This window comes from Magnolia sinica, chromosome 2, assembly GCF_029962835.1.
Source record: "Magnolia sinica isolate HGM2019 chromosome 2, MsV1, whole genome shotgun sequence".
Classification (NCBI taxonomy): domain Eukaryota; kingdom Viridiplantae; phylum Streptophyta; class Magnoliopsida; order Magnoliales; family Magnoliaceae; genus Magnolia; species Magnolia sinica.
Window position 1 is genome coordinate 114,555,166 of NC_080574.1, and position 72,089 is coordinate 114,627,254.

At 39.7% G+C, this 72,089-nt stretch overlaps 1 protein-coding gene and 2 non-coding genes across 3 annotated transcripts; all 3 read right to left on the minus strand.

Moving 5' to 3' along the window:
• Nucleotides 1–3,509: 3,509 nt before the first annotated feature.
• LOC131237422 (uncharacterized) lies at nucleotides 3,510–31,853 on the minus strand. The gene is made up of 3 exons (XM_058235169.1): nucleotides 31,720–31,853; nucleotides 4,252–4,541; nucleotides 3,510–3,792 (listed from the first exon to the last, which is right to left on the minus strand). The coding sequence occupies exons 2-3, from the start codon at nucleotides 4,499–4,501 to the stop codon at nucleotides 3,755–3,757; spliced, it is 288 nt and encodes a 95-aa protein (XP_058091152.1). The 5' UTR covers nucleotides 4,502–4,541; nucleotides 31,720–31,853; the 3' UTR covers nucleotides 3,510–3,754.
• Nucleotides 31,854–39,710: 7,857 nt separating this feature from the next.
• On the minus strand, nucleotides 39,711–39,818 carry LOC131238275 (small nucleolar RNA R71). The gene has a single exon (XR_009167680.1). It is a non-coding gene; the product is annotated as a small nucleolar RNA R71 (small nucleolar RNA).
• A 27,608-nt stretch (nucleotides 39,819–67,426) lies between these two features.
• LOC131238129 (small nucleolar RNA R71) lies at nucleotides 67,427–67,534 on the minus strand. Its single transcript, XR_009167542.1, has one exon. It is a non-coding gene; the product is annotated as a small nucleolar RNA R71 (small nucleolar RNA).
• Between the last annotated feature and the right edge of the window lie 4,555 nt (nucleotides 67,535–72,089).

Genomic DNA, 72,089 nt, shown 5'->3' on the forward strand with positions numbered 1-72,089 from the left:
TGGCGCAATTAGTGGACAGAGCGGATGTCACATGGACATCATGATGGCCCCTACAAGTTATTGTTGGGCGGGCTCCCTTAGAACATGTTGTAAGAAATTCGCATCCACGTGACTCTTAACTGATTTGGTAGACTCGTTGGGAAAGGTATGGGCATAAAAGAGAGAGGATTGAATGTTCTAATAGCACTGTACATTTGAAAATTCAAATGCAATGAGTTGAATTTGGACATGGATAGACCAATAAATTGATCTGGACCACCCATTAGGTTCCACCCACACTGCCCGGTACACCATACAAAACTTAATGGATGACACTATCGACCCAAACATCAATTTTCATATTTGTAGACCGCAGATAGGATGGTTAGAATCATATCGTTGAAATGTCGGCAGTGACTCTTAACTATCCTACGGTAGCAAAATTCCGTGTGGCATAAGTAGCGACTTGCATAAACACTGTAACGACTGCCCAGCTGTCTCCTACATGGACCCTGTGAAATTGGATTCTCCCTGAAGATATGTAGTACCAATGGCTAGACGGTAAGACCCCGTGCACCTTGACTATAGCTTTGCAGTGACAACCGTCGATCGAATGTGTAGGATAGGTGGGATGTGGTGATACACCTAGGTCTAAGAGCCAGCCAGTGCAGAAAGCCAAAAAAAAAAAAACTTGGGTAATCTCAGCTGGGGCCCGCTGGATGGATAGTTTGAATTGATGATCGGACCTGTGCACTATAAATTATCTTGGACGTACATTGTTATGGAACACCGACCTGATGGTTAGAATGATGGGTCAAAATGTTTGCCACTTGGCCCATGAAAAGAGGGAGGCTAGATTGAATGGACGGTGCAGATTGTTGACTGTCCATGTATCCAAATACTGTCAATGTGTTCAAATACAAAAGACGGGATGACTTTTCGATGGGCCATTTCACCGTTCTAATGCATGAAAAAAGAGTTGACTTTTGCACGAGCTTTATTTAGGTTTTGACTTGTTATCTAAACATCTGCTTATCATCATGTGTCAGGAATACCATCTGCATGTCAGCATTAGTGCTAGGAGTCATCCGAGCCATCCACCAGGTGGGCCCCACGTGGAAGATGTTTTGCACCCTAAAACCAGCCTCATATCTGCTCACCAGGTGGGCCAAATGTTAGAAACAGGTGGACAGCATGGAAAACTTCAGCCGAGTTTTCTTCGGCCATACGTTTGTTTTGGGAACTGCAGCCCATCTAGTTAGTGGACCTACCTGGTTCTTGGGCCTGAGCACGTGCATGTGGAATCCCCTGATATGCAGATTGGATATCGTGGGGCGCCACGGTGGCACAAACAGAGTGTGTATATAAGCTGCCCTGCACATGCGTTTGGCTGTGGCAGAACTCCCTGGTACATTTGAAAGACAGGACTCAAATCCCAAAGAAAATAAGTCAAATATCCTAGCCTGTTTCACGAGGAATTCGCTCGGACGAAAATTTAGGGCTTCCCCTTGATTTTACATTTATGGCTGTTTGGATGGTAACAGAATAATCACCAGACATCTCCACATGTACCAGATACAAGGTGATCATTGTCAAATAAAAAATGAGATTTTCAATTACTATACAAATAGACAGTTGCCTAATCATATCCATATTATTGATACTAGAGAGAGGTTTGCTAGAATACATCCAGATGCATTGCAATGTGATACGTTCCGGCTTCATCCTATGGGTCATCTTCCAACTATCCATAACAATGCCCAAAACTTGGATGGGGTATATCCAGAAAACCGAAAAACTCTTAGATTGGAATATTTAAGCCCCTGGATCATTTACCTCCTCCTCTGCATGTGCAAGGTCTTGTTAATCCTTGAATAATCGAAGGAATGAAATATTTAAATGCTGAGTGCTTTTGGGTAACCCCTGTCATATAAATGGCTTGGTCATTGAAGAGGACCCTGATCCAACGGCAATACATCAGGATGTATTCTACTCGAACCTCTACCTGAGAATCTGTAAGCAAATATCCATACCATATATAACAAAAGAGTAATATTCACATACAACAGTTTATTATTATTATTATTATTATTACTTACCGTCATCATTTCGCTGGTGAATAACATCAAAGCCTGCACAAAAAGTGGGCCATAAAATGAAGATCACCTGGTGTGATAATCAGGATGGTCCATTCATCAGGGGGTTACACCACCCAAATTAGATGGGAAGCCAATGGTCTGACTCAATATACTTGTTTGGCTGGACGTGGTTTGGCTAGTGACGCTGCCAGTGGCTATTGGTTGGTGCTCTGTGAGCCCCACCATGATGTATGTGTTTCTTCCACACCCATCCATTTTTCCAGATCATGTTATGCCCAGAAATGAAGTAGATCCAAATCTCAAGTGGACCACATCACAGGAAACAGTGTCGATTCAATGCCCACCATTAAAAACTTCTTGGGGGCCACAAGTATTGGATCAAGCTGACATTTGGTTTTTCCCCTTACCCAGGTCTGTATGACCTAATTAACAGGTTGGATATCAAATAAACATTACAGTGGGCACTAGGAGGGTTTTAATGGTGGACATTAAATCACTACTGTTTTCCTGTGGAAGTCCACCTGAGACTTAGATCTGCCTCATTTTTGAGATCAAGTCCTAAAATGATATGGAAAAATAGATGGATGGTGTGGATAAAACACATACATCATGGTGGGGCCCACGGAGCACTGACCAATAGCCACCTGGCTACTGGCAGCATCACTTGCCAAACTGCATCCTGTTTGGCCCACCTAATGAGTGATTCCACTTTTCCCTCGGAGGTAACCTAAATGTTATGGCCCTCCTCCTCCATGACTTGAATGTTCCACTGAAGTGACACATTACTGGTCTGAATGTATGAACATTTCTCATAATGAAAATGCTTGGGTTGCCGTGTACCAAAATGCCCTTTATATTAGAACTGGAAATTAGTAAACTACAGTGGTGTTTCAAGGGGGTAATTTGTAATTCTGAGCTTTGCTAAATGCACATGCATGTGCAATAAAGCTCGCGTACACGCCACACATGCCAGCATAGCACATACATGTGAGATCAATCCATCCAATAGGTAGTTCTGACCTTCTACATGTTTTCCCAAAATAAAATCTGGTCCAATCAGCAACAGACATTGGAAACAGGTGCATGGGTTAAAAAATTTCATCCAGGTTTTTCAGAGCCATACATTGTTTTGCTAACTGTGGTACACCTGATGAGTGGATCAACCTGATTCTTGAGCTAGGGGCATTGATGTACTGGTGCCTTTCTGATGGATGGATTGGATTGGGACCCATCGTGCCATGTTGGCACAAGTGTGGTGTGTAGACTAGCTATATTGACACACCTGTGCACTTAGCAAATCTCTGTAATTCCTCTTGAAAAGAAGGTGCTGATCATCCTTCTCTCGTTCTTCTCTCTTGATCTCACCACATGCGGGCGTGCTTCACAGGATACATGCAGCACGGCACGTACGTGCTTCATTCAAGCCAATCATCAGGTGGGACCCTTTCTAAACATACACTCACCAAAATAATCAGGTCACCAACGCGATTATGGCTCGTGTTTCTCTTCTTTCCCTGATCCATGGCACATGCCATTCACTAGAACAAGATTAAAAACAATAACAAAACATGGAGCATCAACAATGAAGATTTTCGTATCTAATGTAGCCAATCTGACCTTTGGATGCTGGTGATAATTTGCATCTGGTGAGAGATGGCCAAATTGATGAATTGCATTCAGGATTTATCCATCTCCCAAATGATACCGCCATCCTCTGCAATGCCAAGAAAGATTAACCTAAATTGCTGCCTCAAAAAACTGCACACAAAAATGAAGCTTCGCAAAGCCCATGCACCCCTTCACACATGCTGACCTGTCAGTCAGTGGGACATCAGAACTGGACCATGCATCTATAAAAGTAATGACCCGTTTTGAAAGAATTGCCGAGGGTTCAATTTCAGCATTCGCATATAGCCCACCTGATGATAGGATGAGGCCCAATTTCGGGGACAAATCATCTTAGTGGTGGGGCAGGGTCCACTTGATCCACATCTTCGATGTCACATAGTGCCAGGTTGGCGTGTGTGGATTGGTATGCATGGGCTTAGCAAAACTCTCAAATAGAAGCAATGGAAAATAGATTACTACTGGGTTTAAATATGAATAATTTTGATTATGGGTGAGTTCGTATGTTTATACATAAATCTTGGGATAGCGGTGACATGTGCCATACCTTGGATTTTTTTATTTATCCAAATTTCCACCAACATTCCTGCACCAACTCCAGCAGCACAGATTGCGCCATAAAGAGCAATGGCGGAGGGTAAGGATCTTCGAGGGAGAAAATAGTAGTCTGGCACTTGCCTAATCTTCTTCGGAAGACGCTTTTTGATGGCTGGCTCACTAGATCCATTAGCTACATCACCGCTCAAAGTTTTCCAATCCATATTCTTCAACAAATCTTTAGAGTCTTCGGAACCCATGATTGAAAGCTGGTTTACCTTCAGAAACTATAGAAGCAAGCTACAAAATTCCAAAAAAGAAAAGAAAGAAAAAGAACAAGAAAGGAAAAGGGAAAAATTAGAAAAAAATAAAAGATAAAGAAAATTAGTATTAACAGATTCACAGAAAAGGAGCAATATAGTTTAGGGAATTATATGATCCTTGAGCCGATGACTTGCAGTATCCACAAGTTGGTGCAAGTGGGACCGTTGGAACAATGATCGAGATCGTTGATCCAATGGATCTGACACTTGAGATGTCTTGCCTCAAATAATTCCTTGATTGGAAGATCCTAGCCGTCCAACAGCAAAGGGATTTGGTAAAAAAATCCATTTCTTAGTCAACATGATGCAAGGTATGAACAGATTGTCTGGCGTTCCTCCAGCCTATGAGCACATGCTTGTCTAAATGATACAGCCATAGGTAATTATGTTTGTCTACTTCGAAGATGATCAAAGGTCAAAACTATAGTTCCATGAACCATAGGGCTGTGAATCTATCGAGCCAGCCCGTAGCCTTTCTCATTGGGCTGGCATTTGGGCTAGGTTTGGGCACAGATTTTAGAACCATGGTATGGGCATGGGCTGTGACACTAACATCTGTTTAGTTTCACGCAGAGCTTGGCTACCCTTCACCAGCCCAAGCCCATATATATTGATGCAGGACATGAAATTCATATATGATATGCGAGATTTCAAGCTTAAGATCACGTTAGTTCAGAAACAATTACACAAATTCCATATCCCACATGAAAGTCCAAACATTCAATTAAGGGGAATTTATACGGGTTCAGGCCTACACATGATAGGGCTAGATCAATAAAAATTATGAACCAAACGATACTCAAAGATAAGAAATAATCATTCACACATGCATAGTAATCAGTCCCTAATCCAAAGGATTCAGAAATTCCAATTCGGGGAACCCTAGGGTAAGAAAAAGGGGCATAAAATTGGAGATTTGAGTAATTTAGGGTTGGGTTTAGGGATTTTGGGTGAAAGCGGAATGAAAGAGAGAAGAGAGACAAATCAGAGAAGTACCGCAAGCGTGAACAACAACAATGGCCCAAACGCACATGCGTGTGATCCCAGCCGCACATGTGTGGGGCCCACTATTCAGAAAAATGCCACCTTGGCCCTGGTTGGCCAGGGATGCACTCCAAAACCTCCAAATCTCAGCTCGATCCGATGTACGGTTTGTGCGTGGTACTCCGCCTAAGTTTCAGCTCTCCTGTAGAGCCAGATTCTGAAATTCTGCTGTGGAGAGGAGAATTGCTGCAATAAATGATTGATTCGAAGTGTAAATGATGGGGTGAGATGAGAAGAAGGGATGGTGGGAGATGGGTAGTAGAGATGACGATTGATGGGGGCGAATCGGGATAGATGTGGCTACACACTACGGTAGTTAATCCTTCGATGAAGGGAGGGCTTCGCACCCAATTAGGCTTCACAACTCAGAGAGTAGGAAAACGCAGAATTTTTATTAATCTTCAATGGAATCAAAAGAACTGCAAGGGGTGCCTATTTATAAGAAAACCCTATACCCCAAAATTCGCGCCATGTGCACAACCTATTACTTGGCAATGAAGTAAACTAAAATAAAAATCAAACAAAGAAATCTAAAGCGTTCATGATGTTCTAAATAATAACAATAAGCAAAACCTAAAATATGAAATCAATCCGACTAGTGGGCCCCGATTATGAGATCCTATGATAGGCTTTACTTGATTACCGAGCCCACTCCAAGGAACCAAAACTCCGTTTTCTAGCTAGGGGGGCCCTCCCTGGACGTCGTCATCGATCTAGATCGACGGCGGGGCCCTCCTTCGTGTGTACGTGCGTAGGGGGCGGCGCGCGTGTGCGCGTGATGTCCCCATCATATATGGAGAGAGGTATCAAGTCCACCTACATCTAACCACCAGTGCTTCCTATCCAATGGTGCATGTCTTCTTTTTTTTTCTATAACTAAGAGGGAGAAATTTCAAAAGAAAAAACTCAATGGTTACGAGCACTAGTTGGACCGGATGATAGTCGTGTCTGTTGGCTATAACCAAGGATGTATGCATTTAACTAGTTAAAGAGATCTCAACTTCTTTCTCTTCCTCATACAAGCTACATTCCCACCTCTCTCTCCCTCAAATACACCACAACCGATAGCTAGATTGGCGGTGCTTAGTGCTTACCATTTTCACTCTCAGTCTATTACTATCTCCCTCTTTACCTTCTCACGACCAGGCCCTTAAAGCTATCTTAGAACCTTAGATCAAAGAAGACGAGGAGGTAATAAATTTTTTTAGGTCTCTTTTCATCCCCAATTTGAGGAAAAAAATGCGTAAGGAAACATATGTAATGAGATCCACGTCCACCACAAATGAGGTAGTTAAAACCTACCCGTCAGGATTAATGAAATAGGGTCTGTTGAAAAGCCCTAATCTCGACACATTCAATTTAGACCATATATTTTATTCAAATATCGATTCTTGATTTTGCTCGATCTAGATCACAAACTAGTGCAAATTTGCAGCAACGAGTGGCAAAGATCTTGCGTAGTTGGCCCAAATCTCACACATTTGTCCCAATCACACAAGATCTTGCGTACATTGCCATTTGGATTGGTTCTTGACAATGCTTATGATTTTTTACTTTTTGGGCATGGGCCAAGCTTGGACAAGGTTAAAGAAATTTGGGCTCGGCTTGGGTGACATGGAGCCCAAATCAGTTCAGCCCATTGACAGCCCTACTAAAGCATAACAAAATTGGCAGCACAATTCAATGCAAGGGTAGGAAAATATATATTTTACAATGTTAACAAGCACGGACAACCAGGGAGCAAGAGTGGGGGTCAAAAGTGTGATTTGAAGTGGGTACGGGGCCTTGGCAGAATGTTCATGCAATATAAGTTATAAAAAAAAAAAAAAAAAAAACACTAGCCACACCGGCCAGCTCAATGCCACAACTCTAAGAGGACAAAGAAGGTTCCAAGCCCAAGATGCTAATGCTTCCATACCTACCACCAGTGTTCGAATTATCTCCGATATTATCTTTATCTCCAACTCAGTGATACCGATAACACTGGTAGCGATACCAATAACGCTGGTAGTATAAAAAATTACAGGTGTTAGCAATGTATCGTTAAGTATCGCCAACGTATCAATATCGCTAATGTAATCGCCAATATTTTTAACTATGTAAATTCTAGGTATCGCTTGTATTGCCAATGCATCAATATCGCCAATGTATTGCCAATATTTTCGACAACGTAAATTCTAGGTAATGCTTGTATCATAAGTGTATCGACGATATTTCAATAATATCACCAACGTATTGATATCATCAAAATTTTATTTATTAGAAAAAAATTATTTCAATTTTTTTCATGGGCACATGGTTTTATGTAGTGTTCAATTTGTTATTGATAATATTGATAATATCTCGATATTATCGATATCGTAACATGCGCGATATTGAGAATTGAACCACAATCTTTCGTTTCCTTTCCAATTGTTGATGATTTCTTAGTTAAATATCATGTGTTGTTGATATTTTGCAATATTGATGGATGTTTGGATGGAAGGTTTGATGATTAAATAGGCCAGATGGGATGGTTGGGCTGATTTCTTACAATAGCACGTGCTTTTAAGGCCCCATTAAATGGAAATTTGTTATGTATGCATTCTTTTTGCGATTTTTATTTTTTATTTTTTATTTTATTTTTTTATTTTTTATTTTTTAATTTCCAAATATGCAAATATGTACATTTTAACATCTCTTGAAGTTTCTCTAAAAATTCCACCATTTTCCCCATGTTTCCCCGCATTTCTGGTTATCAGCGATATATATATTGTTTCTGTATCCCTGGCCAACAAAACTTGTAGCGATACCGATACTTCGAACACTGCCTACCACATCCATTAGAAAAGCAAAAAAGGACTTGAACGAGAACCCCCAAAGTTTGCTGCAAGGTCCGTGACAAAATTCTCCTATCCTTTCCTCCCGAAGAGCCCTTGGGAGAGTTCTGAACACTTTGACACAAGACTAGTTTTCTTCATCCTTATATTTCTCCCGGTGGAGAGCTACGCAACTTACTACCATCCCTACCATACTAGGTGAACATTGGCATAAAAGACTCCTTTGACAAAAGTCAACCTTTACATCATAGGGAATTGGATGGATGCATAGTGCCAAGTGCCCTCCAGAAACTGCACCTTGAAGCCACATCTCAATCCCATATTGAAACTTTCTTTAGCCTTTTTGAGCTCTTGAACCTGATGACGAGAGGTGTGTTAGTAATGTTCCAACCATTCCCATTGATTCCATGTTTGCACTTTAACTATCACAACCATTTTTTGAGAGCTAAGTTTATAAAGTGGGCAGATCTTAACCCAGCACCACTCCTAATCAGTTTACAAACCTTATTCCGTACCACTGGATGGTAGTCTTTCCTCCCTTCCACCCCTTTCTACAATAGGTCCCTTTAAAGGTTTTCAACGGCTTCACCACCACTATTAAACATGATTGAGTAGCATGTAATGTATCGATAAATTAGACATTGCCATTTTGAGCAGGGTGATCCTATTGCCAAAAGAGAGATTTCCTCAAGTGGACAATATCTTTTCCACCCTCCCCATGACCACGTCCCAAAGACCTTTGGGAAGCTTCCATATGCAAAACAAAAGACAGTCTGTGAGGAGGATCCCAAACCTACATTCCACAACAAAAAACAGCATTGGTGAAGCTGACTCCAATTGGTTAGGATAAGGCTTAGATGATGATGATGAGGACGGGATAGCCTCGAGGCATCTCAAGGTCAACTTCAAGTTTGATACATGCTCTTTATAGGCATCATGGAATAGTACCATGTCAATAGAGAACTATAAGCGGGACAACTTGAAGATCAGCTCAAGCCACCTTGAACCCTCCAAACCTTCATTCATTCTCCTTTCAATCATCCAAGCACCTTAGCCACTACCACAAAAAGAGAAGGGCACAAAGGACCGCCTAACCTCAAACCGTGAGGTCTTAAAGAAGCCTTTTGGCAAACCATTCACAAGGGATCAGTAGCCAGACCTACAAGATGTACTTCTTCATCCAACCCCACCATCTGAATTAAAGCATATGCCCTAGCTTGTAGCCAAGTAACAACTAGTCTATGTTATGATGCATTTTTTTCCTTTTTGGAAAAGATATGACACCATTTTCATCTTTACAAGTACTAAAACCTAGCTTATTACTTATATAATGGAAGGAAAACCACACTGATGCACCATAAGAGCTCACATCCATAACTGCATTATTGCAAGAGCCAATTAGAGATAGAGGTTGGGGGCAAGCCTTTCTGCTGTGCAAGAAAAAAGTAATTACAAGCCAGAGAAAGAATTACACGATTGGAGATGGGGCATGCCTATGACCAGGGATTGAGCCATAGCTCAATTGGAGTGGAACTCCGTGTCGCAACCAAGATGTTTCACTTTTAATCTCAGGTCACCTACAAAACGATTTTCTGAAAAAGTGAATGAAGAATACTAGTTTAAAGAAGAGAGCACTGATGGCAATTAGCACTTGGTGGCCTTGCGTAGTTGGGTCCTTGATTAGACAACTTTCTTCATGACAGACCAGTGATATTGCCCAGGATAACCCAGTCAGATCTTTAAAAATCCCCCAAACTTTATGTTTCAAATGCAAAGGATGAGCAAAATTATGTTGTCTAACAGAATCATGAATCCGGTACCAAGTAGTCTTTCTAAAGCATGATTCCTCCACATGCTTTTCTTCCATAATTTTCTTGGATGGTCTGTTCCTTCCTTGCTGATAGAAAGCTCCACATGATTATTGAGTGCATCCTGATTTATTTATTTTTTTCGTTCTTTTAAGTGGTTCCAAGGATTTGGAGGGAAGACGAGAAACTTCCGAATTGCGATCACTGTTGATAATGATACTACTGCCAGGAAATCTTCCAAGATTGCTTTGTCCAACCAACTGAGTTGATTTTGTTGACATGAAAAGTACGTATGGTCCAAGTTGTGCTCAGGAGAAGCATTTCTAATTGTTTGAATCTTCACATAAGGGCTTTACCAAATAGGATCATCTTCTCGAGCTGAATTTCTAGACTTCAATGATATCTCCAAGCGTGGTCTGGACAGTCTTTAGGAATTGATTAAAATTTGCATTTGAAACATTGAAAGACTTCCCCCATAACATACTAAGCATCTCCCAAATCATGCATGTACCAGCCACTTCCCATAAGAAGGCAGATTGGAGAGAACTGTGGGCTTGAGGACCCATTTAAAAAGAGAAACTTTGTTTGGTTTGAAAGGACATTTGAAAGAACAGGTAATTTGAGGATTTGGCAACAGACTTGCAAAGAGGACATCCAGAAGGCAAAGGATAACCTGTCTTCTGCAAGTACTCATCTTAAAAAATCCAAAGATGAAAGGGTAACCCCAAAAGTGGATGGTCTTTTGAGAGGGACTGTATAATGTATTGGATCAAAGCCATTTTGCCAAAAGTACATTTGCCACTCTTGGGGCTTCCCCTGTCCATTTCATTCCGAGTAGGAAATGGAACAGAAGTAATCGGAAAAAGTCCTTCGTTTTAGTTTTGGGGCTCTCACTCAGGATGTTTTGGAGACACCAAATATACTACTCCCCTCTCCTCCCCTCCCCCCCACCCCCCCCCCCCCTCGAAAGAGGCCCTCAGTATTGATGAAGTTCCCTGTAGAATTAAGGAGCACCATATTGCGGCTATGGTACAATTAAGCACCATGGATTCGATCAGATCAGGATCGAATAAACCAGAAAGTCAAGGAACATCCTCATCGGCAAGTAGATATAAGAACAATACCCCCTTTTTTTTTCCCATCACTCACAGATTGATATAGTTGTAAGCAAATTACTTCATCCTTGATAGTTAATAGTTTGATATACCAAACAATGACGGGTTGGAAGCCATTTCGCCAAGTACTCATCTTAAAAAATCCAAAGATGAAAGGGTAACCCCAAAAGTGGATGGTCTTTTTGAGAGGGACTGTATAATGTATTGGATCAAAGCCATTTCGCCAAAAGTACATTTGCCACTCTTGGGGCTTCCCCTGTCCATTTCATTCCAAGTGGGAAATGGAACAGAAGTAATCGGAAAAAGTCCTTCGTTTTAGTTTTGGGGCTCTCACTCAAGATGTTTTGGAGACACCAAATATACTACTCTTTCAAATTCAACCACGGTGAAAGAGGCCCTCATCAGTTCCCTGTAGAATTAAGGAGCACCAGATTGCGGCTATGGTACAATCAAGCACCATGGATTTGATCAGATCAGGATCAAATAAACCAGAAAGTCAAGGAACATCCTCATCAGCAAGTAGATATAAGAACATTACCCCCTTTTTTTCCCATCACTCACAGATTGATATAGTTTTAAGCAAATTACTTCATCCTTGATAGTTAATAGTTTGATATACCAAACAATGACGGCTTGGAGGAGAATACCATCTTCGAACAACCCCATGATATTCTTTAAGTTAGACAAAGGATGAGATATTGGGTTGGAAGCTCCGTTTGCTAAGGAGGTTAAGCATAGTTTTAAATATTGGTACGAGAACCTCTGATTTCCGATGAGATATGGGCTGATCCGTCCCATATCAGCCATGTGTGCCGATACAGGCCCACATCGGCCCCATGTCAGGCCCCCTATCACGTGTCACAGTGGGACGACACGGATATGATTCAGCCATATCCTATTGGATATATATGACCATGAAGTTAAGTGACATACCTTTCTTTCGATAGAGTAAGGCCCCTTATCATATGATTTATGCAAGCTTTTAGGAGAAACGTATAAGGCTGTAAATGTTAAAACCTATTCCAAAAATGCTCCATGGTTAATATCGTGTTAGCTGTACTGTTTATTGAAAATAGGGCGGACAACGAGCAGGCTTCATCCTGCCCAAGCCCAAACCAAAATTCTGTGGGCCACCCCAAGCCCAGCCGATGCCAAGGCCCACCCAAAAAATACCCACTAGTGTGATTGGGACAAATGTAGGAGATCTGGGCCAAGTGTGCAAGATTTGAGCCACTCATTCTTGTGATTCTTTCATAGATCCAAATTGGACAAAGTGAATGATCTAGATTGAAAAAATGTGCGGTCCAGATTGAATTTAATGAAGGCTCCATATTGGGCCATTTCAAAAGGGGCTCCATTTCATCAATCCTGACAGCTAGAGATTGTCCAACCTCATATGTGGTAAGTCCAATTAGATAATGGTCTGAAAAAGAGTCCTCAAGGGAAAAAAAATATATTCTTACTTCTTCTTCTTCGTCTTTTTTTGCACACACATTCACAGTGTGCTCGAACCCATGACCTCATGTTGAAACTCTTGTGAATCTACCACTCAGCCAAAGGGTCACAGGATGAGTGAGAGGATAAAGAGTGGGAGAGTGAGAGATAGTGAATGGTATGGTTAAGGGGTTATGTCTATTGGACCCATGACCCCATCTTACTTCTTCTTCGTAGATCTAAGGTTCTAAGGTATGGTTAAGGGGTTGGTCGTGAGAGGATAAAGAGTGGGAGAGTGATAGACAGTGAATGATAGTAGTGAGAAATACCAATCCGGCCGTCATTAGTGGCGGGTTTTGGAGAAAGAGAGGCAACAATTATCACTCGTACGAGGAAGAGAAAAGAGTGGAGAAGATGGGGTAGGTCATTGGACTTCTTTGCAACTGGTTAAAAACATACATCCTTGCTTATATCCGGTAGACACAACTATTATCCGGTCCAACTCATGCATGTAATCATGAGTTTTTTTTTTTTAATTCCTCTTGCTTAGCTTTTAAAATACCGGCGTTTGTTGTATCGATAATATCGGCCAATACTATTAGTATCGCGGTGTGCCGTTATGAAACAACCCAGAAGTCACTGGCCTTCCAGGTATCACTTGATACATCATAACATATCACATTGTATCGAGGATATATGATATATCAATACAGTGTGATATATTGAATATCGCAATATTCTCTCACGTATCGATGATACCATGAGATAGTATCATCGACACATTCCAGCCGCCGATCCACTTTGTATTTTTTTAAAAATCACAAAAAAAAACCTCAAAACTCACATTTTCCTCAAATATTTTGTTTTTAATCCATTCTTAAGCTAATTTCGACCAACCCTCATATATTTTTAGGAGAAACGAGGGGATTTGTATTTATAAATCGAGATCGGAAAGTGGGTGAGCCCCAATTGCAATGGTGAATTTTCCGAGTAACTAAGTCGTACGACGTGGCCCAACATCTAAAGGAGATCCTGACTCAAATGTCCTTATTTGATTTGCTCTAGTGGTGATGAGTGGAGTGCATAAGCCCAACAGCCACATGGGCAACTCAGCAAGTAGAAAGAACGTCATTTTTCGAGAACCATCTATCCATATATGTTTCGATCGCTAGTTCATATTAGATCCAGTTGCATTCTATTGGAATCGAAAGAATTAACTTTACTCTTTTGACTCCCGAAGTCACTCTCATCAACTAGGAGTTGAACTACTACAATCGCTTCCTAGAGACCACTAACTCATGTGAGGGTTTTGACCTTGTGTTCGGGTCGAGATAGGCCTATTAAAATAGTATATATAATACTAGAAACTCCACTCGCACTCATTACCTATAGACAGCTCACTAATACTTGGAGATGGACTGTTTACTGAACAAACAAAGTGAGGGTCAAGGGAGAATGTCCCTTCTTATAGGGGGACATGAGCTAGTTCTTGCATTATAGTAGTCTCAAGCTAGCACTAGTCTCCCCGCCAAACCGAACAGAGAACGACAAAGGAAGTGTTAACAGAATGAGTTAACATACGTAGTGAGGGGGATAATTGCAAAACAACTATATATAGATAAGTATATAAGTCTCAATGCAGTGAATTGTTCCAAGACCGATCCTATCCTAATTGCTTTTATTGACCCATCAGAACGAGATTCACTTGATTGATACAAGTACAAATTCGACATGGATCAAATATATTTGATCAAATCATGTCATGAAGGGATTTGACTCGTACCGCTGACCAGAATTCACACAGAAAAAGAATTTGTTCGATTACTTGCCAATCCCTCCCAGATATACAGGTTTTACCACATTCTTATAAAATAAATAAATAAATAAATTTTTTTTAAAAAAACAAAAACTGCTCATTCTATAAGCATAGTAAAAACACACACACAGAGTCATACTCACATGCAGAGCTTCGTAGGTGAGCACCCGTGCACACCTTTGCACACATGTCATGGGCCCAAAATCCGAACGGTCCACATGATGGGGCACCCCAGGAAACCTCCAGGGCCCAACTTTCAGCTTGATCCAAAACTTTGGTGGGTCGTAGCAAAGAGAGAGGCAAATCAAGGGAGGTAACCGTTTCCTTTTGCCATGGCCCACCAGAATTTTGGATCAGGCTGAAAGTTGGGCCTTGGGGGTTTCATGTGGTGCTGCATTACGTGGACCGTTCATATTTTGGGCTCACATCACGCATAAAAAAGTGCTCATGAATTCTCATGAGAACCGGTTCCCAGGTCACACAAACACATACATATATATTGTAAATCAGTTGGAATCAGCATAATAAAGACGAAAATCTATGATTTTGCATGTTTTGCATGCTCAATAATGGATTTCAACATCTGATTTGCAAAATTAGGGGAATATGTGAAAATTCCAAAATTTCACCAATTTCACCCATTTAACCTACAATTAGAGTGTGGAAAATTTATATTAGAATGGTTGGAGGATGATGTACAGATTGATGGAAGTTTTTGGAATTTAAAAAGAAAAAAAGAAAAAAGAAGAAGAAAAAAAAAGAAATGAAAAAATAAGATATTTTAATTTAAAAAATCAAATAATATAATTTTTTTTTTAAAATTCTAAATTGATCAGCGGTTGTTTAGTCTTAATATTCAAGCATTTTCATAAATTCTAGATTGATCAGCAGATATTCTCAAATTTGGTGAACTCCAAAATTCCCCCCATTTTCGCCTATTTAACTTGCAATTATGTGTGGAAAATTGGTGTTAGAGTGGTTAGAAAGGTTAATCAACAGATTGGTGAAAATTTTTGAAAAAAAAATAAAAAATTTTAATTAAGAATATCAAAAAATAATTAGAAATTTATTTATTTTTTAAATAGATTGATCAACAGTTATCTAAGCCTAATATTTATGTTTTTTCCTTTTTTCTTTTTGAGAGAGAGAACAAAAAGTATATAGACAAGCGCCAAAAGGCGACAAAGAATACAGAAGGCCACAAGACAAACCAAAAAACAAAACAACCCCCTCCTCACAACAACAACGAGGATGAAATCGCCCAATCATTACACAAGCCCCATTCAAAAACAAAGCCCCACACTCTCCCTATCATCCAATCAACGTTATGGGCAACATTACTAAAACATCTCCCATTTCTTTCTTCCTAGATCACCCAAAGCCCCACAAGCAAGCATAATCTCTAACAAGCCTTCCCCTCCCTACCAAAATCCATATTGTGCCAAGCCACCAAAAAATTGCCCACCGAAGACAGCATGACCAAGAAAGATTAGCAGGAGCTAGGAGGGCACTCCATAGCTTAGAAGCAAACATGCAATGAAGAAAAAGATGACTGATTGACTCCACATCAGCTCTACAAAGCAAATAAACATTAGGGAGGACCATCCCTCTTTTCTGGTAGTTAATATTTATGTATCTAGTACATTGACTGTGCTAACATCCTGTTTGCTTGATGTTGATATTGAATATAATTGCATCACTTTGGTCAAACAGAACATAGTTTAGGACCCTATATAAAGGAAACTTATAATGTGCACTTTTTTTTTTGTTATTTTTTATTTCTAAGCTTGCAATGATGTCTTTTCTAACATCCCTTCAAGTTTCATTGAAAAATCTGACCGATTTCCCAATGTTTCCCAAAAACAATGATATATTACACAATATATCGGATATTTCCCATGTGATACCCTATATGTTTCCGTATACCAAGGGTGAGGTACATCCGTCGATACTAATATTAAAAATATTGCATGCACCATTGGATACAGAGCAATAGTGGTTGGACATAAGTGGATTACATACCTCACTCTATATGGGATCGCGCCAAAGCAATGGCAGCCTAAGATTGGCTCAAAACTAAACGTGCTTTAATGCCTTAGCGCAAGTCAAACCATGAGCCTAAAATTTGTCCCGAAACATGGCCCAAATGCTAGTGGGGCCCATTGACAACCTTAATTGAACAGTTGTCACCCATTGAAGACCAAGGCACCCAACACCTTCAAGAAAGATTCTACAGAAAAATTCCCCAAAGGAGAAACCAACCAAATTCTTTCATCCAAGCATCCCAACAACAAGAACACCTCTTCCAGATCCCACCTAGATCTTTGAGAAAGGACACTTTGATATCCTAGAAGTTTCTTGTAATTGATTGTTCCATACAAGTTTCTCCCAAAATCTCATAGAAATCTTTTACTAGATTCTTTCCATGGGACATGATTTTAGGGCCTAAGAATCCATTGGGCCAAGCACAAGTCTCCCAACCACGTCTTCCCAAAACCTGCCCACCCGCACGTAAGTGCCCTAAATCTACACTATTTGGAGATAATTGTGCCAGCCCACTCCTTTTGTTATGTCCTTTAACCTGCTTATTTGTTTCACCGATAATGATCCCTTTACCCATCATGCTTCTTGGGAGTCATCCCTATCCGTCTCCCATATTGCCTTTGCCATAATGGTTCTCCATGTTAGACAGGCCACATGCCTTGTATAGCCGATTCTGTAAATAGACGATGTATAAGTAAAAGATTTTGTATTTATCATTTTACCTTGTATAGTCGTTGTAAAGGTCTATATATTCAACCCTTCAGGGTTGTCTCAAATACACAGAAAACCAAAAGGAGAATCATTATCCTAAAAGCCTTCATCGTTTTCTCCTTGTTTACATGGTATCAGAGCAATACCGATCCTAATCCGACATCTTCTTCATCACCGACACCACCATCTGTCAGATCCGGCCCACCTCGTCAGATCCGACTCCTCCCCTGTCAGATCCGGCTCCTCCCCTGTCAAATCCGGCCGTGCCCTGCTATCCTGCTGCGTTAACAACCCTCGTCTGGCCTCTCCGCACGCCCCTGCCCATGCACGCCCCTACGCCCGACCCTGCGCACGCACGCCCCTGTACACGACCCTGAGCACGTCTCTGCGCACATCCCTGCTGCATCCGATCCCTCCTGCTGCACGTCCTGCTGTCTCTGTTTGTTGATCTGTTGTTGTCTGCTGTTCTGATCTACTGCTGTCTCTGTCTTTTGCTGGTTGCTGTTCTGATTTACTGTTGTCTCTGTCTTTTGCTGGTTGTTGTTCTAATCTGTGGCTGCATGGTACTTTCTTCTTTGACATAATTCTTATCTCTTCCTATCTATGGACAAAGACTCCTGTACAGAGGCCCCACAATGTAGTTTCGATGGCACCAACTACAATCTATGGGCCATCTACTTTCAGAGTTTTCTCAAGGGTTGTAGTTTGTGGGGACTAATTGATGGATTTGTTACTGTCCCCGCTTCCACCGATGCCGACAAAGTGGCTGATTGGGAAATGAAAAATGGATGAATTATTACCTGGATTATTGATTCGGTCGATCGATCAATAGCTATTGGCCTCATGCCACATCGCATTGCTAAGGCAATGTGGGAGCATCTCCAGACAATATATCAACAAAGTAATGCTGCTAGGTTATACCGTCTGGAACAAGATCTGGTTCACCTTACTCAGGGTGACAAAAGTATTTAAACCTTCTACTTTACAATGGTTACAATTTGGTCAGAGATGGCTATGATGGATCCCGAAGTCCCAATTGACTTTAAAATATTCCAAACAATGCGCGAGAGTGCGTAAGTTAGACAGTTTCTTATGAAACTGCGTCCGGAATTTGAGCATTGCAAGGCTGCTCTCCTGAACCGTAGCCCAACTCCTTCAACGAATATGGTTATTAATGATTTATTAGCCGAGGAACAATGACTGCAGGTCCTCTCTCAGGGGACGTCTCAGGGACCATCTGACCTGGCACTTACTGTATCCACCTCTGCACCAAACCGTGGTTCCACTCCTTTTAACTTGTCGCGGCTTTCACAAAGTGGGACATGTCATCGCTCAGTGCAAAGATTGGTGCGCTTATTGTCGACGGACTGGTCATGGTATTTAGGATTGTCATTCACGTGCCTATACATCCTCATTCGGCCGTGGATGTGGTAGTTGGGGTCTTGGCCGTGGTCATGCTCTTTCTGCTACTTCTGCGACTACTTCTTCCGAGCCTTCTGTTAGTGATACTGCATCCACTGGTTCTTTTGACGGTCTTTCCTCACCTTTGACTCCTGCGATGCTCCAGCAGATCATGCAGCCCTTTCTGCGGCCAGTATGTCAGGTATAACCTCATCTTCTCCATAGTTATTCGATTCGGGTGCTTCCAATCATATGATTGTTGATGTATCACATCTTCGCGATATTCGTCCCTACACTGGAAATCAGGCTATTTCTACTGCGGATGGCATTAAACTACCCATTCAGTCCGTTGGTTTCTTAACTTTCTCTCCTTCTGCCCATCGTCAGTTTACCCTTCGTGATGTGTTTTATGTACCTAAACTCTCCTCCAATTTAATTTCTGTTGGTCAACTTACATCCAATAACTGCTTAGTCATATTTCTTCCAAATTGTTGTTTTGTGTAGGATCTGGCAACGGGGAAGGTACTTGGGAAGGGTAGGCGGCATGGATGTTTGTACGTGCTGGACTTGAATCCATCCGTTACTCTAGCTCGTTGTTTCTTCTCTCTATCTTCCTTGGATATTTGTTCAGCAAATAAAATGTGGAAACTCTGACACTTTCGCCTGGGTCATCCACCCTTTGATCGTTTGATTCAGCTCTTTTCTTCTGGCATGTTAGGAAACATTTCTCTTAATAAAAGAAATTTGGATTATTCTTGTTCTTCCTGTTGCCTTTCAAAAAGTAAGTGTATTCCATTTCCTCTAAGTACTACAAAATCATCATCTATGTTTAAACTAGTGCATATGAATGTCTGGGGCCCTTCACCAATTATATCTCTCTTTAGATTACGATATTATGTTATATTCATTGATGATTTCACACGTTACACCTGGATTTACTTTCTGCACTCTAAGTCACAGGTTTTTGAAAAATTCAAAATATTTCATTTTATGGTGGGCACTCAATTTCGAGTGAAAATTCAAACTCTCCGCTCTGACTCAGGGGGAGAGTATCTCTTCACAAATTTTCGTACATATCTTCAGGGTCATGGGATTACCCATCAGACCACCTGTTTTGATACTCCACAACAAAATGGGGTGGCTGAACGAAAAAATCGTCATATTGTTGAAACTACCAATACCTTAATGACGGCTATGAGTGTTCCTCCTTCCTTCTGGGCGGCAGCTATGATGCATTCAGTCTACTTGATTAATCGGTTGCCAACCACAGTTCTGAACAGTAAATCTCCCTACTTTGTTCTCATCGGTTCACTTCCTACATATTCCACATTTCGTGTTTTTGGTCGTGTATGTTATGTTCATCTGGCATCACGTGAACGTAACAAACTTTCTCCAAAATCAGTCAAATGTATGTACTTGGGATTTGGAGAAACTTAGAAGGGTTTTCGTTGCTATGATCCGGTTGTATACGAGTATCACGACATGTTGTTTTTCTTGAGCATATTGCCTTCCATTCATTTGTTCTTCCTGCGCCCACACCAAACTCTCCTGGTCTTACTATTTTTCCTGACATTCCGGTTGCCTCGAGTACGCCTCCTTGTCCATTACAGATTTATTCACGACAACCACGTACCATCACATACTACTCTCCCTATTGTACCCGTTACCGATCCAGATCCTATCTTGGTACGTCGTTCCACTCGTGTACATCGACAGCATGAATGCTTAATATACTCTATGTCTACCATGAATACTACCCTGGATTCTGTATTTATTCCTACTTCATACCATCAGGCAGCCAGTCATGATGGTTGGAAGAAGGCTATGGCAGATGAACTTGAAGCATTGGATGATAACCATACGCGGGACATTGTCACTCGACCTCCTGACCAACAATTAATTGGCAGTAAATGGATTTATTCTGTGAAGCTCAAGTCTGACATATCATTGGATCGATACAAAGCTCGGCTTGTCGCTCAGGGATACAAACAGGAACACGGAATTGATTATGATGAGACATTCGCTCCTGTGGCCAAGATGAAAACTGTTCGCACCCTTCTGGTAGCATCATCAGTTCGCTCTTGGCCACTCACTCAGATGGACGTGAAAAATGCTTTTCTTCATGGAGACCTCCAAGAAACAGTATATTTGAAACCTCCTCCTGAATCTTTAATCCCTGCCAATAAGGTCTATCGCCTGAAGAAAGCTATATACGGCCTCAAACAGGCCCCTCGGGCATGGTTTCAACGCTTTCATGATGTTGTTACAGGTGCTGGCTTTACTCAAAGTAGTCATGATCCATCCTTATTCTTGCACACCACTGAGCGTGGAATAGTCATTGTTCTCGTAAATGTTGACGACCTACTTCTGACTGGTAGCGATGTTACTGACATATCAGCATTAAAGGAAGTTTTGAAGTCATCCTTCAAAATGTAGGACCTGGGACATCTGACATACTTTCTTGGACTTGAACTTTCGTGTTTTATACGTGGAATCCTAGTCAGCCAGCATAAATATACCAAGGATCTTCTCGCCTTGGCCTCATTGACGGATCAGAAGACCGTTCAGACTCCCTTGGAACTTAACGTTCAATATGGTCGTGACGATGGTGATCTCCTTGCGGAACCCACATTATCCCGCCATTTGGTTGGGAGTCTGGTTTACTTAACAATGACTCGCCCTGATATTGCCTACGCGGTCCAAGTTGTTAGCTAATTTGTTTCTGCTTCTCGGACTCTTCATATGATTGCAGTATTGCGCATCTTCCGGTACCTACGTGGAACTCTGGATCACTCTCTATTCTTCTCCTCTACGACCACTCTGGATCTTCATGCTTATTCAAATGCTGACTGGGCCGATTGTACTCTCACACGCAGATCTACCACTGGCTATTGTGTTTTTCTCGGCGCTTTTTTCATCTCTTGGAAGTGTAAGAAGCAGGCCACTGTTTCCAAATTCAGCACGGAAGCCGAGTCTAGAGCAATGTCAGTTGCTTGTAGTGAGATTATCTGGTTACGTAGACTTCTTTTCGACTTGGATGTTCATCTCCAAGATCCCACTCCACTCCATGTAGATAATCTGAGTGCCATTCAGATTGCCTCTAATCCGGTTTTCCATGAACGGACAAAGCATATTGAAGTTGACTATCACTTCATCCGCGAGAAGTTTCAGTCTCGGCTCATTTCTCTTCCACATGTCGCATCCCATGATTAGATTGCAGACATTCTCACGAAGTCCCTCACTTCTGCACATCACTCATTTCTAGTCGGCAAACTATTACTTGTCGATGACCAGCATTAGTTTGAGGGGGATGTTAGACGGGCCACATGCCTTGTATAGCTGATTCTATAGATAGATGATGTATAAGTATAAGATTTTGTATTTATCATTTTACCTTATATAGTCGTTGTAAAGCTCTATATATTCAACCCTTCAGGGTTATCTCAAATACACAAAAAACCAAAAGGAGAATCATTATCCTAAAAGCCTTCATCGTTTTCTCCTTGTTTACACTCCAAATAGCGCTTTGTTTCGCATCTTAACCCCATGGAGACCTATGACCTTTTCTACACCTATCACCTCATCTTCTACAAATGGCCCTTCCAACCAAGCCACTATCCAAAGAACAATGAAGGATGATCCTTCAAGCTTTGGCCTCATTACCTCTTCCCTTTTACAAAATCCTTAAAGAATTCTTCAATGCTTTCTTCAGTTTCTTTCAGATCTTCTACCAATCACTTTCCTTCCGAAACTTTCGTAGGCATGTTCCTTTTTATTCCTAGCATTTGCAATTCTATGAAACCAGGTGTTTTTCCCCTACTAAACGAAGCTTTGGTCAACTTTTGGGAGGACACATGGTGGCCATAGGTTCCAAGACTTTGATAGACTTGACTATTGCTTTGTAGAAGGAAGCTACGATGATGCAATGTCATATGATCACAGGAGATGCAGAGATTTGAGAGCCATGATTATGAAGAAATCTGTGGCATCAAAACCGAAGAATCTATGCGGTTGCAAGAATGCCTTTGAAACTCTTGCCCATCCTTACCCAACAAAGATAGTTGGCATTGGATTCATAACCTGTCTGGGGAATTCTCACTTAGATCATTCTTTAATTTCCTCAAAGGAGTAAGAAGCATGGTATCAGTATCAGGAATTCATGGGGTGTTCTAGCCATGCCAAAAACTGATACAAATGGATGAAACACATCGGTCTCAGCTCATAGCAAACTGTATAGGTCAAATTTGTTGTAAGCCAAAAAAATTATGAAAAAGATATCAGGAAAAAGGGGGAATGACATTCAAGAATCTATCATTTTGTGTGTTCTAGACAAGTATTTAATGGTAAATCTCCATTCTCTGACAAGAATGTTGTTTGTCAGCTTAACTTGCTTAAAGTCAACCAAATTGGCCCTAATAGAACACAAATCAAGCATGCTTTGGTGGATTAGGGCCATTACATTGAAATGCAACGAAAAGAAGATGGAAAAACAGAATAATTGACCATTTATCATTTTTCCCATCTTTTCCCAAAATGGTCTATTACACTTCGATTGGCTGAATCTTGCTCAAATCTAGTGTTTTGAACCCCAAAAATAGGCTCCAATATGACTTTCTAAGCTTATTCCATGTTGAAATGAAAACAGGATAAATGAGAGACAATTTGAAAACAAAATTCAAAATTGGGCCTTTATGGTCACATTGAGCTATATAGGTGTCGATATGGGACTTTCTTTTTCCGGCACAAGCTGATACAAACCCGTGTTGTGTATTGTATTAGGCCAAAATGGATATGATACAATAACATTGACTAGCACAATACAGCCATTCCAAATCATGAGCAGAGGGATGTCACGATGGCTTTGACACCTAGGATTTGGTCATATCAGGGTCCTATAGTTGTGGCATTTGGAAGGTTGGTTGGTGAAGGTAAAATTCCAACTATGGACTAGTTAAGTAGGAATGCCTATCTGAATAATGGTAGTATCGTGTGTTCAAGAAATGCAGGGTCTGTGGCCTATCCGTTGGAGTGCAAGGTTTTAACAATAAAATAAATACACCTGTATCAAATCCGTATAGGCTCGCCCTGGACATAATGTGGAGATGGATTCTCATCTCATGTGCTATAGCACCGATATCACCTTGAATTGGCCAGTATACTCATGCAAATTAAGATGCAGCCTAAATGCCTATAAGAGACCATTTTTCAATTTTGTTTTCCACATTTTCACACATTTTCTTATGTTTTCTACATTACAAGTTTAGAGGAAGGCTAGAAATCGTTTTCAACTACATTTGGGCCTAATTTGGAGATTATAATGCCAGACTTGAGTGATTATATGCTTCTAGAGCATTGTCCCAAACCCCCACTAGGAGGTTACTTCAAACCTCTTTCACCGTACCTCCCAATCCTCGGCTTGGATTAAGTTGGGAAGACAATAAAATACATATAATTACTTAAAATAGTACATTACATATTCATTATATTTCATTTACAATATTTGTGATTATAAATTTGTACTGAAAGATATTTTACTTCTAGATAATCAGTGGTGATTCTCATGATCATCATCATCATCTAAGGCCTATCCCAACTATGGGATCAGATACATGAATCTTGTTCCACCATAACACTCTATCAAGGACCATATCCTCAGTTAAACCATGGGTCATCAAATCCTTTCTTACTACATCCACCCATGACCCTTTTGGGCCTTTCCCTTGCCCTTTTAGAGCCTTCAACTTGAACCAACTCAACTTTTTCCAACCGGTGCAGTTTTTGGTCTCCATTGCACATAGCCAAACCTCATCTTATATTACCTATCGGTGCTACTCCTAAATTCCCTTCAATGTGTTCATTTCTGATTCTATGCTTCCTTGTCTTACCACTCATCAATTTCAAAATCCTCATTTCCACTAAACTCATCCTATGAACATGTTGTTCCTTGACTACCCAATATTTTGTCCCATAAAGCATGGCATGGTGATTCTTGAGATGTCCGGTCAAAATGTGTAATGAAACCCATTACTGTAAGAACCGGGGATCGATTTTCCAATTGCCAAATGCTTTGAGTTAACGCTAAACATAGAGGTCAAATACAGATAGTGTTCTTATTGAAGGATGGTTTGATACACCAACGAATACATGTCAAAACACAAATAAATGACAAATTCTTATGTTTCCCATTTTTTATTTCTTCTTACATTCTTTTTATACTCTTTGGTCAAAAAGACATTATGATGATGGGGTTGAATATGGGTCCTATGTGGTTCAATACAACCTATACTTTATTATTTTTCAGCCCGATAGATATGCCCTCCAATATTGATATTCAGAACCTTAGTAGTGGGGGGCACGAGGAAACGGATGCGGCATCTGGTGCTTATGGCAGGTCTGGTTGTTCCGGACAGAACAAAAAAACAGGAGAGTTAGCAACCAATTGTAATCCATGGACAAAATGCAATAACAGGACAGTCAACAACCGATTGTAATCCATGGACAAAACGCAATAACAGGACAATTAACAACCGATTGGAATCCCTGGCTACAGATATTCAGAGATTGCAAGGCAGGGTGAGAGAATGGGCTAAGGTATTAAAATGTCTGATACCAAGTCTCCTGACACTCTATGTATACTGGGGAGCGGTATTTTGAACATGGTGGATGATTTCTCATCATCCCCTCCCCTTGTAATGTAAATGCAAGTAAAATCAAATGAATAGAAACTAATTGCAAACTGAAATTTACTTACCAGGCTAGCTCAAACATCCACATACACAGAAGAAAGACTGAGAGCAAGGCTTAGCAGTCCTCTAGTTGTCATGCTAGATGTCACAAACCCCCTCGCTCTTCTGCCGCAAGAAAAACTCTCAGGCCTCTACAACTCTTATAGAAGAAAATCGCAAGAAAAACTTCTCCGTATGTATGCTATAAGAGATTATTTATAAGTCATTGAAGATTGAGATTTCTAATATATTGCAATTGGACTTTCTAAAAGGTGAAAAAGAATCAACTAAGAAACTTAAAAAAGACGAAATTGCAAAAACTAGGAGACTCCTACCATGTGTGCCTAAGTGGTCCCCCATCTGGACCTTTTCTTGTGTGCACATGTAGAGTGTGAACATGTGATGAGATGTGATTGCATCAAATGTCCCCTCTTGTTATCTAATAAAATTGCATGGTCATCGCAAAAGTAATAATAATAATAATCCGCCCCCTTTAAGCCACATTGCTCTGAGCTTTTTCACACAAGAATGTCTAGAATGTCATGACATTCTAAAAAGATCAAATGTAGACAACCCTTCTTCCCTTGTCAATATACCATTCCCTTCTTCTTGGTTGAGCTTCACAAACCCCAAAAGGATCTTTTTTTGTTTCACGGAATCAATACTCCAGAATTCACTTCGACTCATGCCTCTTTAGGAATTTAAGCTTTTTGACAATTTGAAAATTGGATGAACCAAGAATATCGCAATCATACAATCACCATTCAACAAGAACCTTCAAATTTGGAACGTCCAACCACATTCTCAAATCATTAAAGAATTAGACCATGAACCGGACCAATTGATTCGGAAAAAAAAAGAAGGTTGTAACCCAAAGCTAGACAAGGATTCAGCGAAACACTCCTCCCAACAACTCAAGATAAAAAAAATCCATCAAGCTTGCATATCATTAAATGTGTTAATGATGCATTGCAGGGACTACAGTAGCATGCTGTAGTACTACTATGGTATTGCTACAGCAAAGTTACATAACAGGTAGCTGATTATTTAAATAAATAATTTTTATTTAAAAAAAAAAAAAAAAAGCTACGCAGGAGGTTTCCTTGACTAAATAAGTGTCATAGTTGGTTTGACTTGCTACACAAGTAATTAAAGCCCTAGTTGGTTTATCTTGTTACACAAGCTAAAAGCCCTAGTTGATTTGGCTTGTTATACAAGTTATTAAAGTCCTAGTTTAGTCTATTTATGTTATGTTAGTAGTAGTTGAGTGTGATAAACACAATGGCCATAAAGTATAGCAAGTTTTCACAGTATCTTTACATATGAAACTTTTCTAATGGGTAGATGTACTAGGCCTATAAATAAACAGGAAGACCATAAAGTATATTAAGTTTTTGGAGCATTCTTAAATATAGCAATTGTAACCCTACAGTGGGTACCCGCACACGCACGCAGCACAAAATCTTGGCATGAATGGATTTATAAAAAGTTTGAGAATCTTCAAATGTATTGTGATTGGTGACCCATAAGCTCTTTCAATTCAGTAGGAATAATGTTGGAGCAGTGTTCGAAATATCGATATCGCGTTACGTACCACATCCTTAGGATACAAATACGTATTGGTTATTGCACGGGATCTATCGTTTGTATCGGGTAATTTATCGCACTTTTTGGGAAACATGGGGAAATTTTGGGGAAATGGTTGAATTTTTCAATGAAACTTCAGTGATTCTTAAAAAAGACCTTAATACACACTTTTAAATCATAAAATCTCAAAAAAGAAGTGCACATAATAGGTTTCCTTTGTACAGGGTCCTAAGTTATGCACTGTCTGATTGAACTAATGCAACTATATTCAAATTGAATACAAAACATTTAGAGTGTATGTGATGATCATTTCATCAGACACTCCTAAATACTTCGAAATTAGTTTCAATTGATGGCTGGTTTAAGGGAAATTTCGAAAAAAAATAATATTTTAATATGTTTTTTATTAATTTTAATTAAAAAATGATTTTTTTCCAAAATTTGACAATGACTTGACAAATTAATAGATCATCCCTCATACATGCTTGATTTCTTGTTTGGAGTGCAACATTGCAAGCAATTTGGGAGAAATTGTGAAAATTTCAATTTTTCTCCAAATCGAACCACCTACATTCAAATTTTGAAATTAGAGTGTAAGTGATGTGATGATTATTTCATCAAATACTCCTAAATACTTGGAAATTAGTCTCAATTGATAGCTAGTTGAAGGAAAATTTTGAGAACAAACAGGGAGAACATGACGAACCAATGGATATCAAATCAATGCTCCAACTCCATGACTTTTCATGCAAAACATGAAGAACCATTGGATTTATAACCATTTGACACTGATTTAACATAATTTCAAAAAAAAAAAAAAAAAAAACAAAGGATCAAAAATTTAAAATGCCCACTAGATCAAACATGTGGGATATATCAACACTAATTGTGCATTTCGTATCACACAGGTGGGATACAAGATATATCGTGGGATATATCAGCCGATATCATCGACATTTAAAACATTGTGTTGGAGTTTCCTAGGACAAGTTTCATCTAGGGTAGATAATAATTGACAAAAATTCATCCCCTTCCCTCAGATCCGTAGGGTTTTCAAAACTTCCTAACACCCACTATAAATCAGTAGAATTTGAAAACAATCATAATGATATCCCATAATCCCCTTATAATTACTCCCCTTTGATTAAGTCCATCATTGTTCAACATCACAAATTGGCCACCTTCCCTTTCACCTAGTTGGTGAGAAAACCCAATCTTTGTTTCTTCAACCCCATCATTTGGTCACGAAACATTTAGAGGCTAAATCAAGTTTTCTTGATAAGCCATCTACTACTCTCTCACTCTTCCTCTCCCACCTCCCTCTCATATTCTAGTATTAAAAAACTTCCCCCTCATGCCATTTCCAAACCAATCTATGCGTTACTAAATTTTCCACGCATTCATGAGCAATTAAAGCATTATCCAATATTTGTCTCCCCACCATAAGTGCACTTAGGATTCAGAGATGATATTTCCTAGCACCACCCGAGATCTAGAAGCCAAAATCTTAGCAAGGATCTTATAAGAACACTCAATTAGACTGATAGTGATAGGCCTAAAATCCTGCTAACTCTCAACTCCCTTGACTTTTAGAATGATAGTTATAAATGACGCCCCCATTTTTGGAAAAATCCGGCATCTCTCCCAAAACTCAAATAAGAATTTAAGCACATCACCTTTCACCATGTCCTAGAACACCTTGAAGAAAGCCATCAAGACTGGGAGCCTTATTGCTACCCGACGAGTCCACCACAACTTTGATCTCCTCCTTAGAAAAAGGATTTTATCGACTTTCCGCATCTTCCATAGGGAGCTGATTGAAGTGGAGATTATCCAGCCTAAGTCCCACCCAACTGTCGTCCGTGAGCAACTCCCTGAAATACTGCACAATAGAGTTGCACACCCGACTCTTTTCTTCCACCTCCTGCCTTCCACAACCACATTGTGAATCACATAGGTGTGTTTGGATGCACTATGTAACTAAATCAAAAGAACCAGTTTGTTAAGGTGGAAACAACCAAGTTGCAATCACCTTCAGTCTGATTTATTTATTTTTTATTATTATTATTTTGTTTTGAGAAGTAACGATTTTATTGAGAAGCAGGCCAAGAGGCTTGAAAAAATACAAGCATACTCACGAACCTAAGAAAGCAAGAAGCATACAGGCCTCAATAGAATTAAAACCAGCAGCCCACTCTACAACCATAGATTTAGCCTTTCGCGTGATTCAAGAATCTGATTCCTCCTTGTTCTCAAAGCGTCGTCTATTGCGCTCACCCCAAATAGCCCATAGGACAGCCATGACCGCTAGCCACCACACCACTTTCCCTTCTTTCTGAAGTACGCACCCATGCCAAGAGGCTAAAAAGGACAAGGAGGATGGCATTACCCAATACACATTCAGAGAAGAAAGAAACACCTCCCAAATCTTCCTTGCAAAGCTGCAATGGAGGAAGAGATTATCCACAGATTCAGCATTCCACAAACATTAGGAAGCACCATTCACCTTTAACGCAAGTTGTCCACCGTGAGAATCCTATTTCTTTCCACCAACCAAACGAAAGCAGCCACCTTCGTCGGGGCGCCGTATTTCCAAAACTGAAAGTTATGCACGAAGGCAAAGGGGATGAGGATAGAAACCTGTAAAAGGACCGGACCGAGAAACCGTTTGAATGAGGATCTTTCCAGATCAGTATATCCACCTCCCCAACATTAATCTCAACATACTTAAGTCTCCCCAAAAGGGCAATAAGAGTATCGACTTCATCATCTGACAGTTCTCTGTGACAAGGAGGCATCCACGCAACCTCCTCTCCCAATTTAGAGAAGCATTTATCAACGGAAACCTTCTTATCTAGAGCCAACTGAGCCAAATTCAGAAACATATCCTTTAACAACCCCTCCCAACCCATAAATCCTCCCAAAAACAAATGCGATTGCCACTCCCCATCTGAAAAGAAACAACTTCTTTGAAGTTCGGGACCAACGAGTAAATAGCTTTCCATATCCCTAATGCTTTGTATCTAGATGAATCTTTTGGCCACCAAACCCCCAGTCTGATTCCATATTTAGCAGACAAAACCTGTCTCTAGAGTTTACTATCCTCCGTCGTGTACAACCATAGCCACTTACCCAAAAGGGCATTGTTCATCGTCTCTAGGAACCGTAATCCTTTTTTTTTTGAAGGATCCAGGACCCATAATCCAGCTCCCCTTTCCGAACAAGGCTTGCAAACTTCACCCCAATTAATCAAATGGAATTGTTTAACAGCTGCTTTCCCATTTCCAAGGAAATCGCGTCTAAGTGTTTCAAGCTTATCTAACACAGACTTGGGACATTTGAAGATGGACATGAAATAGAGAGGCATACAGGAAAAAGCCACTTTGATCAATATGAGACGACCTCCCAAGGAGAGGTGACGACTTTTCCGGGCCGAAAGCTTTCTTTCTATCCTTTTGATCAGCAAATCCCACATGTTTTGAAGGTTTACCAATGCACAACGGCAACCCAAGGTACAAAGTAAGGAAAGAACCTGTTTGGCAACCAAAAAGACCCACAAACTACCGCACCTATCAAGCATTTCACATTTCATGGTGTTAACCTTCAACCCCGAGACCTTTGGTCTGAAGTTGGACTTCAAATGAAATTAATTTACACGTTGAGTACTAATTCCTTGTTACAAAATCTAGGAAACATCATCGCAATTTGGTCATCTACAAACACAACCATGGCATGTTAAAATATGCTGCAGTTTCTAGCCATCTCATTTGTGGATTCAAATGAACCCCAAAAGACAAACAAACTAAAGCAAATGATTCAAGGTTGATAGTCAACTAGTGGAAAAGTGAGAAAATGTAATGTCAGTATCTTCCAATAGGTTTGGTTTTTAAACTGTGGGCCGCCCATGGTACAGCCCACCAGATAGTCAGTCCTGATAGACAATGTGCACAGTGGGATGTAGGTTGTATGGGAATTTCCATATAATAAGCACAATGTATCGTGGAAAATTATATTATCTAAAACCAGAGGATATGCATAGCATTCTCTGATTGTCAGTTTGAAGAAAATGTGGGTCCCACATTTCAACAATCATACAGTTGATATGATGACCTGACTATGAATGGAAATGCCCCATAGTCCACCCAAACTAGAAAATCCAAACCATCACGTCCTAGGACCTTTTCTTGACTGTCTATTTACAAGCCAACAATAGAAATGTCAAGTTTGATCTGTCAGGAGATTTTTTAACCATGGTCCATCCACTGTGAGCCTAATCTGATAAACGGTCTGGATCGCCAAACGACTGCGCCTCACTTTTTGCCTGAGGGTAGCATGCATATGGTCGGGTCAAGGATCGTATAAATCTTATCACATCATTCCCTTTCTACTGAAGCATACAAGTGGGGCCCATATTTTAGTGATCCAGAATGTGGGTCTGTTGGGCCCCACTGTGTACTGACCATGTCCCAAAACATCCTCAATGGGATGATCCCTACCTTTAAATTTGTGACCTATTTACAAAGAGAAAAACAAACCAAAAAAGCCCATGTCCAACTAAAAATGAAAAGAGAATGAAAATTATCCGAGGGATGGGATTTCCAATCACGGAGATTTTTATGCCATGCTCTATCGAAAGTTGTTCAGATCAATACCAACGGCCTGGATCACTGAACCACGGGTCGAGGATCGTACAATTCCTCCCTTGTAGTGACCTGAGGCTAACATGAAAAAGTGAAAAGAAAAAGAAAATGGGAGAAAATGAGGAAATAGAAGAAGAGGCCGTTCGATCAGGAACGTTTTCTACTCGAGAGAATCTACCGATTTCAGACTCAGATGCAAAAGAAAAGATAAGATGAGAAAACATCAACTCACTTCAATCGTCTTGAGAAACCGCGACTCAGACGCCCAGACTCCGTGTCTCCTTTCTGCCGCATTCTTTATGAGGAGAGAGATCTCTTCATAAGCTGGTAGGAACGGACGCGACTTGGCTGGTACCCCAGATCCAGCGATGTGGTTGGTACCCTGACCGTGGGGCCCACCTCGATGTATGCGTTTTATATCTATGCCGTCCATCCGTTTTTCCAACTCAATTTATGGCATGAACCAAGAAAAGAAGTAGTCACAAGTGTCAGGTGGACCACACCACAGGAAACAGCGGTGAATGACCGTTAAAAACTGTGGGCCACAAAAGTTTTATATCAAGCTTTTATTTGTGCTTCCCATAATCTATGTCTTGTCTGTGTGACCTTATCAATAGATTAGATGGAAAATAAACATTAGCCTCGGGAAGTTTTTAACGGTGGGTGTTCAATCACCAGGGTTTCCGGTGGTACGGTCTACTGATCGGCTTCATATTTTAACTCATGCCAAAATGGACGGAAACGGATTGGCCACTCCCCCTGACACCAGCCAATGGCTGGTGGTCAGTGCTATGTGGGCCCCACCATGATGTATTTGTTTTATCCATACCGTCCATCTATTTTTACAGATCATTTTACGCTATGGGACCAAAAATAAGGTATATCCCAATCTCAAGTGGACCATATTAAAGGAAACAGTGTTGAATGAGCGTCGACCATTATAAATATTTTGGGGGCCATAAAAGTATTGGATCAAGCTGATTTCTGTTCTTTCCCTTCAACTGGGCCTGCATGACCTAATCAACATATTGGATGTCAAATAAACAGTACAGTGGGCCTTCGGAGGATTTTAATGGTGGATATCCAATCACTATTGTTTTCATGTGGTGTGGTCCTCATGAGATTTATATCCCTCTCAATTATGGGTTTAAGCCCTAAAATGATCTTAAAAAATGGATGAAGGATGAAACACACATCATGGTGGGCCCACAGAGCACCGGCTGGTGGCAGGGAGTGTAGCCAATCCGTTGTCAAAATGGACAGACTACGTGGATATACAATGCGTATATCCTGATGGTCGGTGCTATGTGGGCTCTTCATCCATTTTTACAGATCACTTTAGGGCTTGATCTAAAAAATAAGAGGGATACAAATCTCAGGTGGACCACACCACAGGAAAACAATAGTGATTGGATATCCTCCATTAAAATCCTCTTAAGGCCCACTGTACGGTTTATATGACATCCACTCTGTTGATTAGGTCATACAGACCCATATGGAGGAAAAAAAACAAAGATCAGCTTGATCCGAAACTTTTATAGCCCCCGAAAAGTTTTTAATGGTCGACGTTCATTCAACACTGTTTCCTGTAATGTGTTCCACTTGAGATTGGGATATAACTCATTTTTGTTCTCATACCATAAAATGATCTAAAAAAATAGATAGACAGCATGGATGAAACACACATCATGGTGGGGCCCACAGACCACCGAATATCAGCCATTAGGTGGTGGCAGGGGGTAGCATCCGTTTCCATCCAGGTTGCTACCAGCAAACACAAATTACCTGTTGAAGAGGACAGGGACGACGTAATATATAGGTTGATCTACTTATCAATGAGTTGACGTGCATTAGAGCATAAAAAGTAAGTCTAAATACTTTTCATAATGGGCCAAATTCGTAGCCACGTCAATGAGCCATTTATTATGGCACCGTCGCATGTTTTATGGTCCACAAAAATATCTTTTGATGGCATTTTTCTTTTAGTTATGATTTTTATTTTATTTTAAAATTAATTTAAATTTATTTTGCTTTGCTTATCTCTCACTTAAGTAGATAGGGGTATTTTAGTTTTTTTTCTTTTAAAATAAGATTGTAGAATTGAAATTATAATATATAACCCATAGTTTATACATGATGTAGGGCCGGGATTAATTATAGGACTTTTATTTTGTTCTCTTTCATATAAAACTCAATAAGAAAAATTATTCGATAACTTTTGAGATATTTTTCTTATCTTTTTTACAAGCCTTGGGCAAGAGTTTGTGCAATTGCATATTTGCATGTGTGGGTGCGTATGATTTAGGCAATCAAAATTGGTAAGAGCTTCGATTATTCGTTGGCTTTTACATTTTTTTTTCTTTGGTAGTAAAAGAATCTCTATCTTAGATTGAGTATGCTTATGGCATGATTTGGTCCTAGGTTTTGATACCATTGTGTGTGATTATCGAACCTTAACTACATCTAGTTTGGTATTTGTCACGCTTCAAAAATCGGCACCTGAGTACAAAGACTCTGGTCCCGAGTTTCCAATTATGAACCAAATGAAAATACACGTGTGACCTCGTTCAAATTCACATTTATTTCATACATGAGCAGTTAGAGTAGCGCAATTCAAATTAGCAGATTTAAAACGAGGTAGAGACAACAAAAATCAACAAATATAGGGTTAATAGTAAAAGTACAATTAAAAAGTGGTGTCCACCCGAGTGAGGATTATACAAGCCATAATATACATACCCAAAACGATTAAAGTGTAAAGTTTTCAATTTTCGCTCAATCCTCCAAAAAACAACAGTGGTGGCATAAACCGATTTAAGCATACCCGTCCGAGGTCTCACTAGTCCCTGAATGTTGACTGGCATTGCCTTGTCCATCACATACTTGATCAATACCTTCTCATGGTAATATGCCTGCGATAACTGAAGCCTGCTCTTTTTCCTATCTCTATGTATATTAATGCCGAGAATTCTCTTTGCACCCCCAGATTCTTCATCTCAAATGCCCCGCTTGACTGAATCTTCAATAAGTCGATTTCAAACATATCATGATTGACGATCAACATATCATCAACATACAATAGTAGGATGATGAATTTGCTATCACTTAATGTCTTGTAATAGATACAATGATCGTATTCACTTCTAGTAAATTTCTGACTCAACATGAATGAATCAAATTTTTAATATCACTGCCTAGGCGACTGTTTAAGGTCGTACAACGACCTCATTAACTTTCAAACATTGTTCTCTGCCCATTTAACTTCGTAGCCTTCTGGTTGCTTCATGTAAATCTGCTCTTTCAACTCTCCGTGCAGGAATGCAGTCTTTACGTCTATTTTTTTTAGCTCAAGATCGTATTGGGGAACCTGTGCCAACACGAATTTGATAGACACTTGCTTAACCACTGGTGCGAATATCTCTGTGAAATCAATGACTTCTCTCTGAGCGTAACCATTCGCTACCAGCCTCACTTTATATTTATCCTATTTCCTTTTAAATAACCACTTGCATCTGATCACTTTTCAACCCACTAGAAGCTCCACCAGCTCTCATGTATTGTTCTTGTAGAAGAGTCCATTTCATCGTCCATAGCTGCCTTTCACTTTTCTGCATCAGGCTCATCAAAAGCCTCCTAAATAGTAGACGGGTCCCCCTCATCCATAACGAGGGCATAGGTGATATTAGAGTCATCCATGTACCTTATCGGTAACCTGTGATCTTGTGGTGGGTTTCTTCTTATAGGTGGCTGCTCCACCAGCTCTTGTACCTCAGTTTGCACGTCTGTCTCTGCCCGAGTATCATCTGTATCAATCTGGACTTCAATGACCTCTAGTTCCTTTTGCTCCTCCTGATCATTCTTGCGGAATAGGGAGCCTTCATCACTGCTAGTGATGACCTTGTGTGTGACCTTCTTGTCATATAACCTATAACCCTTCACACCAACACCATAGCCAACGAAGATATGCTTTTTGACCATATGGTCTAACTTATCTCTCAACTGACGGTACATGAGAGAAGTCTCACAACCAAATATGCACAAATCAGAATAGTCTACCTTATGACCACTTCATACTTCATCTGGGATCTTACATTTAATTGTCGTAAAAGGGGACCGGTTCACCAAATAACAGATTGTGTTAACGGTCTCTGTTCATAGGTTCTTGCTAACACAACATTACTTAACATGCATTGGGCCTTCTCTAGGAGAGTCTGATTCATCCGCTCAGCCACACCATTTTGTTTGGGCGTGTGACGCACTGTGTTGTGCTTAATGATCCTTACAATAATCATTAAATTTAGTGGAAGAAATTCACCATCATTATCAGTCTTTAAAACCTTTATTTTCCACCTTGATTGTTTTCTACTATTACCTTCCATTGTCTGAATATGGTGAAAATTTTGGATTTATATTTTATAAAGTAAAATTAAACTTTCCGGGAGTAGTCATCAATGAATGATACAAACAATGACAACCCTCTAGTGGAAATCATTGGTGATGGCCCCCAAACGTCAGAGTGCACATAATCAAGCACTTCCTTACATACATGTTTTCCAGATTTAAAAGACAATCTAGATTGTTTACCATATACACAATGCTTACATATATCTAAATCAGAATTCTTAAAAGTTAGAATCAAATAACGATCAGAAAGTACATCCATGCTCCACTCGCTCATGTGGCCCAGACGAGCAGCCACATACGTGTAGACATGGAATCCGCAACAGTCGTTGCCGCTCCACCTACTGAAGTGCTCCCAATCAACCTTTAAAGGTTTCCGTGCCTTTACGCTCTCATAACTACGAGTGCCCCTTTTGAAACCTTAAGGACACTATTATAACCAGTGAACTTGCACCTTATAACCTCGAGTACACCGAGAGAAATCAAACTCTTCTTCATATTAGGAACGTACTTGACATCGGTCAAGGTACGCATCATCCCATCAAACATCTTCGTGCGCACCAAACCAATAGCTACCACATTATAAGCATTATCATTGCCCACAAAGACCTGTCCGCCATTGTACTCCCTTTAGCTGGTGAACCAACTCTGATAAGGAGTCATGTGATATGAAGCCCCTGTGTCAAGGATCCACTTATCACTACGATCATCATACAAGTGTCCGATCATAGACACAGACAATACATCACATGTGCTTGTCTCTTTATTAGACGTGGTAACATTGACCTCCCTGGAAGAAGCCTCTAAGTTTTCTTTCTTTGACTTAGGTTTTGTACAATCCTTCTTCATGTGTCCAGTCATCCCACAGTTCCAAAACTTTAACTTACCTTTGTCCTTACCCTTGGATTTAGATCTAAACCTTGAAGATCATGTACCTCGCTCAGTATTTTTGACTATCGTAAGCAGTGCATCAGAAGAGGCCCCTATGGTACTGTTTATTTTTCTCATGGCCTTACCCCGAAGGGATGAGATAATGGTGGCCACACTCATAGACGAATTTTCAGTGCACAATGAGTTCTTGAATGACTCATATAATGCCGGTAGGGAATTAAACAAAATACATGCTTGATCCTCATATTTGATGACCTCATCCATGTCCAGCAACGTGCAAATCAACTTATTAAATTTACTGATGTAAGCCTCCACATCTCCACCCTCTACCATCCTGAGGTTGAACAATTACAGCTTCAAGTGTAGACGATTTTCAAGTGACTTTTTCGCATAAATGTCCTCTAACTTCGCCCACAAACTTACTGCGGTTTTCTCCCTTAAAACATTGTAGAGAATCTCATCTATGAGAAACAATCGGATAGAGGATAAGGCCTTTTTATCAAGAGTATTCCAGTCTTCGTCACTCATAGACGATTGTCGCTCTTCAAGATCCTCATCTTCACCTTGCTTAGTTAAAAGGTTAATCATCTCAACCTTCCATAACTCAAAGTTATTTTTTCATAGTACTTCTCGATATCATCTTCAAATTTCTAGCCATTGCTAATCTCCTTCTAGATTCAAGCCTGCGCTCCAACGTTAGCTTTGATACCACTTGTTGGGAGACCGCGGAAGCACACAGAGGTGAATCTAGGAGAGCATTCCAATCGCACAAACCAAACAATACAAGCACACAGAGATTTTTACGTGGAAAAATCCTTTCAGGAAAAAACCACGACACAAAGCAACAGATGAACACTAAGAAAACAAATTACAAAGTAAATAGCTTACTCAATTCGATCAACCTTGTATCTCACCCTTGCTATGCCCTTTGAAACCCTTTGATGAATTTGGAACCATCGAAAACCCTACATACCTCCCAACTCCGACTGCACAATCAAAATAGGAAACAAATCTGCAGATTTGCAACTTCGCGAAAATCTACACCAAATAGTTCGATGGCATCAAGCACACTTCGATGTCATCGAAAGCATATCTGTTGATTGTGAAATATTACATATTTTTCCCTATTTATACCTTGGTTTTATAAACATGATAGTGCTTAACCGATGTAATTATGCATGGTTTCATGTGCGATGTGATTTCGAGAGCTTAAGGTGAAATTGATGCCAAAAGGAAAATTTATGCTCAAAAGATTACTAAATGAAGATTTGGAGATTTGGAAGTCATTAATGAACAATTCGCATGCCAAAGATCCAAGAAAATCATGTGAGGAATGAAAAGAATCAAAGATTTGAAGTGAAGAAAAGGAATCCTGAAATTGTCCTAAAAACAAACACATTCCTGAAATTATCCTAAAAAAGCATATTCTGAAACTCAGAGCCTATTTTGGAAAGTCGCGCAGAGTGCGTAAATTTGAGGGTGATGGAATCCCTTCTAATAATCACAATTCTCCTCCATTGAGAATTAGGTCAATGAAAAGTTCAGATTTGATTTAAATTGATTTATCTTCCAATTGAATAGGATAGTACTGCAATTCCAATTGTTTTCCTTGAATCAAGTAAGGTAGCATCTTGATAGCTACAAGTGGATCCATGGCACCCTAGTTCTAATCTTTAAAGTCATAAGTTTTAATCAACATTATTTACCATTAGTGTCAATTATTTAGATTTCAATTTAGATATTTTTGTAGTTCTAGTTCAAGTTATTTTTAGAATACATACAAGTTTAGTCCCTATGGATTTGACCTTGGTCTTATCGAGTTATTATTACATCGCGACCCTACACTTGGGGTTGTGAACAAGTTTTTGGCGCCGTTACCGGTGACTACGGCTACGTTTTTATGGAATTAATTGGTATTAGAATTAGGTTGAGATTATGGTTTATTTTTCTACTATTCTTTTAGGTTAGGATTTTTTTTTAATGAAATTGTTTTTAAAAACTAACATTGTTTTCTGTTTTGTAGGATCCTAACCTAACAACTCTTATTCGGTAATTTTGTTCCAACCCTCTCTCTTATCTTTTCTAGATCTCTTATTTATTTTAGTTTTTCTAGTTTTCTTTTTAAGTTTAATTGTTTAGTTACTTGAGGGCTGAGAGTGTTTCATGCTCAAGTGGGTTCGTGACAACACTCGACGTCTCTTAAGTGAAAGAGGATTAGTCGTAGGGTTGCCTATCCATCACCGAATTAGATATCACTTGAGATCCTCTGAGTCAGTAGAAGTTATGGCTACACATCAACCTCAACACCCAGTTGAGGAAGCCCAACATGAAAACGAGGTGCATAATGCACCCTCACCTCGTACTCTACAAGATTATTTACAACCGGCGGGGGTGAGCACACCTTCTTGTGTGATATTTCCATTGAATGTAGGAACTATGGATATTAAACCAGGGGTAATTTAACTCCTCCTTAAGTTTCATAACTAGAATCCGAAAGTCCATACTTGTATATGAAAGAGTTTGATGAAAATAATATCTACATTACACTTCCCAAACATATTCGAGGACATAGTTAAGCTGAAATTGTTTTCTTTCTCTTTGAAAGAAAAGGCTAAGTCATGGTTACTTTCCTTAAGACCAAGGTCCATTGGCATATGGGATGAGATGATAAGGGAGTTCCTTAAAAAGCTCTTCCCATATCATAAAACGAATACCTTAAGGAAAACAATCATTAATTTTGCGCAAAAAGAGGATGAGACCTTCTTCCAATATTGGGAGAGATTTAAGGATCTCATAAATTCATGTCCAAAACATGGCTACGAAACATGGCGTATAACAAGCTTTTTCTATAAGGGATTGACCTCACACATGCGCCAAGTTGTGAAGATGATGTATAATGGGGAATTCATGAATAAGGAAACTGATGATGCATGAGATTATTTTGATAAACTTGCTGAAAAAGAGCAATCATGAGATCGCTCTTCAACAATTACCACTTCTAAGCCTACTCAATCAAAGGAAAGGGGAGGAATTTATGTTCTAAAAGAGGAAAATAATAAAATGCAAGAGTGGCCAAACACACAAGAAAAGTCGAGGCCATGGACTTAAGAAGGTAGAACCCGAAAAGACTGCAAACGTTATTTGTGGTATTTGTACTCGTAACATACATACAACTGAGAATTGCCCAACTGTAACACTTCATCATTTTTTAAATGGTGGGTTCCACTGTTCCCTATGATGTGGCCCACTTGAACATTAGTTTGCCCTCATTTTTAGGCCCTTGTCCTAACTTGACCCAACAAGATTGATGAACGGTGTGGATCTGTCACATCATCCGATGGGGCCCATTCTTAAAAAAAAACACAATAACAACAAATGATGTGCAGCAACACGTCACCCCTCTCGCCAGCAACTGACTCCCGACTCCCACTCCTCTTTCCCTTCTTCTTTGGCTATTACCCGCATGACCCCGAGATACAACCATCAACAGTCCATCATGGTGGGACCTACCCATTAATTTGATCCATCCATCAACACCGAAGCTTGGCAAGACCCCAACTGTCGAAGTCTCACTCTAAAATCTTCGCTGCACAACCCACCCTAATCATCTGATCAGACCCATTTTCAAGCTCATATCCTAACTTGAATTGTTGAAATTGATGCGTGGCTTAGATCTTTCTTTAAGTCATCTCCATGGACCCCACCTATCATCTCGAGTTCTGCATGCATGAGAAAGCCTTACGTTTTTTTAATAACATGCATTCTCTTCCCAATACATATGAGGTCTTTCCATACAATCTCAACCATTCAAAATCCTTCATCCAATGGCCATCAGCCCTCCAGCAATCCTCCTCGTGACAGTCAATCAAAAGTTTGTATATGCCCACGTTCTTTTTCTCTTTACAACTCCTCGAACATGCGGAAGACACAACTCTTAAACTCAGAACCCACCAACTCACTTGACATTATTTTTGTACTCCATTTCTCATGTTATCTATAAAAAACCATAGAGAAAATCATAAAAGAAAGATTGTGAGAAGAAAAAGAGAGATCAGGAGAAGGGAGAGTATCCGTGAGGGTTCAACATCGAGTTCATGACTCACTGACTCAATCCCCAATGATGCGTTGTCGGTTTTTCCAGCATCCCTTGCAACTATTCTAGAGAGAGAGATCCTGAGTGGAGGTAGCGTATATTGAGCTGTTCCACCAAGTTGACTGAATCTGCCAAGTGCAACTTAGCTCACCAAGTACGGGCTAACCTAAAGATCCTTCTATAACATCTGATTTTTATGGAGATGAACGCATTTATATGAAGTTCTACTTCCCAAGTCGGGTCGAGTTCAGAGTTGGTCAATCCAAGTTAGTACACGTAGAAATCAGCATCGCTTTATATTATTTTCCTCCCATCACACTATTTTTCCATAGCATGTAGGTGATCTTCCTTGTTGAAGATTTTAAGTTAACATATCGATTGATTTGATTAGTTATTATGTATTAAATTTATTTAATCATTGTCATTAGTTGCATATTATTTCATTTGATTTCTTGGTTGTATATTGTGGAGATAATTTATTTGAGTTATTAATTGACTTCATTTTATTTATCATGGCGTATTTAAATTACAGTTATTTCCTTTATTATTACATAAAAAAGAATGTATTTTAATTTACGGGTGCTCTGTCCCAAAAGGATCACCATATTATTTGTTTATGGGTGCTCTGCCCAGGGTCATACCCGAAAGGATCGGCACGGGTGCTCTGCCCTGAGCAATTTCCTAAAACAATCAACACACACAGGTGCTCTGCCCTGGGTATTTACCCTAAAAGTTTATTCACCAGGTGCTCTGCCAAGCATCATTCCCTAAAAGGATCAACACACACGAGTGCTCTGCCCTGGATTGAACCAGAAAAGATTTTAGATGACTGTATTATCTTAATTTGTTATTATGAAAAATAATTTGTTATTGTTGTTACGTAAAATGTCGATTCAATACTCGTAATTAATCCTATTTAATTTATTGAGTTGTGTTGAAGTTAAAGTAAAATTTTCAATTTTGGGAATGATTTGACCCTACGAGCCGTCGCGCTCACACCCGTATAGACTGTTTTGCAGGGTTTGTACATGAAGAACCGGTTGAACAAGATTGAAGACTTTTTCCCTTATTTATTTAGAAATTAATTAGAATTCAATGTATGTTGTTATTAATTGTTTTTTTTATGTTAATGTAATTAAAGATTCAAGGATTGATTAGTGGATGTTATTTAATGATAGTTACTTTAACCCCTTTTAGTTGCTCTGATTACCTTGAAAATGCATGAAATAATGTGGGTTGCGATATATATATTTTATTTAAGTACCACTCACGGTCCTGGAATTCGGATTCAGGCCTGGTCAACTCAGGTACCGAATTTCGGGGGCGTGACAGATTGGTATAAGAGCTTAGGTTTTAGATTCTCACGAGGACCTTAGAGGTATGTTACACTAATGATTAAATTAAGCCTAAGTTAGAATCAACTCATGACTTAGAATAGAGATTGAAATAGAGACCCCGACTTAGGTCCCCCTTTGCTCTTATGATAAAAAAAATTAATTAAAATTAAAATTTCAAACTTAGGATTCCTTTTCATTTGTGTTAATAAGGAAGCTAACCTTATTTAGACCTGACATCAAGTAAGGAACTCAATCTGGACCATATATGAATTTTATAGAATTTTAGCTCTCCACTTTTTGCAAGATAGCAATGGATAGCAAGAATTGACTGACTTTGAAAATTCATAACTAATTAAGTACAACTCCGATTGAGGTGATTCAAAATCTAAAATGTATATTAATAAGTCTATTTTCATAGAAAAATAATTAAAAACTATACTTCCATGCTTTATTAGATCGATTTTGGGTTGTTGTCAGACTATTCATAAATCATTCATTTTTGGACAGCCTTCACTGTCTGGATTTTAGAATTTTAGGTAGACCTTGGTATATGTTGAAATTTTATAGCATGTTAGCAGACTTATAAGTAAATAAATAAAAATTAAAAGTAGACCAATCCAACATTTGAAATGATCCAATGCATCAAATAGAATAGTACCCTCAACATCAGAAATTTTTGCACTTTAACTTCGATATATACATTAGCACCGTCCCTGTTGAACCATCACGTATACCAACTTCAGCCACCAAATCCTTCCTTGGAAATCTAATAAATATTTTATGAAGCATATTTTCAACCGATCATAAATTGTAGTTGTAAACAATTCGAGTCATGTCACTCTATCATGAACGCTCGAACCTAATGCCTTTAGAGTTGATCGCTTACAAATAGAATAGCTAGGATCTAAAGTATTTATAGGTTGCTTTGGTTATATTGACCATGATCACACTTCTACATCCATACTGTTAAAATCCTACTACAGCTATGGATATAAAGACCATGTTGTATGTCTATGCACGACCCTTTCCTCTTTGTCAACCGTAAAATCAAGGACCACCTAAGCAAGTCTACAAGCCACCTCCACAGAATGAGCTATCGTCCATGCACCAACGATCTCCACTGTACTCTTTAGCGCAACCGTCATCTCGAGATCACCTCCACCATATTTTTAAAAGTGTCATGGTCGTAACTAAGGTCACAATAGTAAAGACACCCATAAGACATCTCAAGATCACACCAACCTCCCACAACAGATCTAATGAATAGGAAGTGGATATCACTGATCCTCGCACTAGTAACCACAACACTCGAGGTTAGCCACAGCATTCGAAATCGCAACCATAGCACTTGAAGACTCAACTATAGGAACGGGTTCTCCACGACCGTATTAAGTATCTTAGTAACAACATCCGTCGTACACGTCACACTGTAGCCATATCAAGGACCACGTCAACAATCTCAACAACTACATCAACAATGACAACAATGACAACATCATAGGTCTTCACGATGCTCATATCAGCCCAAGGATACATTACCGCACCACCAAAGCAGGAGCAAATTTCAGCACTCGGGTGCGTTAACCGCCATTTAAGAGAATGACAAAACTACAGGAAATGCCAACGTAAGCACCGCCAATTGCATACACTCCATGAGATTCGACAACAAACATTAGTTTAGTAAATTTTGGGGACAAAATTTTGTTAAGGTGGGTAAAATATAACACTTCGTCATTTTTTAAATGGTGGGTTCCACTGTTCCCTATGATGTGGCCCACTTGAGCACTGGATTGCCCTCATTTTTAGGCCCTTGTCCTAACTTGACCCGACAAGACTGATGAATGGTGTGGATCTGTCACATCATTCCTGTGGGGCCCATTCTTTAAAAAAAAACACAACAACAAATGATGTGCAACAACACGTCACCCCTCTCACCAGCAACTGACTCCTGACTCCCACTCCTCGCTCCCTTCTTCTTCGGCTATTACCCACATGACCCCGAGATACAACCATCAGCAGTCCATCATGGTGGGACCTACCCATTTATCTGATCCATCCATCAACACCGAAGCTTGGCAAGACCCCAACTGTCGAAGTCTCACTCCAAAAACTTCGCTGCACAACCCACCCTAATCATCGAATCAGACCCATTTTCAAGCTCCTATCCTAACTTGAATTGTTGAAATTGATGAGTGGCTTAGATCTTTCTTTAAGTCATCTACATGGACCCTACTTATCATCTCGAGTTCTACATGCATGAGAAGCCTTACGTTTTTTTAATAACATGCATTCTCTTCCCAATATATGTGAGGTCTTTCCATACAATCTCAACCATTCAAAATCCTTCATCCAATGGCCATCAGCCCTTCAGCAGTCCTCCTCGTGACATTCAATCAGAAGTTTGCATATGGCCATGTTCTTTTTCTCTTTACGACTCCTCGAACGTGCGAAAGACACAACTCTTAAACTCAGAACCCACCAACTCACCTGACATTATTTTTATGCTCCATTTCTCATGCTATCTATAGAAAACTGTAGAGAAAATCATAAAAGAAAGATTGCGAGAAGAAAAAGAGAGATCAGGAGAAGGGAGAGTATCCGTGAGGGTTCAACATCGAGTTCATGACTCACTGACTTAATTCTCAATGATGCGTTGTCGGTTTTTCCAGCATCCCTTGCAACTATTCTAGAGAGAGATCCTGAGTGGAGGTAGCGTATATTGAGCCGTTCCACCAAGTTGACTGAATCTACCGAGTGCAACTCAGCTCACCGAGTATGGGCTAACCTGAAGATCCTTCTATAACATCTGATTTTTATGGAGATGGACGCATTTATATGAAGTTCTACTTCCCAAGTCGGGTCGAGTTCGGAGTTAGTCAATCCAAGTTAGTACATGTAGAAATCAGCATCGCTTCATATTATTTTCCTCCCATCACACTATTTTTTCATAGCATGTAGGTGATCTTCCTTGTTGAAAATTTTAAGTTAACATATCGATTGATTTGATTAGTTATTATGTATTAAATTTATTTAATCATTGTCACTAATTGCATATTATTTCATTTGATTTCTTGGTTGCATATTGTGGAGATAATTTATTTGAGTTATTAATTGACTTCATTTTATTTATCGTGGCGTGTTTAAATTACAGTTATTTCCTTTATTATTACATGAAGAACAATGTATTTCAATTTACGAGTGCTCTATCCCAAAAGGATCACCATGTTATTTGTCTATGGGTGTTCTGCCCTAAAAGGATGTTTGTATTTTTATCAGTACTCTGCCCAGGGTCATACCTGAAAGGATCGGCACGGGTTCTCTGTCCTGGACATTTTTCTAAAATGATCAACACACACGGGAGCTCTGCCTTTGGTATTTATCCTAAAAGTTTATTCACCAGGTGCTTTGCCAAGGGTCATTCCCTAAAAGGATCAACACACATGGGTGTTCTGCCCTGGATTGAACCAGAAACGATTTTAGATGACTGTATTATCTTAATTTGTTATTATGAAAAATAATTTGTTATTGTTGTTACGTAAAATGCTGATTCAATACTCGTAATTAATCCTATTTAATTTATTGAGTTGTATTGGTGTTAAAGTAAAATTTTCAATTTTGGGAATGATTTGACCCTACGAGCCGTCGCGCTCACACCCGTATACTATTTTGCAGGGTTTGTACATGAAGAACCGGTTGAACAAGATTAAAGACTTTTTTCCTTATTTATTTAGAAATTAATTAGAATTCAATGTATGTTGTTATTAATTGTTTTTTTATGTCAATGTAATTAAAGATTTAAGGATTGATTAGTGGATGTTATTTAATGATAGTTACTTTGACCCCTTTTAGTTGCTCTGATTACCTTGAAAATGCATGAAATAATGCGGGTTGCGATATATATATTTTATTTAAGTACCACTCACAGTCCTGGAATTCGGGTTCGGGCCTGGCCAACTCGGGTACCGAATTTCGGGGCATGACAGCCCAACAATTCCTGCTTTTCAAGAGATATAGAATGAGCAATCAAATGCCATAAACGACTACCAAAAACTTTTCAGTGGACCCACCTCAAATATGTACAACTTAAGCTGGAGGAACCATCTAAACTTCAGTTGGAGGAACGGACAAACGACAACTCCTCAAGGGATCCTTAACCAATTTCTGAATTAAAGGAAACCTCAAGAGGATCCGGTCTTAAAACATATACAAAACCAAGATCTTTTTAATCAGGGTATGCTGCAAGCTTTTCAAGACCTTACAAAGGCCATACAAGGGCTTGAAATAAAAAATTCGATTGGGGAGAAAGGGATCCTTTCGGCTCAGCCTCTCCTCAATCCAAAACATCAATATGAAATCAATGACCCAAGCCCTTCAAAACAGATGGAGTAGGCTAAGTCTATCACCACTTTTAGGAGTGGGAAGATAATTGATAAATATATTTCAGTGAGGGCTGAAAAGCCTAATGACCTGGAAATATATGAGAATGATAGACCTAGCACTGCTCCACATGGGTTAGAATCGGAACCTCAAAGTAAGCTGATTGCGACATTCCCTTAACGGTTGATTGCACCAAAACTTCTCTCTAACTTTTAGGATATTCTAGAGGTGCTTAAGCAAGTGAAGGTCAACATACCTCTACTGGATGCCGTTAAACAAATCCCTTCATATGTCAAATTTCTGAAAGATTTATATACAACCAAAAAATGATAAAATATGCAAAAGAAAATCTTTTTGACAAAAAAATTGAGTGCTATCTTTAAGCAAGATGTGCCACAAAAATACAAAGATTCTGGTAGCCCAACCATCACTTGTGTAGTTGGGAACTAGCAGATTGAGTCCGCACTTCTTAACTTAAGGGCAAGTGTAAATCCGATCCCTTACTCGGTTTACAAACAATTGGGTCTAGGTGAATTAAAACCCACATGGACCACATTACAACTTGTCGATCGCTCAGTTCGTGTACCGAGAGGGATAATTGAGGATGTGTTGGTCCAAGTTGATAAATTCTACTATCAAGTAGATTTTATTGTCCCGGATACTCAACCCATCATAGATGTGAGCACTCAAATACCCGTCATTCTTGGTTGCCCATTCCTTGCTACATCAAATGCTATAATTAATTATAGGAATAAAATTATGAATTTATCTTTTGAAAATATGATATTAGAGCTCAACTTTTTTTCAACATGAACAAACAGCCAAAGGATGATGACGATACCCACGACATTAACATGATCGATTCTTTCGTGGAAGATAGAGCACTCCTGACTCTATACTCTGACACACTAGAGACGTGCTTGGCCCACTCTCCTGATTTAGATGATGACATGATTAGGGAGATGAATGCCTTACTTGATACTACGCTGGTACTTGAAGTTAACCGGTGGATGCCATAATTTGAGAAATTGTCTCAAACCAATGTAATGCCTTTACCGTCTAGCCTCAAAGTACCGAAGCTTGACCTAAAACATTTGCCCGCTGATCTTAAATATGTCTACTTAGGTCGAGATGAGACATACTCAATGGTGATCTCTTCTCACCTTGAGAAGGGACAAGAGAGTATACTTATTTCTACTCTCATTAAGTATAAAAGAGCAATTGGATGGTCGATTGCGGACCTCAATGGAATTGATCCTTTGATTTGTACTCATCACATTCATCTTGAGGATAATGCGAAAACCTCCCTGCAACCACAACGTCGACTCAATCCAAATATGAAAGAAGTGGTTAAGGCTAAGGTACTTAAGTTGTTGGATGTGAGTATCATATACCCTATATCTAATAGTCATTGGGTGAGTCCAACTCAGGTGGTTTCTAAGAAGTTTGGAATCACCATCATAGCCAATGCCGACAATGAACTCATGCCAACTAGAGTTACTATTGGTTGGAGAATGTACATTGATTATAGGAAGTTGAATACCGTCATATGGAAGGACCACTTTTCTTTGCCCTTTATTAATCAAATTTTGAAAAGGCTAGCTGGTCAGTCTTACTATTACTTCCTTGACAGATATTCGGGCTACAACCAGATAGATATAGCCCTTGAAGATCAAGAAAAGACAACGTTTATAATCCATGACACCTTTGCTTACCAAATGATGCCATTCAGACTGTGTAATGCCCCCACCACTTTTCAGCGAAGCATGTTGAGTATTTTTTCTAACATGGTGGGGCAATATTTAGATGTCTTCATGGACGACTTCTCTATCTTTGGTCCATCTTTCAGCGAGTGTTTGGAAAATCTTAAATGTGTGCCAAAGCGATGTGAGGAAAAGAATTTAGTTCCGAATTGGGATAAATGTCATTCCATGGTTCCCAAGGAAATTGTGCTTGGACACATAATTTCGTTTAAAGGAATTGAGGTAGATAAGGCAAAAATTGATCTTATCTCTAACCTACCTCCACCCAAGAGTATACGTGATGTGCGATCCTTCCTAGGACACGCTAGATTCTACAGACAATCCATAAAAGACTTTAGTCATCTTTCTTGTCCTTTATGCAATCTACTTCAAAAGGATGTACCATACAAGTGAACTAAACAATGCCAAGAAGCTTTCACTAAGTTTAAGGGTATGTTAACTACCGCACCTATTATGCATCCACCCGTTTGGAGCATCACTTTTGAGATTATGTGCAATGCATCTGACTATGCTATTGGGGCGGTGTTAGGCCAGAGAAAAGAAAAGCAGCCCTACATTATTCACTATGCAAGTACAATACTAAATTCTGCCCAAGTGAACTACTCTACTACGGAGAAAGAACTCTTAGCTGTAGTGTTCACTTTGGACAATTTTAGGTCGTACCTGATTGGATCTAAGATCATCATCTACACGGACCATGTGACGCTAAAGTATCTTCTTTCTAAGATGGATGCCAAGCCCCGCCTGATAAGATGGATCTTCTTACTCCAAGAATTTGATATTGAAATACGAGATAAAAAAGAATTAGAAAACGTAGTGGCCAATTACCTTGCTCGACTTGACATCCCTGATTCCCTTGAGCTGACACAAATAAACGATATGTTCCCTACCGAACAATTATTTAAACTCTCCCAACTACCTTGGTTTGTAGACATTACAAATTATCTTGCTACAGGTTTCATGCCAATATATTGGACTGGGCAAGATAAGAAAAAATTATTCACCGAGGTACATAAGTTTTTCTGAGATGATCCTTGTTTGTTTAAATATTGTCCAGACCAAATTCTAAGGAGATGTGTGCCAGAAAATGAACATCAGAGTGTCATCTCCTTTTGTCATTCTTAGGCCTGTGGTGGTTACTTTTCTACTAAAAAAATCATGGCCAAAATTCTGCAATGCGGCTTTTACTGGCCCACAATGTTCAGAGATACTTATGAGTTTTGCAAGGCTTGTGAGCGTTGTCAGAAATTGGGAGGGTTGTCCCATCGAAATACGATGCCTCTGAACCTCATTATTATTATTGAAGCATTTGATTGTTGGGGCATCAATTTCATGGGACCATTCCCCCATCCTTTAAGAATATTTACATTTTGTCAGTAGTAGACTATGTCACTAAGTAGGTCAAAGCAATCTCGTGCTAGAATAATGATCATAAAATGGTCATTCGATTCTTAAAAGAAAATATCATTTCTCGGTTCGAAACGCCTAGGGCCATCATTAGTGATGGAGGTTCACACTTTTGTAATAGGTCATTTGAGAACTTAATAAAGAAATATGGCATCTTTCATAAAGTGAGCACTCCATACCACTAGCAGACAAGCGGGCAAGTCGAGATTTCTAACAGGAAAATTAAACAAATTATAGAAAAAATGGTTAACCCTAACCGTAAGGATTGGTCAATCCGTTTAACCGAGCTTTATGGGCTTACCATATAACTTTTAAGACTCCCATTGGAATGTCTTCCTTTAGACTTGTCTATGGAAAATCCTGCCACTTGCTTGTGGAGCTGGAGCACAGAGCCTGAGCTATTAAAAATCTGAACTTTAACTTGGACAACGCTGGCTCGCTGCGCAAGCTCCAACTAAATGAACTTGAGGAAATCTAGAATAACGCTTATGAGAACACGAGAATTTACAAGGACAGGATGAAGGTGTTCCATGACAGGAACATCTTTCGAAAATCATTCGTAACCGATCAAAAAGTCCTTCTGTATAATTCTCGGTTACATCTTTTTCTGGGAAAACTTCGATCTCGTTGGACCGACCCTTTCACTGTTACTAATGTCTATCTTCATGGGGTCGTTGAGATAAAGAATCTAATAAATAGCAATGTTTTCAAAGTGAATGGACATCGTCTCAAGCCATTTATTGAGAAGTTTGATTCAAAAGACATGTCTATGCCTCTTACTGATCCTGTGTACCAGGTTTGACCTCCTAGTCTGATAGAGATGTAGTTAAGTTTATTGCTTTTATAGGATTTAGGATTAAGATAGTTTGATTTTAGTTTATTTAGTCTTCGTGTTAACTCATTTATATATTAAGAACTTTGGAAAAGCTTCAATTCTCCTTCTTCAGGTATTATCTTCCCATCACTTTCCATTTCTTTTTGTTGTCTCATGTGCGTTGCATGCTCATATCTTTTACATTGAGGACAATGTAGGTTTTAGGTTGGGGGGTGTGGATTAGGTAAACTAATCAGTGTTTTCTTAGTTTTGAGCAAAAATTATGAAAATTTTTAAAATTTCAAGTTAAAAACATGTTTGGGAAATGATAATTTGTGGAATTAAGAATGCTTTATGTATGATGATAAGATGGAGATTGAACTTTGAATTGTTGAAGTTTGATCAATCGAGTAGACTATTGTCTAAATTCTTGCATTTAATTAATTAAGAGGAAGTTTGAATATCATATTAATCTAAGTCACAAGACACATTCAAATTGCTTTTTGTGAATTATACTAGAATTTCTCATTATTAGTATATATATCATTGAAAGATATTGAGAATTAAGTCCGGAGAATTTTATCCACATTAAAAAGATGAAAAGAACCAGTTAAAAAACAGAGAAATCAACAAAAATGTCATGTATTGGAAATGAATGAAAAGTCTAAAAAGAATGAATAAATAAAAGGGACTGTCAATATAAAATTAAAATTGAAAACAGAAGGAAAATGTGATAAGTTCGGAATCAGTACTTAATTATTCAATAAAAGTTGAGGTGATGAGCATAGCTTACATTATGAAATAGTAGTATGTTATGAAAAGTAAATAGAATTCACTAAGCATATTAGAAAATTTTGATATATGAACTTATGCTCTTAAATGATTGATAAAGAAACTTTTTGATTGATTGCTCGTGTGATTCGGCTCTAGGTTTTCAAAATTGCACTCTCGCTTCTTTAGACTGTACTCATTCGTACTTGATTGCACAAAAGATTATTTTCTGAAAGTGATTTGAACATTAAAGATTGAAGATTACTTCACGCATGTTTTGCTTGAGACTAGCAAAATGCTGGTTGAGAGGTATGTTAAGTATGAAATATTGCATATTTCTCCCTATTTATACCTCAGTTTTATAACATGATAGTGCTTAATCAATTTAATTCTGCATATTTTCACGTGCGAGATGATTTCGAGAGCTTAAGGTGAAATTGATGCCAAAAGGAAGATTTATGCTCAAAAGATTACTAAATGAATATTTGAATACTTGAAAGTCATTTATGAAGAATTCACATGTCAAAGATCCAAGAAAATCAAGTGAGGAATGAAGAGAATCAAAGATTTGAAGTGAAGAAAAAAAATCCTAAAATTGTCCTAAAAACAAACATATTCCTGAAATTGTCATAAAAAACATATTCTGAAACTTAGAGCCTATTTGGGAAACTGTGCAGAGTGCGTAAATTTGAGGTAGTTTAAACCCTAAGCCTATTTTGAAAAACTACGCAGAGTGCGTAAATTTGAGACAGTTTCTAGATTTTTCTAACTAGGTGCGAAAGTTGGAGTTCCACAACTATAAATAGAACTCCTTAGGATGCTCTAAAGCATCTTCTAGGGTTTGAAAAGGTCTCAAGTAGCATACACCAGGGTGGAGCAGCCGGCAAATAGTTTTTTTTCTTCCCTAGTTTTTTTTTTCATGCTTTGTTTAAAAGATTTGATTTCAATCACATCTATGGTTGGCTAAACCTCTTAGCTAGGGCTAAGAGGTGAAGCTTGTAGCATGTTTGGATGTTAATTTTACTTTGATTCTTGTTCTTATTAAACCTCATTGATTTCTAGTTTGATATTAAAGGAATATTTTCAGTTTTCTATAATTTATCGTGACTCAAATTACAATAGAGGCTGTGATAGCTTTGGATATCTTATTTTCCTGTTTTGAGATTGTGAGATTAGTAAATCCTGTTGTTCACCATCGCCCCCTGGGCATGGTAGGGTGATGGAATCTCTTCCAATTATCACAATTCTCCTCTATTGAGAATTAGGTCAATGAAAAGTTTAGATTTAATTTAAATTGTTTTATCTTCCAATTGGATAGGATATGACTCCAATTCCAATTGTGTACCTTGAATCAAGGTAGCATCTTGAAAACTACAAGTGGATCCTTGGCACCCTAGTTCCCACCTTTAAATTCATAAGTTTTAATCAACATTAATTATCATTAGTCTCAATTATTTATATTACAATTTAGATCTTTTTCTAGTTCTAGTTATTTTCACAATACTAACAAGTTTAGTCCCTGTGGATTCGATCTTGGTCTTACCGAGTTATTACTACATTGCGACCCTACACTTGTGAACAATATCCTTCAATGGCATCGAACTTACACCTAAGCTGTCGAGAGACATGACATGAAAATACATTTTCTCCGATTGTATCAAGCCATGTTCGATGGCATTGAACGTGTAAGACCCGTATCCTAGCCCGTACCATTCCATAAACTTCCGCGGTCCTCCCTGTCAAATTTCGATGACCCGCGATGGGTAGATAGCATTGGCGCACGCTCTTGAGTCACATCCTGTAAACCCGAGCCAACTCAAAATGAGACATATGTCATTACGACCGCGCTGTTGCCGCGGTTTCTACGACGTGTCTTGTGCGTCAATGCGATGCTCAGATTATGAGATCCGGCCCGTGCATTATTTAGGCCGTTGATCGCTTGATTGTGGGACCCACCTATCCCTGTTGTTGTACTTCCCTAGAAACATAATTACTATGATGTCACCCTAGGGGTGACATCACCCTACCCTACCCCTAGTCTTAACCCCTTACAAGCAACCATTGCTCCCCTTTTCCCCATAAGTCAAACTCATTAATTGCCATCACATCTCTCTCTCTCTCTCTCTCTCTCTCTCTCTCCTATCTCTCTCCCTCCCTCTTTCTTTCTTATTTCCTAACAAGAGGAAGCTCCCACGTCCATGAGAGCTCTCCATTTCAACCCTTTTCAAGCTCTCCACCCCTAAATCCAACCCTCCAAAATCAATCACAACCATTAAATCTTGTTCCCTTGGAGCCCTAGATCATATTGGTGGAAGAAGAAGTCCAAGATCTAAAGTGGGTGACTCTCTCTCTCTTTTCTCTCTCTTTCATTTTTGTGTGATGTGTGGCCCACTTGGATGGACCCCACCTTGATATATGTCTTATCCAAACCATCCAAGTCATGTGAACCTTACCTTATGGATGATGAGAAATGCTAGCAGACCCATTAGGTGGGCCATGTTCATGTGGGACCCACCTTGATAAAGCGTGGGCCACATACATGTGGGACCCACCATAATACCATGTTTGTCCATGCCGTCCAGCGTCTTGGACACTGGACGTGAAGCTGGCTGATGGAGTGCATGTGCTGACATGGGTGTGTACTAACAAGCTAACTAAAAATATAAAAAATATAATATGTATACAAAGCGTTAGTGGGATTTTAGACTTTTGGGTGGGTCATTCATACAGGCCCCACCTTGATACATTAATTTAATCCAAGCCGTGCATTCTATTCCCCTGATTATTTTAAGCGTTGAGCCGAAAAATGAGGTTAATTTGACTCTCAAACGGGCCTTAGCATAGCAAGCAGTGTGTCTACCACTGAAATTCACCCTGTTGTTTTGATGTACCAAAAATATAGTGAATATTGGACTTGTTTGGTCCGTCTCAGGCCATGGAATACAATGGGTGGTATGGATCTAACTGATGTGGGCCCTACCTGCACAAAACCACAAAAAAACTATTTTTAAAAAAAAATAATATGGCAGCAGCAGCTGCTGCTGCTGCTTACCGTCAGAGGACGCCAGCGGGCGTCCTGTTGCATAGGAGGACGGGCCAGGGACCACGGTCCCAACCGTGGGCCCCACCGTGATGTGTGTTGTATACCTACATCGTCCATTTTATAGGCTCCCTCTAGGCAGTGGGCCACCCCAAGAATCATCCATATACAAAGCTCAGGTAGCCCACATCATAGGAAACAGTGGTAATTGAACGGCTGCCATTGTAACCTTTTCTTTGGGTCATAGAAGTTTTGGAACATTGTGAAATTTTTTTTTCCTATTCATATGGGTCCGTATGACCTTTTCAATGGATTGGATGGAAAGTAAACATTATAGTGGGCCCCACATGAGACCCACAGTGATGTACGTGTTTTATTCACACGTCCACTGCCGTGGACGGTGGACACCACATGTATGTGTTTTATCAATGTCGTCTAGGCATTCGCTGGACGGCCAGTAGGCCCCACTATGTTTGTGTTATATCCAACTGTCCTTCTATCTAGTGGGCCACACATGTGGACCCCACCATGAGGTATGCTGTCCATTCCTATGGGACCTACCATGATACATGTGTTGCATCGAAACCGTCCAATCCTTTGGCAAGCTCGTCCTACAGGCTTGAGACTAAAAATAAGTCAGATCTAAGGTTCAAGTGGACCCCACCTTACTGTATGTATTCTATAATCACACCATCCATGGAATGAGTGTCCAGAGGCTGGTGTTTGATTATATATAATAATAATATATAATAATTCCTAATATAAATAATAGAGGTATATAATATTATATAAATATTATATGACGTTATATAGTGGACCCCACTTGGGACCCACCTGTGATGGGATTGGCAGGTGTACCACACACTAGCCTATAGCTGCTGTTAAAACAGCAGGTTATGTGGAGCCCACCTTGGTGACGTGTGCAACCCATGTGTGGGACCCTCTTTGAAGCATGTGTTGCATCCAAACCATCCATCTAATTGGCAACCCATCTTAGGCTTAAGACTAAGAATGAGGTTGATTTATCAGGTGGACCACACCACAGAAGGCAGTAGAGAGACGAACACTTACCATTGAAGTCCCTTTTGGACCATAGTAGTCTTGGGTTAATTTGATATTTATTTTTCCTCCCAACTAAGTCTTTGTAACCTTACTAACAGGCTAGATGGAAATAAATTTGATGGTGGGCCTTGGAATTGTAAACGGTGAAAATCATTATCTCCACTGCTATTTGTGGAATGGTCCAAATCCTTCAATATGATCTTTTTTTTTTGGAATGTATGAGGCCCACCTTGGTATATACACAAGGCCCATTATGATATGTATTAGGCCTATGGGCAAGGCCCATTGTGCTATGTATAAGGCCCATTGTAATGTATTGGAACCCGTGAGCAGAGCCCACCTCATATGTTCCACCCTAGTCGTCCAGGTCATATAGTATGTTTTACTCATACCATCCGTGGGATGTGTGACCCACTAGATGTATGCATTCTATATCCACACTAACCATCTGGTGGAGCCCATCTGCTGCATGTGCAGGGCCTACCTATTGTGCATTTGTGCGGCCCATTGATGTAACCCACTTGATGTGCATGAGCCCCATTAGTGCGGCTCATTGATGCAAGGCCCGTTATGATATGTTAGAGGCCCATGGTTGAGGCCCATTAGGATGTGTTTATGACCCATTTGGTAAGGCCCATAAAGATGTATTTTCGGCCCATGGGTCGAGGCCCATTACGACGTATTTTCGACCCGTATGTCGTGTCCCATTATGACATGTTTCCAGCCCAGTTATCGAGGCCCGACTTGATGTGTATAAGGCCCATTAGTGCGGCTCATTGATGCGGCTCACTTGTTGGATTGACGCCCATTGATGCGGCCCAATAGTGCGACCCACCGTGATGTGCATATTAGGCTAATGGTGCGGCCCAATGTATCGACCCACCGTGATGTGTAGGCCCACGTGCTGCATGTGTAAGGCCCACCTGTGATGACTATTTGAGGCCACCTGTTGGATATTTAGGCCCACCTTATGTTTGACTCTACATGGGCCACTACTTGGGAGTAATGTTAGTTGAATATCCATATTGATGGGCAATGACGGTTAGATGTCCTCATACTAACCTTCCCTTAGGCCTTGTTAGGCCCATTCTCTTCGTGGGTTAACCCAAATAAGTGGGCCCCATTCGCCATAGACAGATGGCTCCGTGCTATCAGATTGATATAACCACGACCGAGAGCCGATCTTTACATTATTGTTGATTAGTTGTCCATCTATGGACCCCGCCTTGTTTAACATGTTAATTATCGATACTGATTATAGAGGCCGATCTTGAGTGTCGATTCCGAGTATTGAGGCTGAATATCGAGGCTGATTGTTGAGGCCCAATGCGATGTATATGCGGCCCGTATTTGAGGACCGTTGTGATGTGCATTCAGGCCATGTTTAAGGCCTAGTATGATGTATATGAGGCCTATGCGATGAGGCCCATTGGGATGCATTTAAGGACCAAGCTATGGAGCCCATTATGATATATGTTAGGCCCATGAGAAAGGCCCATTGTGATGTATTCATGGCCCATTCGATGTATTTGAGACCCATGTGTAGGGCCCACATGTCATGTATTTGAGGCCCATGAGCAGGGCCCGCCTGTTATGTATATGTGTCCCTTAAGTAAGACCCATTGTGTTGTATATCAGGCCTTTGTGTGAGGCCGTGGGCCCATTATATGTTTGACTCTATGTAGGCCATTCCTTGGGGCAATGTTAGTTAAATGTCCACATTATCGATGTCGATTGTCGATACCGGTTGTTGATACTGATTATGAGTATGTGACAGTATAACATCATGATACATGCCCATACGCATCATCTGCATGTTTGTTATGAGATGTGGTTGATCATTGCATATATCATTGAGCGTGTTGTTATGAGACTCCCTGATAGGCGAAGGTTATCTCACATGAGCGCACGGTATGCGCAGGATTGATGCATGACTGGATTGTATGACTCATGCATCTTGCATTATGATTACTGTGTGCCCTAGCGACATCAGGGCCGTAGCCTCCACAGGCATATCATGGATGGCCAGATGGGATACCGAAAATGTTTGGTTCTAACATACGGGCGCCATAAATGTCCCTGGGTGAAAATCTCTAAACCTTCGAGGCCAGGAGATGCCCCAACGTCGAGACCGAGTGGATACATGAGCGCCCGAGTACCGAATACCAGGAGGCCACGTCTCCCACCGTGTCATGGTCGGTTGGGAGGGGGTGTGGCCTTACCCGCCCGAGGGTAGGTGGCATTACTAGGTTGAGTTTGACCAACTCGTGAATGGGTCTGCTATCGACGTGCCGGATAGGTATTGACAGACCATTGGCCAGGCGGATAGTGAGGTTTCTTACGCTCACTTGAACTGTGCTGCTGGGAGAGAGACAGTGCCATTTGGAGTGTACTCAACCACAGTGATGATCCCAGAGAAGAACCGTACTGATATGTGGACTTATTGAGTAGGATTTGCATACTCATGCATTCATTTCATTCACCATCCACTCAGGCTGGTGGTGCACAACTAATTGATATGTACCTTCGCATGGCCAGGATTTCTGTTGGGCGCGCGACTAACCTGAGATCAGGAGTTTACCACATTGGGTCTGACTATCCAAATTTAAGTATGGGACTGGTTTGGATAGAAGTCTCTTGTGATGGACCCCATAGCCTGCGATACTACGTACTATCATCCCGACTTCACACTTCAGCATGGTCATTCCATTTTCACCGCATATTGCATTACATTCATGGCATATGACATTTTGGGTTATTGTGTTTTTGTATTATATGGTCTAGATACAACTGATGCTATTCATGGACTCATCAAGAATTACATATTGCATCGCATCCTCGGCATCTGATGCCTGGCTCTTTACAACTCCTCATTTGCATAGCTGTTGTATATTACGTATTCTGATATTGATTGACTCATGGAATTGTCTGTATTTATGCTTACTTTGTTATCGTATGATTTATGATCTTGTCAGTATTTCTGTTTACCCTGATAATTCATGATCTTGTCAATATTTCTTCTTATTCCGATATGGTACGATTTATGGATTACCAGTATTTTCGGTATTGTATGACTATGGCATTGCGTTGAATACTTGGCACTTACCTTGTGCACACACTTACACCACCCTCTAAGCTTTCTATAATCTTATGCACAATAGATGCGTGCAGGTGATGTTAGGTTGCAGCAGTGTTGAGCTTGGAGCGTGCAGCGGTCTTCTGGAGCTTGATTTTTTATTTATGTATTTCCCTTTTAGCATTGTATTCAAATGTTTATATTAGTGGATATGTGATGTTGATGTTGCCTTTGTGATTTGGGTATGCTTGTGGTTATGCTTATTACAAGTTAAATGTACAAAAAAAAATCCTCCTTGTAGCATCTCAGGATCGGAATCTGGCGTATGAACGCAAGGAGCCGAGAATGGGGTACTGCGGAGGCTGTTAGCACCGGATTCGGTGATCGAAAATTTCGTTAGCCCGGTTTCCGAGTTTGGGGCGTGTTACTGATGACAACGAAAAGAAAACCTATTAGTCTAACGACCAACTGGAGAAAATTTGAAAAATCTCAATGAGATCGAGCATTATTCGATGCCATTGAAAGTGACATCGAACAGACTGTCGAAGGCATTGACAAACCTTGTAATAGACTTGAGTTCAAACATCTATTACAACACCTACTACCACGGGGGTTGTCAGCCTTCTGTCCCATGCATGGTTTACAACACATAAACGACGTTAGAAGGTGATTTTCGAGCAACGAGATATAATGTGGGTCTACATATGGAAAGAAAGGTTCACAGCGGGTACTTACAATAAGTTGAAGTAGAAAAAAAAATTGTCAATGCAAAATTTTGAAGTGGATTAACGACAATGCCTATCACATTGAACTACTACCTGGAGTGAGCGTTTCTAATGTATTCAATGTTGATGATCTTACATCATACAAGGCAGTGGATTGTGGATCAGACTCGAAGTTGAGTCCTTTCCAACCTGGGGAGGATGATAAGGAAATGGACGACATAATATTGTTTGATCGGCCTGATTTACTTGCCAATGAGTTTTGGCATGGATTAGAACGTGGAAAGTGTCCAAATACCTTTCATAATGGGCCAAACCTGTAGACACATTAATGGACCACTTATGACACTCGTGGTATGCTTTTGGGTCCACAAAAGTGACTTTTAGTTGGCATTTTTCTTAAGTTAATTTTTATTTTATTTTTGGACACATTTTAGTTTATTTTGCTTTGCTTATATCTCACTTAAGTAGATACGAGTATTTTAGTCTTTTTCTTTTAAAATAAGTTTGCTAGGTTGAGATTATAACATCCAAATCATAGTTTATACTTGACGTAAGCCTTGAATTAGTTTTAGGGCTTTTCTTTTATTCTCTTTTATATAAAACTTAATAATAAAAATTATCTAGTAGCTTTTGGGATATTTTTCTTATCTTTTTTACAAAGCTTTGACTGGGGTTTGTGCAATTTTATATTTGCATGCGTATGGCATATGATTCATGCCATCAAATATTTGCTAGTTTTTGTATATGTTTCCTTTTTGTTTGTAATAGGAGAATTTCTATCTTAGATTGGCTGTTTTTGGGGCATGATTTGGTCCTAGGGTTTGATATGACTGTGTGTGGTTGCTAATTTTCATACGTTAGCTACATCACCTATTGTATGTTCAAGGAACCTTGATATTCAACTAACCTCTAAAGGTGATGCCTTTCTTGTTCCTAATCCATAGCATATATAGTCTTTGTTCACCTTTATTCCACCTAGACGAGAGGTCTTAGCTCTTATTGGAATGGAAGCACCCTTAAACTCTTAAGCTCTTCCTTACCTTTTTAATGCTTTCTTGCATTACTACCTCAAGCATCGGTGCTTTGCAGGCCCCATACATGATGCATGTGCTTTTTCCATGCCGTTCATCCATTATACTAGCTCATTTTAAGGCATGACCCTAAAAATGAGGTAGATCAAATCTTAGGTGGACCATATTATAGACACCCCACCCTAAGCTAACAAGCTAATAAAGTTAGATCGAGTCAACTCCATTAAACTCTAAATCCTAACCCTAAACCCTAAGCCTTAGAACTCTAGAACCCCATAACCTAGCTGACAAAGTCAACTTACCGAGTCAACTTATTCTGTGAACTCACTGAGTCGATCACCTAGTCAACTTATCCAGTCAAGTCAAGCCCAAAACTAGCCTAAAATCAAACTTAAGACCTAGCCCGGGCCCAAAGCCCATACAAAATCCAAAGATACAACAAATTGACTATGTAGGAATAGAAGCTCCCACATGCTGGGTACCCACCTACCAAAGCATAAGGGTTGTTGTGGCTTGGGTGGTGCCTCGGCTGTCGCCTGCCACGTGGCAGCCCTCCTGCCTCAGCAAAGGGGTACAACACATGCAGGGTCACTCGTGGTTCGAGTTCAAGTGTGGAGAAATAAAATGGCTTTAATACCCTCCATTTAGCCAAAAATTACCATTTCACCTATTAATCCAACCACCCAAATCACGCCATGTGGCAATATTGAAACCCAGCCTTTCAAACCCTTTTGGACCATTGACTTTCCAAGAATCACAAGAAAACTAGGCTTCGTCGCTATAAATAGCCACCTTCTCTTCCCATTTCAAGCATTTAGGAAATCCAGAGCATCCAAGAAATCCCCATAAAATCCCTTAGCCATCTTAACCATCTTAGCCATCTCATCCCTTCACCATGGAGAACTGAGAGCAAAAGGAAGGAGTCCAGCCCAAGCTCGCCTAGTTCAGTCAAATCCCTAGCTACCTGAGCAACCCAAACCCCCCAATCCTGCCCGCTCAACCCAATCCTTGCGACACTACCGTTCATCTTACAATCCAACTTTCAACCGGCTACATCTATCCTAATAAAAGCATAGTGCAACACCATTCCCTTCTCAACCCCTTGCTTATCCAATCTATAGCATTACATTCATAGCATTGTGTACCCAATTAGTTTAAACGTATGCTTTGTGGCTTGTCGATTCAATCCGACCATGCCCATCAGAAACTTGGACTGATTAGTTATTGCTTTAGCAAGTGGGAGAGTTAAGGCGGATTTATCCAGCCTAGGATATAGCTTGTCATAGGCGTTGCATCCAACACAACAACACATACACTACATTACATAATTCCACATATATCAACATTGCATACATAGAACTCAACACCCAACTTGCTCAAATGTATGCCATGTGGCTTGTCGAAACAATCAAATACACATGTGACCCCGTTCAAATAATGAGTACAATGACTCCGGTCCCGAGTTTCCAATTATGAACCAAATGAAAATACACGTGTGACCTCGTTCAAATTCACATTTATTTCATACATGAGCAATCAGAGTAGCACAATTCAAATTAGTGGATTTAAAGCGTGGTAGAGACAACAAAAATAAATAAATATAGGGTTAACAGTCAAAGTACAATTAAAAGGTGGTGTCCACCCGAGTGGGGATTATATAAGCTACAATATACATACCCAAAATAATTAAAGTGTAAACTTTTCAATTTTCACTCAATCCTCCAAAACACAACAGTGGTGGCACAAACCGATTTAAGCATACCCGTCCGAGGTCTCACTAGTCCCTGAACATTGACCGACATTGCCTTGTCCATCCCATACTTGATCAATACCTTTTCATGGTAATATGCCTGTGATAACTAAAGCCTGTTCTTCTTCCTATCTCTATGTATATCAATGTCGAGAATTGCAACTCTCAGATTCTTCATCTCGAATGCCCCGCTTAACTGAGTCTTCAATACGTTGATTTCAGATATATCATAATTGACGATCAACATATCATCAACATACAATACTAGGATGATGAATTTGCCTTCACTTGATGTCATATAATAGACATAGTGATCTTATTCACTCCTAGTAAATTTCTGACTTAACATGAAGGAATCAAATTTTTAATACCACTGCCTAGGCGACTGTTTAAGGTTGTACAATGACCTCATTAACTTGTAAACCTTGTTCTCTGCCCCTTTAAATTCGTAGCCTTCTAGTTGTTTCATGTAGATCTACTCTTTTAACTCTCCGTGCAGGAATGCAGTCTTTACGTCTATCTGTTCTAGCTTGAGATCGTATTAGGCAACCAGATCCAACACGAATTTGATAGACACCTGCTTAACCACTGGCATGAATATCTCTGTGAAGTCAATAGTTTCTCTCTGAGCGTAATCATTCGTTATCAGCCTTGCTTTATATCTATCATGTTTCCTTTTGAATAACCACTTGCATTCGATCACTTTTCAACCCACTAGAAGCTCCACCAACTCTCATGTATTGTTCTTGTAAAAGAGTCTGTTTCATCATCCATAGCTGCGTTTCACTTTTCTGCATCAGGCTCATCAAAAGCCTCCTAAATAATAGACGGGTCCCCCTATCCGTAATGAGGGCATAGGAGATATTAGAGTCATCCATGTACCTTGTCAGTAACCTGCGATCTCGTGGTGGGTTTCTTCTCATAGGTGGCTGCTCCACCAACTCTTATACCTCTATTTGCACGTCTATCTTTGCCTGAATATCATCTGTGTCAATCTGGACTTCAACAACCTCTGGTTCCTCTTGCTCCTCCTGATCATTCTTGCGGAATAGGGAGCCTTCATCGAACCTGATATCATAGCTAGTGATGACCTTGTGTGTGACCTTGTCATATAACATATAACCCTTCACACCAACACCATAGCCAACGAAGATATACCTTTTGACCCTATGGTCTAACTTATCTCTCAACTGACGGTACATGAGAGTAAGTCTCACAACCAAATATACACAAATCAGAATAGTCTACCTTATGACCACTCCATACTTCATCTGGGATCTTACATTTAATTATCATAAAAGGGGACCGGTTCACCAAATAACAGATCGTGTTAACGGTCTCTGTCCATAAGTTCTTTCTCAACACAGCATTGGTTAACATGCATCAGGCCTTCTCTAGGAGAGTCTGATTCATCCGCTGAGCCACACCATTTTGTTTGGGCGTGTGATGCACTGTGTTGTACTCAATGATCCTTACAATAACCATTAAACTTAGTGGAAGAAATTCACCATCATTATCAGTCCTTAAAACCTTTATTTTTCACCCTGATTATTTGTATACCATTACCTTCCATTGTCTGAATATGGTGAAAACTTTGAATTTATGTTTTATAAAGTAAACTCAAACTTTCCGGGAGTAATCGCCAATGAATGATACAAACAACGACAACCCTCTAGCGGAAATCATAGGCGATGGCCCCCAAATGTCAGAGTGCACATAATCAAGCACTTCCTTACATACATGTTTTCCAGATTTAAAAGACAATCTGGATTGTTTACCATTTATACAATGCTCACATATATCTAAATCAGAATTCTTAAAAGTTAGAATCAAATAACGATCAGAACGTACATCCATGCTCCACTCGCTCATGTGGCCTAAACGAGCATACCACATACGTACAAACGTGGAATCCGCAATAGCCGTTGCCACTCCACCTACTGAAGTACTTCCAATCAACCTTTAAAGGTTTCCGTACCTTTACTCTCTTATAACTATGAGTGCCCCTTTTGAAACCTTAAGGACACCATTATAACCAATGAACTTGCACCTTATAGCCTCGAGTACACCGAGAGAAATCAAATTCTTCTTCATATGAGGAACGTGCCTGACATCCGTCAAGGTACACACCATCCCATCAAACATCTTCATGCGCACTGCACCAATAGCTACCACATTACAGGCATTGTCATTGCCCATAAAGACCTGTCCACCATCGCACTCCCTTTAGCTGGTGAACCAACTCCGATGAGGAGTCATGTGATATGAAGCCCTTGTGTCAAGGATCCACTCATTTCTACGATCATCGTACAAGTGTCCGATCATAGACATAGACAATACATCACATGTGCTTGTCTCTTCATTAGACGTGGCAACATTGGCCTCCCTGGAAGAAGCCTCTAAGTTTTCTTTCTTTGACTTAAGATTTGTACAATCCTTCTTCATATGTCCAGTCATCCCACAGTTCCAACACTTTAACTTACCTTTGCCCTTTTCCTTGGATTTAGATCTAAACCTTGAAGATCATGTACCTCGCTCTGTATTCTTGCCTCTCGTAAATAGTGCAACAGAAGAGGCCCCTATGGTACCGTTTATCTTTCTCATGGCCTTACCCCGAAGGGATGAGATAATGGTAGCCAAACTCATGGATGAATTTTCAGTGCATAATGAGTCCCTGAATGACTCATACAATGCCGGTAGGGAATTCAACAAAATACATGCTTGATCCTCATATTTGATGACCTCCTCCATGTCCAGCAACTTGCAAATCAAGTAATTAAAATTACCGATGTGGGCAACTATCCTGAAGTTGAACAATTGCAGCTACAAGTGTAGATGATTTTCAAGAGACTTTTTCACATAACTGTCCTCTAACTTCGCCCACGAACTCACTGCGGTTTTCTCCCTTAAAACATTGTAGAGAATCTCATCCGTGAGACACAATCGAATAGAGGATAAGGCCTTCTTATCAAGAGTATTCCAGTCTTCATCACTCATAGATGATTATCGCTCCTCGAGAGCCTTATCTTCACCTTGCTTAGTTAAAAGGCTAATCATCTCAACCTTCCATAACTCAAAGTTATTTTTTCCATAGTACTTCTAGATATCATACTTCGAATTTCCAGCCATTGCTAGATCTCCTTCCAGGTTCAAGCCTGCGCTCCAACGTTAGCTTTTATACCACTTGTTGGGGGACTGCGGAAGCACACAGAGGTGAATCTAGGAGAGCATTCCAATCGCACAAACCAAACAACACAAGCACATAGAGATTTTTACATGGAAAAATCCTTTCAGGAAAAAACCACGGCACAAAGCAACAGATGAACACTATGAAAGCAAAATTACAAAGTAAATAGCTTACTCAATTCGATCAACCTTGAATCTCACCCTTGCTACACCCTTTGAAACCCTTGGATGAATTTGGAACCCTCGAAAACCCTATATACCTCCCAATTCCAACAACACAATCAAAATAGGAAACAAATCCGCAAATTCGCAACTCCACGAAAATCTACACCAAATAGTTCGATGGCATCGAGCACACTTCGATGTCATCGAAAACATATCTGTTGAGTGTGAAATATTACATATTTTTTCCTATTTATACCTTGGTTTTATAAACATGATAGTGCTTAACTGATTTAATCATGCATGGTTTCATGTGCGATGTGATTTCGAGAGCTTAAGGTGAAATTGATGCCAAAAGGAACATTTATGCTCAAAAGATTACTAAATAAAGATTTGGAGATTTGGAAGTCATTAATGAAGATTTCACATGCCAAAGATTCAAGAAAACCATGTGAGGAATGAAGAGAATCAAAGATTTGAAGTGAAGAAAATGAATCTTAAAATTGTCCTGAAAACAAACATATTCCTGAAATTATCCTGAAAAAGTATATTCTAAAACTCAGAGCCTATTTTGGAAAACTGTGCAAAGTGTGTAAATTTGAGAGTGATGGAATCCCTTCCAATCATCACAATTCTCCTCCATTGAGAATTAGGTCAATGAAAAGTTCATATTTGATTTAAATTGTTTTATCTTCCAATTGGATAGGATAGGACTCCAACTCCAATTGTGTTCCTTGAATCAAGTAAGGTAGTATCTTGATAATTACAAGTGGATCCATGACACCCTAGTTCTTACCTTTAAATTCATAAGTTTAAATCAACATTATTTACCATTAGTCTCAATTATTTAGATTTCAATTTAGATCTTTTTTTAGTTCTAGTTCTAGTTATTTTCAGAATACATGCAAGTTTAGTCCTTGTGGATTCGAGCTCGGTCGTATCGAGTTATTATTATATCGTGACCCTACACTTGGGGTTATGAATAAGTTTTTGGTGCCGTTACCGGGGACTACGGCTACGTTTTTCTGAATTTAATTGGTATTAGAATTAGGTTGAGAATAGAGTTTTTTTCTGCTATTCTTTTAGGTTAGCAATTTTTTTATGAAATTATTTTTAGAAACTAACATTGTTATCTGTTTTGTAGGATCCTAACGTCACAACTCTTATTCGGTAATTTTGTTCCAACCTTCTCTCTTATCTTTTCTAGATCTCTTATTTGTTTTAGTTTTTCTAGTTTTCTTTTTAGGTTTAATTGTTTAGTTACTTGAGGGCTGAGAGTGTTTCATGCCCAAGTGGGTTCATGACAACACTCGACGTCTCTTAAGTGAAGGAGGATTACTCGAAGGGTTGCCTATCTATCACCAAATTAGATATCACTTGAGATCCTCTGAGTCAGTAGAAGTTATGGCTGCATATCAACCTCAATACCCAGTTGAGGAAGCCCAACATGAAAACGAGGTGCATAATGCACCCTCACTTCGTACTCTATAAGATTATTTACAATCGGCGAGGGTGAGCACACCTTCTTGTGTGATATTTCTACTAAATGTAGGAACTGTGGATATTAAACCAGGGGTAATTTAACTCCTCCCCAAGTTTCATAGACTAGAATCTGAAAGTCCATACTTACATATAAAAGAGTTTGATGAAAATAATATCTATTTTACACTTCCCAAACGTATCCGAGGACACAGTTAAGCTGAAATTGTTTCCTTTCTCTTTGAAAGAAAAGGCTAAGTCTAGGTTACATTCCTTAAGACCAAGGTCCATTGGCATATGGGCTGAGATGACAAGGGAGTTCCTTAAAAAGTTCTTCGCATATCATAAAACAAATACCTTAAGGAAAGCAATTATTAATTTTGTGCAAAAAGAGGATGAGACCTTCTTCCAATATTGGGAGAGATTTAAGGATCTCATAAATTCATGTCCACAACATGGCTACGAAATATGACATATAACAAGCTTTTTCTATAAGGGATTGACCTCACCCATGCGTCAATTTGTGGAGATGATGTGTAATGGGGAATTCATGAATAAGGAAACCGATGATGCATAGGATTATTTTGATAAACTTACTGAAAAAGCGCAATCATGAGATACCTCTTCAACAATTCCCACTTCTAAGCCTACTCAATCAAAAGAAAATGGAGAAATTTATGTTCTAAAAGAGGAAGATAATAAAATGCAAGAGTGGCCAAACTCACAAGAAAAGTCAAGGCCACAGACTTAAGAAGGTAGAACCTGAAAAGACTGCAAAAGTTTTTTGTGGTATTTTTGCTTGTAACATACATACAACTGAGAATTGCCCAACGATTCTTGCTTTTCAAGAGATATTGAATGAGCAATCAAATGCGGTAAACGACTACCAAAAACTTTTCAGTGGACCCACCTCAAATACATACAACTTAAGTTGGAAGAACCATCTAAACTTCAGTTGGAGGAACGGACAAATGACAACTCCTCAAGGGATCCTTAACCAACTTATGAATCAAAGGAAACCTCAAGAGGATCCGGTCTTAAAATATATACAAAACCAAGAGCTTTTTAATCAGGGTATGCTGCAAGCCTTTCAAGACCTTACAAAGGCCATACAAGGGCTTGAAATAAAAAATTCGATTGGGGAGAAAGGGATCCTTTCGGCTCAGCCTCTCCTCAATCCAAAACATCAATATGAAATCAATGACCCAAGCTCTTCAAAATAGATGGAGTAGGCTAAGTCTATCACCACTTTTAGGAGTGGGAAGATAATTGATAAATATATTTCAGCGAGGGCTGAAAAGCCTAAGGACCTGGAAATATATGAGAATGATAGACCTAGCACTGCTCCACATGGGTTAGAACCGGAACCTCAAAGTAAACTGATTGCGACATTCCCTTAATAGTTGATTGCACCAAAACTTCTCTCTAACTTTTAGGATATTCTAGAGGTGCTTAAGCAAGTGAAGGTCAACATACCTCTACTGGATGCCGTTAAACAAATCCCTTCATATGCCAAATTTCTGAAAGATTTATATACAACCAAAAAATGACAAAATACACAAAAGAAAATCTTTTTGACAAAAAAATTGAGTGCTATCTTTAAGCAAGATGTGCCACAAAAATACAAAGATTCCGGTAGCCCAACCATCACTTGTGTAATTGGGAACTACCGGATTGAGCACGCACTTCTTAACTTAAGGGCAAGTGTAAATCCGATCCCTTACTCGGTTTACAAACAATTGGGTTTAGGTGAATTAAAACCCACATGGACCACATTACAACTTGTCGATCGCTCAGTTCGTGTACCGAGAGGGATAATTGAGGATGTGTTGGTCCAAGTTGATAAATTCTACTATCAAGTAGATTTTATTGTCCCGGATACTCAACCCATCATAAATGTGAGCACTCAAATACCCGTCATTCTTGGTTGCCCATTCCTTGCTACATCAAATGTTATCATTAATTGTAGGAGTGAAATTATGAATTTATCTTTTAAAAATATGATATTAGAGCTTAACTTTTTTTCAACATGAACAAACAGCCAAAGGATGATGACGATACCCACGACATTAACATGATCGATTCTTTCGTGGAAGATAGAGTACTCCTGACTCTATACTCTGACACACTAGAGACGTGCTTGGCCCACTCCCCTGATTTAGATGATGACATGATTAAGGAGATGGATGCCTTACTTGATACTACGCTGGTACTTGAAGTTAACCGGTGGATGCCATAATTTGAGAAATTGTCTCAAACCAATGTAATGCCTTTACCGTCTAGCCTCAAAGTACCGAAGGTTGACCTAAAACATTTGCCTGTTGATCTTAAATATGTCTACTTAGGTCGAGATGAGACATACTCAATGGTGATCTCTTCTCACCTTGAGAAGGGACAAGAGAGTATACTTATTTCTACTCTCATTAAGCATAAAGGAGCAATTGGGTGGTCGATTGCGGACCTCAAGGGAATTGATCCTTTAATTTGTACTCATCACATTCATCTTGAGGATAATGCGAAAACCTCCCTGCAACCACAACGTCGACTCAATCCAAATATGAAAGAAGTGGTTAAGGCTAAGGTACTTAAGTTGTTGGATGTGGGTATCATATACCCTATATCCAATAGTCAATGGGTGAGTCCAACTCAGGTGGTTCCTAAGAAGTTTGGAATCACCATCATAGCCAATGCCGACAATGAACTCATGCCAACTAGAGTTACTACTGGTTGGAGAATGTACATTGATTATAGGAAGTTGAATACCGTCATATGGAAGGACCACTTTCCTTTGCCCTTTATTGATCAAATTTTGGAAAGGCTAGCTGGTCAGTCTTACTATTGCTTTCTTGACAGATATTCGGGCTACAACCAGATAGATATAGCCCTTGAAGATCAAGAAAAGACAACGTTCACAATCCATTTGGCACCTTTGCTTACCGAATGATGCCATTCAGACTGTGTAATGCCCCCACCACTTTTCAGCGAAGCATGTTGAGTTTTTTTTTTAACATGGTGGGGCAATATTTAGATGTCTTCATGGACGACTTCTCTATCTTTGGTCCATCCTTTAGCGAGTGTTTGAAAAATCTTAAATGTGTGCCGAAGCGATGCGAGGAAAAGAATTTAGTTCCGAATTGGGATAAATGTCATTTCATGGTTCCCAAGGGAATTGTGCTTGAACACATAATTTCATTCTAAGGAATTGAGGTAGACAAGGCAAAAATTGATCTTATCTCTAACCTACCTCCACCCAAGAGTGTTCGTGACGTGCGATCCTTCCTAGGACACGCCGGATTCTATAAACGATTCATAAAAGACTTTAGTCATCTTTCTCGTCCTTTATGCAATTTACTTCAAAAGGATGTACCATATACGTGAACTGAACAATGCCAAGAAGCTTTCACTAAGTTCAAGGGCATGTTAACTACCGCACGTATTACGCATCCACCCAATTCGAGCATCCCTTTTGAGATTATGTGTAATGCATCTGACTATGCTATTGGGGCGGTGTTTAGCTAGAGAAAAGAAAAGCAGCTGTACGTTATTCACTATACAAGTAGAACTCTAAATTATGCCCAAGTGAACTACTCTACTACGGGAAAGAACTCTTAGTTGTAGTGTTCACTTTGGACAAATTTAGGTCCTACCTGATCGGATCTAAGATCATCATCTACACGGACCATGTGGCGCTAAAATATCTTCTTTCTAAGATGGATGTCAAGCCCCGCCTAATAAGATGGATCCTCTTACTCCAAGAATTCGATATTGAAATATGAGATAAAAAAGGATTAGAAAACGTAGTGGCCGACCACCTTTCTCTACTTAACCTCCCTGATTCCCTTGAGCCGACACTGATAAACGATATGTTCCCTAATGAACAATTGTTTAAACTCTCCCAACTACCTTGGTTTGTTGACATTGCAAATTATCTTGCTACAGGTTTCACGCCAACATATTGGACTGCGCAAGATAAGAAAAATTCTTTGCCGAGGTATGTAAGTTTTTCTGGGATGATCCTTATTTGTTTAAATATTATCCAGACCAAATTCTAAGGAGATGTGTGCCAGACAATGAGCATCAGAGTGTCATCTCCTTTTGTCATTCTTAGGCCTATGGTGATCACTTTTCTGATAAAAAGACCACGGTTAAAATTCTGCAATGCGGCTTTTACTGGCCCATGATGTTCAGAGATACTCATGAGTTTTGCAAGGCTTGTGAGCGTTGTTAGAAATTGGGAGGGTTGTCCCGTAGAAATATGATGCCTCTGAACCCCATTCTTATCATTGAAGCATTTGATTGCTGGGGCATCGATTTCATGGGACCATTCCCCCAATCCTTTAGGAATATTTACATTTTGTAAGCAGTAAACTTTGTCACTAAGTGGGTCGAATCGATCTCATGCTGGAATAATGATCATAAAATAGTCATTCGATTCTTTTAAAAAAATATCATTTCCCGGTTCGGAACGCCTAAGGCCATCATTATTGATGGAGGTTCACACTTTTGTAATAGGTCATTTGAGAACTTAATAAAGAAATATGGCATCTCTCATAAAGTGAGCACTCCATACCACTCACAGACAAGCAGGCAAGCTGAGATTTCCAACAGGGAAATTAAACAAATTCGAAAAAAATGGTTAACCCTGACCGTAAGGATTGGTCAATTCATTTAACCGATGCTTTATGGGCTTACCGTACAGCTTGTAAGACCCCCTTTGGAATGTCTCCCTTTAGACTCATCTATGGAAAAGCCTACCACTTGCCTGTGGAGTTGGAGCACAGAGCTTACTAGGCTTTCAAAAATCTGAACTTTAACTTGGACAAGCTGGCTCTCTACACAAGCTCCAACTAAATGAACTTGAGGAAATCTGGAATGATGCTTATGAGAACTTAAGAATTTATAAGGATAGGATGAAAGTGTTCCATGACAGGAACATCCTTCAGAAATCATTCATAACCGGTCAAAAAGTCCTTCTGTATAATTCTCGGTTACATATTTTTCTGGAAAAACTTCGATC

What these genes read in the sequence shown, in the direction of transcription:
- LOC131237422 (XM_058235169.1), bottom strand. Translation starts at nt 4,501, where the DNA reads ATGGGTTCCGAAGACTCTAAAGATTTGTTGAAGAATATGGATTGGAAA. An exon ending in GATAAATAAAAAAATCCAAG is followed by an intron (nt 3,793 to 4,251) that starts GTATGGCACATG and finishes TTGGCATTGCAG; the next exon opens with AGGATGGCGGTATCATTTGG.